The following is a 71779-nucleotide window of genomic DNA, read 5'->3' as shown; positions in this document are numbered from 1 at the left end:
TTCTTCAACGTGCCCAGACAGGTTGATAGACAGATTTATATTTATAGAAGAAGATTAAAATACTAAAATATTTTCACCTATATTATATTGAAAAAAGTATAATATAATGTAAGCGAGGAGATTTTAATCTTTTAACTCTTATTCTATAAGTCTGTCTGATAATTTGTCTAGTTCTCAAGAATTTTTTAAACTAAATTGAGAAATATTTATGAAAAGTTATTGAAAGTCAGCTAGGTTGACAGACAAGTTTACAAAATATGAGCTAAAAGACTAAAATATCATTATTCATATTATATTATATTTTTTTTAATATAATATAAATGAAGACATTTTAATCTTTTAATTTTTATTTTATAGGTCTATTTTCAATCTGTCCCGGCCTGTAAAACAACTCAATATTTATTGATAATAACGAAACTTTCAACGTCATAATGAAAGAGGTGGCATCGCGGGAGGACTTCAGCCGACAAACGTAACTTGAACTTGAGGTGTAGTGTAGACAGCACGTGGAATGTCCATAGTGCCCTTCTTTAATGAAATTGCACTATAACGCTAGAACTAGGATGGGCAAAGTGAAAATTCACTTATTATAATTTAACTTTTATTTAGCGAGCATTCTTAAATATTTAAGAACAATTTAATAGTTTATCTTAATATAAGATGAAATATAATGACACCTCTATTTTTATTTAGCTAGTATTAATTAATTAATTAATTAATTATCTTCATCTTTTTTATTTTAAAAGAGACAAACGTTAAAAGAACATAATAATTTATATTCATAATATTAAAGGATCAAAAAATAATTTTAAAAGTTGAACGGGAAATTACGCACCTTTAATTGTATGTAATTTTGCTCTAGATGGTGGCAATGGCGAGTAGGCTATGAAAAAGATAAAATTGTGATGATAGAAATATATTTAATGAACATAGAAAACTTAAGATTTATAGAGTGAAAGGCAAATTGCTCACCAATTCTAGTCTTTTAATTTTATTAGGTTGGATTAAATAATATTGAATTAATTATTTTCATCTATTTAAAATATCAAACGTGATAATTTTATTTGATAAAATATATTTTTTTATCTAATAGATTAAAACTGAATTAATTGAGACAATAAATTATCTCTTTTGCCCATTCTATGCATAGACAAAAGAAAGAATTTATTATAATTCTTGATAAATGCAAATGTTTATTTAATTAGGGTATTATTGTCTTCTCATAAATTTATTTAGTTAACTAATAATATGAAAATTTGTGATTCAAACTTCCAAAGGATTTCCCAAATTCGAGACTATAATATATATATAAATGCAAGTTTCTTAAAATATTGGGTGTTTTAGTATTGATAAAAGGAAAAAACTTGAAGGGTCTAACTGTAATTAATCAAAAGAGTATCAATATTATTTGCCCATTCAAAAACAACACATGCTTTAAATCACTATTTCCTTCCTACATTCACCTTAATTTAATCTTATATATCATAATAAAGGGCTTAATTACGATTTATAATACTATTGTATTATGGTGATAAAATAAATGCATTATATCTTATTTCTAGTCTCAAAATAATTTTATTAATTAATATAATAATATTACAAAACACTAAACATTTATCATCTCAGAGAAGAATTTTTGGGATGAAAACAAATTAAGTGTTATGAATGCACATTAATTAAAAGTAAAATATATTTATTGCATCTTAACTATTGTTTGAATTACCAAATAAAAACTATATATTTATTGTTAAAAATTAACGGAAAATAATGAAAGAAATTGACAAGAGTAAATTTCACACAAGTTTAACAAAATTACATTGATTGTTTCTATATTTTTAAAAATAAAACATTTTTTAACTATAACAAACTCTTAAAATTAACAGTATTTTTATATTTAAATTACCTTTTATTTTCTTTTTTTTTCCCTCGCATCTCCTTAATCTCTTTTTATCTATTGCACAATAATCGATAGTCGGTAACGACAATCACCATGAGATAGATCTCTCATTTTTTTTGTCTCCTCCTTGATTGGAAACATATCTATAATTGAAGGAATAATAAAAATGTACTAGTAAATTAATTTTATTTGTAATATTTTTGTTATTTTATAATAATAGTGGAGATAAGAATATTTTAAAAATTAATAAAAGGTGATTTAAGTAATTCACGTTTATAAGATTTAAAAGGAATTATATTATTTTTAAAAAAGTAAAAATAATAAATGCAATTTAGTTCGCAGTTATAGCGTGTGAAATTTAGCTTAGTTCATAGATAAGTTACATAAGCAAGAGTTTCGTGTGAAATTTAGCTTAGAAAGTTGGTAATTATTTCGAGATCACATTGAAATAAAGTAATAAATAAATAATCGATAAATTGAAATTCGGGCCATTAAGAACCTCTCAAACCCACTCGCGTCCAAATGCTACCGGAACACTACGCCAACGTGGCACCGAACGGGGCACGTGGCTGTCGGATGCAGCGAGTAGCTTGGGGTAAGATTGTCGACGCGTTGAGAGGTAGCCAGTGAAATGTGGGTATTTATGACATCATCGGTGGATTGAAGATTTCCGAAGGGGCAGAATCGGAATAATAATTACTGCCAACATGGTTGCCGTTTTTTCAATTATTTGGTATATTTTGCATGAAAGCTCAGAAACAGAGGAGAGAGGGATAAGACGCCTGGCCTGGTGAAGCAACCATTTCTCACCAATTGTTGCGCTCACCATCTCCCAAACGCTCTTTCCCGCTTTACTTTTCCCGATAAAAGAGAAGAGAAAGCGAATCCAAACCCACCCGCAAACCCATCAGAAGGAGCCCAATTGATTCTAGATGTATAGAGAGAGAGAGAGGGAGGAGATGGAAGAGAAAAGGTTGTGTTCATGGCGACCATCATCGTCTTCCAAGCTTTTGTGGCTGATAGTCCCACTGGTGGTGTTTTTTGGGGTTGTGGTTTTACTGGGTCCAAATACCTCGAATTGGGTTCTTGATTTGGACCGCTATCCACGGGCGTGGAGTTCTGTTATTTCTTCTTATGCTTCTTCTCCCGCTGTGTTTTCCGGCGAAAACAGTTCCGTTTCGTCGGAGGTGGCGCATTTGGGTTGGCATTCGAGGTTAGCTGATGGAGAAGAGGCTGTGTCGTACGAGTTCGGCGTTCTTAATCGGTCGTCTTCTCCACCGCTTGCCATTGAAGTTATTCAAATCTCTCCACCGATCGCAGCTGTAAGATCATTTTCTCTCTCTGCGGCTGTATCTTTGTCCGTTCTGTCTATATATGGACTTTCTTTTTTCTCTTTTCTTTTCTTTTCCTTTTTGCCGCTCTCCCCCCCCCCCCCCCCCCCCCTCTCTCTTAGTCTCTCCATCTCTTTGTGCTTGCGTGTATTTGGAAATAAAGATGCGTATCAGTTTCCTTCTGATAATCCTGCGATTATTCCGAAGGAAAGGAGCTTCAGTCAATTGCTATAAAATTATCTACCCAGAATTGAAAATATTTTCTTTTCTTTTCCTTTCCTCTCCATTTATTTCTGGGTGAATTCTCCGGAAAACGAAAATCCTGTTGGGATTTTTGAAAAAAAAAAATACCTTGAAAATGTTCTTTTTTTTTATCTGATGCAATTAGATTTATTTCCCCAGAAAATTAGAAAATATACACCATACAAGATACAACTGAAGTCAATAAGAGAGAAAATGGACATAATTTTTTCTTTTAATTTTCTCTCTGTTCTATATTGTACAATCTACTAATTGTTGATCGACAGGTTGAGGAGAATCGTGAAGAGAGCTCCAAATCCAATACTAGCATAAATGGAGCCCCTACTGTAGTTCCTTCTGTAAATGAATCTCCAGCTCCTCCCATGGCGCCGGCGAGATTAGGTCGACGAAAACAGACCAACTTAATGAAGCTTGAAGCCGGCCTCGGCCGAGCTCGGGCCGCCATTAGAGAAGCTTCAAGCAACGGGAACCAAACCCAAGATCCCGACTTTGTCCCCAGAGGCCCAATGTACTGGAATCCCGCTTCCTTCCACAGGTAATTATATATTACCCGATATTTTACATGAATTATGGCTTTTCGAATTACTTTAATTTCTTCTTCTCTCTGCAACCCCAGGAGCTACTTGGAAATGGAGAAGCAGTTGAAGGTATTCGTGTACGAAGAAGGAGAGCCGCCGCTGTTTCATAACGGGCCGTGCCGGAGCATATACGCCATGGAAGGAAACTTCATCCACAGAATAGAGGTGAGCGGGTTCCGAACCGGAGATCCCAACAAGGCCCACGTGTTCTTCCTGCCGTTCAGCGTGACGTCGCTCGTCCGTTACGTCTATGTCGGGGATTCTCACGACTGGTCGCCGATGAAACATACGGTGAGAGATTACATCAATCTCGTGGCCGAAAGATACCCGTTTTGGAACCGGAGCCTCGGCGCCGATCACTTGATGCTCGCCTGCCATGACTGGGTAAGCCATTGTTTCAACTTTGAATTATTCCCCAACTAGAGCCTAGAGGTGAACATTTCACTAATTCAGTGGATTAAAAAATTTATTTAACCACCTGATTTTAACCTTAACATAGATGGTAGATGGTAGTTTTGGGGACAACGAGGTCTCAGTTTGGTGTGATATATATTGTGTGGTATGTCTTTCTTAAAAAATTTAATAAAACAATGAATTTAAAAAGTATAGTATGAATTATACTTACAATGATTAAATTGATTTTAATCCAAAAATATAATAACTTATTTATTTATTTTTTTAAAATACTGCAGTATTAAAATACGATCCCTTATTTAACAATTTACCTTAAACCACTCTTTAAAATGAAATTGAATGGAATCCAACCAAATTAAATGAATTTGTTGGTTTGGCATTAGGCTTGAAGAAACTGGTAAAGGTGGACACTGTTTTGCAGGGGCCGGAGCTCTCCAAGGCCATCCCTCACCTCTACAAAAACTCCATCCGGGCGCTCTGCAACGCCAACACCTCCGAAGGATTCCAGCCCAAGAAAGACGTCTCCTTCCCGGAGATCCTCCTCCCGGACGGCACCACGAAGCAGCTGCTCGGAGGCCCTTCTCCCTCCCGGCGTCCCATCCTGGCCTTCTTCGCCGGCGGCGTCCACGGCCCCATCCGCCCGATCCTCCTTGAACACTGGGAGAACAAAGACGCGGACATCCAAGTCCACAAGTACCTGCCCAAGGGCGTCTCCTACCGCGGCATGATGCGCAAGAGCCGCTTCTGCATCTGCGCCAGCGGCTACGAGGTGGCCAGCCCCCGCATGGTGGAGGCACTCTACATGGGCTGCGTGCCGGTGCTCATCAAGGACCACTACGTCGCTCCCTTCAGCGACGTTCTCAACTGGAAATCGTTCTCGGTGGAGATTCCGGTGAGGGATATTCCAGCGCTGAAGAGGATTCTGGCGGGGATTTCCCAGTCGCAGTACATAAGGCTGCAGCGGCGGGGCCTGCAAGTGCGGCGTCATTTCGAGGTGAACTTGCCGCCGAAGCGATTTGATGTTTTTCACATGATTCTGCACTCCGTCTGGCTTAGAAGGCTCAACGTCCGCCTTCGAGAAGATGGTGATTCGGAATGGATTGTCAACTGAGAAATCTACTAGCTGTAATGTCCAAAGTAGACATTGTGCTTTCTCTTATTTATTTATTTTATAAAAATGTTTTCCATTAAAAATTGAATTATCTGTGGGCAAATATCTTGGAAATTTAAAAAATAGGGGAAGTGGGTCAGACCAGTTAGGCCTTGTGTCAATCTCGCTTATCATTGAAAGCAATAACAACAGCCTATTATATAGGCTTAGTAACAAACACTCTTAATTTTAAGTAAATAATTAAAGATAATGGACCACTAACTCAATGAATCTTAACAAAAAATCAATAATTAACACAAGAAACCAACTATCCTAAAAATGGAACCACGTCTGCTGATTTTGGAGCACTACTCAACACTTCCCCTTGCTTCAAAATTTATTACTCCCATTTGCAACTTGAATTAATCATGCTGGACACTTGGAGGAGACTGCGAGAACATCTGCCACTTGTTCATTTGTGCCATAATGCTTCAAGACTATTTCTTTGCTTGCAGCCAGATTATGAATGTAATGATATCAGATGTCAACGTGTTTTGGCTTGTTATGAAATGTTGGGTTCTTTGTCATTGCAATAGTTGCTCTATTGTCACAAAAAATTTCTGTTGCAGCTACTTGCTCTTGAAAAAGATCAGTCAATAATCTCCTTAGCCAAATTGCTTGACAAGCTGATGCCGTTGCAGCAACATATTCAGCTTCTGAAGATGATAGGGCTATAATTTCTTACTTCTTTAAACTCCATGAAATAGCACCTAAACCAAGGGAGAAAACATAACCGAAAGTGTTCTTTCTATCATCCAAACAACCTGCCCAATCATTGTCAGTAAAACCAAATATTATGAAATATGATACTTTTGTGCACCAAATTCCAAAATCAACAATTCCGACAACATATCGCACAGAAACTGCTATGTCAGGTATTGTAGGAGAAATAATTCAACCCACCAACCATGCTTCTATAACATTCTGCATTTGCCATACCCGTACCATCATCAACAACAACAAGCTTCTCATTCACATTCATTGGAGTTAAGGCTAGTTTACAATTCAGCATGTTAAACCTTTTAAGCAAATCAGTTGCATATTTTTTTTGTGAAATGAAAATTCCATCTGCACTTTGGTTCACCTCAAGTCCGAGAAAATAATGTATAGCAGACCTAAGTCTGACATCACAAACTTGTCCGTAATAGAAGACTTAAATTCAGCAATAAGAGATTCACAAGACCACATATAAATCATATCATCAACATAAAGACATACCACCAAAATATTAGAGGTACCTTACTTCTTCATATAAAAGGTTGGCTCACGAGGACTCCTTTCAAATCCATTTTGTTGGAAATATGAGTTGATTTTACTGTACCAGGCTCGCGGGGCTTGCTTTAGGCCATATAAAGCATTCTTTAGCCTGTAAACCTTGCTTTAGGTGTATGAGCTACATATATCTCTTCTTTTAACTCACCATTCAAAAAGACAGATTTAACATCAAATTGATACACAAGTCAATTTAATTGTGCAGCCAAGGCAAAAAAAGTCCTTACTGTTTCAAAGCATGCCACAGGAGAAAAAGTTTCTTTAAAATTGATGCCTTGCTATTGCGAGTACCCTTTGGCCACCAACCGAGCTTTGTGTTTTTGTATAGTACCATCAGCATGGTACTTTGTTCTATATACCCACTTGAGCCCAATAACATTCTTATCTTCGGTAAATCAACCAACTCCCAAGTCTCATTTTTCTGTATGGTTGAAATTTTCTCATGCATTGCATCTTGCCACACTTGACTTTTTGCTACTTCATCATAACAAGTGGGGTCAGAAACATACAAAGCAAAACTACAAGAAGCATATGCCTCCCTTAAAGAGTGAGTTTTCTTTGGATGAGTTACTGAAGAAGGGCTTGAGGGTGAGTGAGGACTTGCTGGAGTGGATGGGCTACTAAACAGAGTAGAGTTATTAGATGTTGAGCTGTTATCACCTTGTACATTAAGAGGTTCTGCTGTAGGAATTTCAGGATCTTTAGGAATTAAAACTACTAATGTTGCGTTATTATCGCTCCATGTCCACTTTTCTTCCTCATTGAACTTCACATCCCTGCTAATAATCACTTTACCACTTATGGGGTTGTACAACCTATATGCTTTGGATTGAGGGCTATAGCCAACAAAAACACATTTTTTCAATTTTTTATCAAGTTTATGACATGATGAAGATGATATATATTTTACTCTTGTATTTGATTTTGATGATGAAAAACAAAATCAATTCATTTTCCTAAGTCATTTGTCAAGAATATGATGTGTTGGAGATTATGATTTGTTAAGAATATGAAAATCAAAATGGTCTATGATTTTTTATATTAGTTAGAAATTAGCAAAAATAAATTTTAAGATTTAACAGAATTTCCTCAATGATTTTTACAAATTTGTTTTGAATCATTGGATAAATGAAGAAAAATATTTCAAAGTCAAAAGACCATATTGTTGATCCAAATTGCTCCAACCATCATATTATGTATTTTGATGTTTAATTTCTAAATCTGAAAGATTAGAACATTATAAGGAGACATAAAAGAAAATATTTTCATTTTGAAAAACTATCTCTCAGTATTTTGATCACTAGTATTCATTATTGTTAAAACGATTTTTAATGAATTTTTCAATAAATCGAAGGTATGTATTTTGAGAGTGGTAAATTTGTTAAATCCCGAATTTGTACTAAAACCAAAATTTTATTTTCTTATGATTATGGATTTTGATTTTTTTAGATATTTTTATTGAATCCAATGGTGTACTTTCTTATTTACATTTATGTATTAAAATAAATAGAAAGTAAAATATAAATTAAAAAAAAATAAGAGCATTTACTTACATTAAATAAATGTAAATATGTTATAATAAGTACATTTATATATCAAATACATCTATGGACTAAATGCTCTGATAGGCCTGGAGGTGCTATGGCACACACCAAGAGGGGGGTGAATTGATTATTTTAAAAATTTGATAGAACTTTAAAAACTTTTTGACTCAATTGAGGTTTTAGTGATTTAAAACATAGAACATATGAAATGATAAATATAAAATAAGAAGAATAAATGACAAATGATTTATAGTGGTTCGGCTTAAACCAAACCTAATCCACTACCTTAGCTCCCATTAAGGACTTTGAACCAATTTACTAAAACCTCCTACTTACACAAGTAGGCTTTCTAGTTACACAAGCTAGGAAATACAACCTCCTACTTAAACCAAGTAGCCCCTCTAGCTACACAAGCTAGGAAATACAAGAAGTGTACAATTGGAGAGAATCTAATAAATAAATCTCTTAGTTACAATGTCTCTAAAAAATGATACAAGGCTTGAAGTAAATAATTACAAGTGAAAATCAAAGCCTTGAAGAGAGAAAATTAAAGCACAGTCAATATAAATACAAATGTGTATACGATGTAAACTCAAATCATTTCCTTTCCATCCATTTGCCTTCCCTTGATCATGTTTGAATTGTATTTATAGGCTTCCCAAAATCTTTGCCCGAAACTAGCCTTTTTTGTGACCGTTAGAGATTAAAAAACTAGTCGTTTGAAACTTTCTGCAAAAGATATAGTCGACAGAAAAAAATGCATAGTTGACTATATTTTCAAGTAAAACAAGACATAGTCGACAGACAAGAAAGCATAGTCGACTATCTTCTAACACAAGTTACCCATAGTCGACAGACACATACATATAGTCGACAGATACAAAAATATGAAGAAGATTTTGAAAATCATGTACAAATATAGTCGACAGAAGAAAATCCATAGTCGACTATCTTTACATGATAGTTGACAGAGTGAAAAATAATCAACAGAAGCCTTAAATAGTCGACAGAACAAACCAGCATAGTCAACATCATTAAACCACATAGTCGACTATTCATTTGAAAATATTGAAAACTTAATAAATCCTCATTTTGATGCTTTTGAAAGTAAGTTGAGATTATCAAAAATATATTTTGAAACAAACCACACTCAACCAAACTTCAACATTTCTCCTATATAAATTTTTATAACTTTTTTTAAAGGAGATTTAAAGATTGTTTTTCACAAACTTATCCATAAATATTTACTCATAAAGATTGAGAGATTGATTTTCATATAGTCATTATCAAAACTATTTTATTACCAAGAGTAAACTATCAATCTCCCTTTTTTGATGATGACAAAAACAAATATGAAAATCAATTCATTCATTTTATCTCCCCCTTTTTGTCAAAATCAAAAAGATTAATACTTCCCATTTTTGAAACTAACATGATTGAAATTTTGGATATAAATTCTTAAGTAAAATCATAAAGGTAATGTACGAATCAAAAACATCATAATCATGAAGAGTTTAGAGATAGAAAATATGCTACTAAGATTGAGTTTAACAATCTCTCTTGCTCTTGGTTGGCAAAAAAATGAGCATCATTAAGGGTTAATTTTCTCCTTCAACCCCCTTTCCTTCATGCTTGATTCATCCATAAACATTTCACTTTGAGCTTCATTTAGATGTCAAGCAAGCCTACAAAAAATAACTCATCCACAAGATTTTGGTGCCCAACTCTCTTTGGGGTCACCATAGTTAGCATTGAAAATTCTTTTTGGAACCCATATTTGTTTATATCTTGTAGGATGGTTTCTTATAAAGCATTTGTTTACAGAATGCCCACATTAACCACAATAATAACAAGTGATTTTAGAATGTGAGGCAAAATTTTATTTTCTTTTCACAAAGCCACCTTGCCTTTTTCTTCTTTTATGAAAATCTTTTCTTTGAATCTCAAGAGCATTTTTCAATTCTTCTTTCTCTTTGTTAGTTTTTTCAAGAGATCATTTTAAACATTTATTTTTCTCTTGAAGTTCATCATTTTGAGCTTTCAACATTTTCTTCTCATTATTCCTAGAATCTTTTTCTTCTTTCAATAAACTCACTTCTTTATCTAAAGATTTTAATTTTTTCTTTAAGACATTATTTTTCATACTAATATTTTTAAATTCATTCATCAAATCATTGAATGCATCATGCAATTCATCAAGAGTAAAATTTAAAATTAAATCATTAGAATGGAAATGATTCTCTTCTATGTTGGTTATAAGACATAGGTTGACCACTTTCTCCACTTAAGATTTGTCACTAGAGGATGAATCATACGTTTTCTTCTTGAACTTCTTTCCATACCTCTTAAATGATGGACATTCAGATATGATATGCCCATACTTTTGACATCCATAACATTTAACTGCATTTCTATATTTCTCCCCCTCAAACTTATCTTTCTTCTTCCTTAGGTTTCTTCCTTCCAATTCTTTCAACATTTTTCTACTAAGAAACTTTTTGAATTTTCTAGTAATTATCATCAAATTATCATCATCATCGTCTTCATCTTCATCATCATCATCACTAGATGAGTGTGAAACTTTGAACAGAAGATCCTTATCTCTATTTATTTCATCATCATCTCTCTTCATCATGATCTCGTGAGTCATGAGAGATCCAACCAAATCATCAAAAGATAAGTTATCTAAGTCTTTAGCCTCTTGAATGGCTGTCACTTTGGAGTCCCATTTCTTGGGTAGACTTCTAAGGATTTTTCTAACTTTCTCTCCATTCGAAAAAGTTTTTCCTAAGGCCTCTAAATTTGTGACAATATTATTAAACCTAGTAAACATCTCATTAATAGGTTCCCAAGATTTCATAGAAAAAAGTTCATACTCATGAATTAGTAAATTTACCTTTGATTCCTTCAGTTGACTGGTGCCTTCATAAGTGACCTCTAATTTGTCCCAAATCTCCTTAGCCGTTTTGCATGTTGAGACTCGGTTGAACTTTTCGACGCAAAGAGCACAAAACAAAGTGTTCATGACTCTTGCATTTATCTCCATATCTCTTCTTTCCTTTACTGTCCAAATCTACATATTTTCCATATCGGCCAATGTAACCCCTTTCTTAATCACTTGCATAAGGCTTGTATCCTGCATAAGATAAATGAGCATTTTTGTTTTCCAAAAATTAAAGTTTGTACCATTAAAGAAAGGTGGACGAGTGGTGCTTTGACCCTCAACTTTTGATGAGCCAAAAATATTTGCCATTTGTGGATCTTTATCCCTTGGTTGTTAAACCAATGAAAAACAATGGGAACGAGGCTCTGATACCAATTGATAGACCTGGAGGTGCTATGGCACACACCAAGAGGGGGGTGAATTGGTTATTTTAAAAACTTGATAGAACTTTGAAAACTTTTTAACTCAGTTGAGGTTTTAGTGATTTAAAACATATAACATATGAAATGATAAATGTAAAGCAAGAAGAATAAATGACACAAATGATTTATAGTGGTTCGGCTTAAATCAAGCCCAATCCACTACCTTAGCTCCCACTAAGGATTTTGAACCAATTCACTCAAACCTCCTACTTACAGAAGTAGACCCTCTAGCTACACAAGCTAGGAAATACAAGAAGTGTACAATTGGAGAGAATCTAAGAGATGAATCTCTCAGTTGCAACGTCTCTCAAAAATAATACAAGGCTTGAAGTAAATAATTACAAGTGAAGATCAAAGCCTTAAAGAGAGAAAATTAAAGCACAGTCAATATAAATACAAATGTGTATACGATGTAAACTCAAATCATTTCACTTCATATGTCGACTAACAAAAGTCTTGCATTGCATCTGTCGACTAAATTCCTGCATTTGTCGACTAAGTCTTCCCATCTGTTGACTAAGTGTTTCATCTGCCAACTATATATGTGCTATACATCTGTCGACTATTTTCATGGTTTTGTCAACAAAATAATTTGATCTATCGACTATTAGTGTGTATTTTAATAGAAGTTTTCTTCATATTTTTGATCTATTGATTATGGGTTTGGTTCTGTCAATTATGTCTAATTTTTGTTCATATAATTAGTCGACTAACCTCTTTAGTCTGTCGATAGTTTGTGTCTCTGACAGTTTTCAACAGTTAGTTTCTCAGTCTCCAATAGATCAAAAACGACTAGTTTTGGGCAAAGCTTTTGGGAAGCCTATAAATACAAATCAATGAGATCAAGAAGAGACTAATGGACATGAATGAATTGATTTGAACTTACATTTATGCTCGTTTGTATTTATAGTGACTGTGCTTCATTTTTCTCTCTTCAATGCTTTGATTTTAATTTGTTTTAATTCATACAAGTCTTGTTTTGTATTTTGAGAGATCTTGTAACTAAGAGATTCATCTCTTAGATTCTCTCTTATTGTTGAAATCTTGTATTTCCTAGCTTGTTGTGCTAGAGGACTTGTTATTTGAAGCAAGGGGTTATAATTACCTAGCTAAGTGCTAGAGTGCTTGATTGTATAAGTAAAAGGTTTGTAATTTCCTAGTTTTGGACTAGAGGGCCTACTTGGTTAAGTAGGAGGTTTTGGTGAATTGTTTGCAAAATTCTTAGTGAGGAGCTAAGGTAGTGGATTAGGTTTTGATTAAGCCAAACCACTATAAATCCATGTGTTCTCTTGTGCTTATGTTCTTTGATCTATTTATCTTTCCAAGCATTTCATTATTCCCCACTTGGTTCACATATTTATCTTTGTAAATTTACATTTGTCATTTTATATACTTTACATTTTAAATCACTAAAACCTCAATTTGTATCAAAAAGTTTTTCAAGTTCTATCAAGTTTTCAAATTACTCAATTCACTCCCCTCTTGGGTGTGTGCCATAGGATTTCAATCCTATCAGGAAAAGTATCCAACGCATAGGCTATACAACCAAAAATTTTTAAGTGACTTACTCGTGGCTTCCTACCTTTCCAAGCTTTAAATGGGGTTCAGTTCATGACTGCCTTTGTAGGTGAGATGTTGAGAAAATACATTGTTGTTGCTACTTCTTTTGCCCAGAACTCTGTAAGAACACCATTTGTTGTCATCATGCTTTTAGCCATTTTGACCACAGTTCTATTTTTCTGCTCAATCACTCCGTTTTGCTCTGGTGTGCACGGTGCTGACAATTTCCTATGAATACCATTTTCCTCACATAAAACATTGAATTCATCAGAGGTAAATTCACCACCCTTATTTGAACGTAGAGCCTTTATGTTGCTCCTACTCTGCTTCTCTACTAATGCCTTGAATTTCTCAAAAGTTTATAACTTGTTTTTCAATAAGTAAACCCAACTCATGCGATTGTAATAATCAATAAATAGCAAAAAATATCTATTCCCACCAAAGGATTCAACAGATATTAGACCACAAACATCAGCATTAATTAATTCAAGACAAGTAGAAGCCCTCCAAGACTTATTTACAGGAAATGTGTTTCTACTTTATTTTCCATATACACACCATTCACAAAAGTCAAGTGCATCAATTTTTGGTAACCCAACAACCATATTTTTTCGACTCAACAATTTCAGCCCATTCACATTCTGTTATGAGTATTTTCTAAACCGCTTTCTATTGGTTGAAAACAGCCCAATGAATCGACTCAATATTTCAAAAGCCCAGTAAGTCACGGGTTTAGGACATCTGGATGAACTCGCATGTCACTTCGTCTGGTTCAGTTCGCGGAATGGTCTAAGCTGTGAGATATACCAATCAAGCTACTCAGCTCACGCCACGGAGAGATGGCGAGTTTATCGATAATGGTTAGAGAAAATGTCAACTTTCTTGATTTATGGCAAACCAGAGCCCTACTAATGTGAAACCTACTCCCGATTTTATGGAGCTTATAAGGATATTTTGTCTCTATAATGTTATGCTCTCATTTTGGATTTTATTGAAATTGTAAACACCACACACTATAAATAGGGGTTAAAAACCATTATAAATGGGAGGATAAAAAGAAATAAGATACTGTTACTCTGCTGGAATAACCAGAGAACAGCCGTGGACTAGGCATCATTTTGGCCGAATCACGTAAAATCTTCCTGAGTACAACTTTTTATTTGTTCTATTTGTTTCTTTCTTTTGCACTTGTATTTATTCTCTCAGTGCGAGCCAACAAATCACAGTCGACCAATTCTGGATGTCAACACATTCAAATGCCTATAATGCAAATGCCATATTTTTGCATTACTAGCTCTAGTAATCAAGGCACATTTTTTCACATCAGAAACTTCTAAAGAAAACATTCTATTTTGTGCCTTAGGAATACTAACAATTATTTGACCTGATTTCTTATCTTTGACGAAACAAGAATTATTATCAAACAGAATAGAGTATCCACCATCCATCAATCACCCAACACTCAACAAATTATGAGCTAGATTAAGGGCATATTGCATATCATGGAGAAGTTTTACATCACCCGGTGAGGTTTTGATGGCAATAGTACCTTTCCCTTTAACTTGCATCTGGTTGTCATCACCAAGTCGAACTTCACTTCTATGTGACTCGTCAAGTTCTTTGAACAACGACTTTGTGTCAAACATATGATTAGAGCACCCACTGTCCAAAAACCACACACTATTGATAGTATCAACAATAGGAGAATTTGCCATAAAAAGCTTACTTTCTTCTTCAACCTTATTTGTAAAATTCGCTTACTTATGTTCTTCCCTCTGTTTGGTCCAACAGTCTGCTTCTTTGTGCCCTATTTTGGTGAAATATCTAAATTGGATTAAGCTCTTGTATTGACATGATTCACCAGATTGACCTCTACCTCTATTGCCACAACTTCATCCACGAAATCCACCTCTGCCTCTGCCTACCTCTTGAATTTTTTGACTTTGCTTTGAAAGAAGACTCCTCTTTCACTTGAAAAGCCTTCTCCTCAACCTTTTCAGATGATTTGTTAAGACTATCTTCATGAGCTAGTAGATAGCTCATCAATTCATCAAAGGAATAAGTGGACAGATCCTTTGACTCTTCAATTGCAGCAACAACATGATTAAATTTTGAGGTTAAACTCCTCAAAACCTTGCACACAACTATGTCATTATTGATTTTTTCACCATAGCTCTTCATATGATTAACAATACGTACCAGACACCCTAGACAAAAAATCTTGCACGGATTCTTTTTCTTGTATAGCTAATGTTTCAAAATTGCGACGAAGAGTTTGTAGCTTCACCGTAATCACCTTTTTGTCTCCCATATACTCTTGGTTTAGAGTCTCTCATGCCTCATGAGAAGTAGTTGTTGCAGCAATTCTGTGAAATATTTCATCATCAAGAGCTTGATGGATCATGAAAAGAGCCTTGGAGTCCTTCTTGCGATTCTCCCGCAGCTGTTGATCGGGCTCGATTGGTTGCCTGCGATTCTTCTGTAGCTGTTGAGCAGGCTCAACTGGTTACCTATCTTCAAACCTATTTTCTACCAAATCCCATATCTCTCGAGACTTGAAGAACGTTTTCATCTTGAGACTCCAAAAATAATAATTTACCCCTTTGAAAATTGGAATAAGGGGTTGAGATGAAACATTTGTGCCATTTGCTGCCATTGGTCTACAAATTAAAATCACGACCAAAACTTAGTTTGTGGCTTTGATACCAAGATTTTGTTGGAAATTAAAAAAATAGAGAAAGTGGGTCACAACAGGTAGGCCTTGAAAGTGGATTTTGTGGATGAGGTCATGGCAGTAGAGGTAGAGGTCAATTTGGTGAATCACGTCAATACAAAAGTTTAATCTAATGCAGATATTGCAACAAAATGAGGCACAAAGAAGCAGATTGTTGGACCAAACAGAGGGAATAATATCAGCAAGCAAATTTTACATAGAAGGTTGAAGAAAAAAGTAAGCTTTTATGGCAAATTCTCCTACTGTTGATACTATCAGTAGTGTGATGTTTTTGGACAATGGGTGCTCTAATCATATGTCCGGCACAAAGTCGCTATTCAAAGAACTTGATGAGTCTTTTCTAAATTAAGTCAATCCTAGATTTAAATACTTCAAATCAATCGATATTAATTCGAGTTGGAATGGAGGTTTAAGCCCAACGCAAGCCTTTTACGGGCTTTGAATTCATGGGCTTGGCCCCAATGGCTAGTAGTAGTGAGAATTTTACTTAAAAAAAAAAGAGGAGGCCCATCAAGGCCTTGATGTATCCGCAAAACAATATGGATCCAGTCGAAATCATGAATCCAGCATTCACCACAAAACCGTTTTGTAACGCCCCATAGCATTGGTTATTGGTCATTTAATCTATATTTAATAAGGGCTTGTTACATATAACACTCTCTTCTGCCTCCACTCGGTTTCTGCATCCAAGATTTTCCGTCACTTTCCCGAGAAAGAAATCATGGGGCAATGCAAGGAAAGGGTGTGCTCATGGTGGCCGTCGTCTTCTTCGAGGATTATTGTGTTGGTGATCATACCGTTGTTTGTGGCCTTAGTGTCGGTGGCGGCTGTAATGGGTGGCATCGATTGGATCTTCGCGTCTTACTATTCATGGCAATGGAGATCTTGCACTTGCCTGCCGCCTCCTCCACCTCCTGCTTCTTCCAGTCAATCCATCGATATTGAAGAACCAGTAAGACCCTCCTTTTCATGATTCACATTTCACATATACAGCACACTTGCATGAATTGTTGGCGTGTGTGTGTGTGTGTGTGTGTGTACATAAAACACTGAAAACAATATTCTAAGAGAAATCTTGTACAAATTTCCCTATAATTATTTTGTCAGCTATTGTGCATATCCAATATGCATACCCTTCATTGATAAAAAGAAAAAAAAGCATGCTCTGACTGACTCTGAATCTCCATATTCCTTCCAAAGTTTGATTAAAGATTGGAATAAACTCAGAAATACAATAACATAGAAGAAGATTTAGAATCAGCTCGAGCTGCAATAAGAGAAGCCAGAAATGACGAAGAAGACGACGATAAGATCCATGACCCTGACTACATCCCCAGAGGTCCAATTTACTTGAATGCCACTGCTTTTCACAGGTACATTACATTATACACAGACCCATCTCAACCCCAAGGACCCAACCCATCATCTAGTCCCCATTCTGAATTATATATAAATCAACCTCTCAGTGTTGTGCGATTAAATACTGATTGGTTGCAGGAGCTACTTGGAAATGGAGAAGAAATTCAAGGTATTCGTGTACGAACAAGGCGACCCGCCAGTCTTCCATTTTGGGCCTCGCAAGGGCTTGTATTCAGTGGAGGGGCTGTTCATCCAGAACATGGAGACGAGCCGGTTCCGAACCGGCGATCCAGAGCAAGCCCATGCCTATTTCCTTCCCTTCAGCGTCACCATGATGACTCAAGTTGTTTACATGGACGACGACTGGATTCCCATGATCGACATTGCCAAACACTATGTCAATGCCGTTTCAAGAAAATACCGTTTCTGGAATCGCAGCCTCGGAGCTGATCACTTCATGCTAGCTTGCCATGACTGGGTAAGCACCCCCCACCCCAACATTCTCCTTTACTTCTAATTTGCAGCTGCCATATAACTACATCCTGCTCTATACAATCAAAAGAAAACTTCCTGACTTCTTGTGTAAGATTTGGTTTCTAATCCAGCATGAACAGTTCCCTTCGTCTTAGCATGTTGAGAGTCTTTACGGCTCTCGACTTGACCCACAGCTCAACGTGACGGACACTCATAAATTGGTAAAATGAATATCTCTGCACAGAAATATATAAAAACAATTGGTAAAATGAATACCTAAAGCCATAAAAGTGTTTTAATTGGATCATGAAAAAGAAAACCAAAGGAAAATAGAGTTTAGTCTAATTGTTTTTGAATAAATGGCAGCCATATTACAAAGAAAATATCATTTCAAACATTTATCAATGTTTTAGTACCATTCAATAAATAAAACACGTAATTTATATAAAAATGTATAACTATATAATAATTAAAAATTAACATTTGGGCCATAAATGGCCCGGTGGGCCTTGTTGGGCCACCAATCCTCAGATAGGAAACAGGCCGACTCATTTTTCAAATCTATGTTATGCCAAGTGGTAAATATTTTAGTTTTTCAATTTTAGAATCGCAGCAATTATTTTATGGGTGATTTTTCTAATTTATTGATGTAAAATTAGACATGAACAAAAATTTAATTCTTTTTTTTTTTTTTTTGAGGAAATGAATATAGACTTTATACTTAAACCAGCATAAATTTTCAGTGCCTTTTTTTTTTTCTTCTTAATTTCTATGTAATTAGAAAGTGCTGATTTCGTTCTTGATAGTATGGTTGTTATAAAAAAAAATAAAAATAAAACACTAAACTTAAACATTGAACATGAATATGGTGGTGATGTTTCAGGGACCTAACGTCTCCATGGCCGTCCCAAACCTCCATAACAATTCCATCAGAGCTCTCTGCAATGCCAACACCTCCGAGTTTTTCAACCCTGTAAGAGACGTTTCCATCCCCGAAATCTACCTTCCTGCCGGAACAACCGAGGGAATGCTCGGCGGCCCGCCGCCATCTCACCGCTCAATACTAGTATTCTTCTCCGGAGGGGTCTACGGCCCCGTCCGGCCGGCCCTCATACAACACTGGGGAGGAAACCAAGACCCAGACGTCCGAATCAACAGCTATCTCCCGGAAGGCGAATCCTACTACGAGTTGATGAGAAAATCCAAGTACTGCATCTGCCCGAGCGGCTACGAGATCGCCAGCCCGAGAATGGTGGAGGCTCTGTACATGGGATGCGTTCCGGTGCTGATCAAGAAGAGCTACGTGCCGCCGTTCAGCGACGTTTTGAACTGGAAGGCGTTCTCGGTGGTGGTTTCGCCAGAGGATATTCCGGAGCTGAAGAAGATCCTGGCGGGGATTCCGGAGAGGGAGTATATGGAGATGCACAGGAGAGGGCAGCAGGTGAGGAGGCATTTCGAGATCGGTTCACCGGCGAAGAGGTACGATGCTTTCCACATGATTCTTCATTCTGTCTGGATGAGGAGGCTCAACATTCGAGTTCGTGAGAACTGAGAAGAAGGAAGATGAATGATGCTCAGTGCAGATTGTTTCTAATGCCGGAATTGCATTTCACTGCCCATTTTTAACGTTTTTATCTATCAACGCATATTGCATCTCCAATCATAGAAATTGTGTTGACACGTACGGTAGCTATGCTTGCCAACTTGACACGTCATCAGGCACGATTGACCAAGCTGTGCTACATAGACCATTAATTTCCGGTTCGCATGCATGCTAGCTAGGTGGTTTGGTTTGGGCAAGCCGTAATGGTTTGTCGCGATGAACCACCATTTTGACGTCAAAGCCACCCGAACATGCACATCATTTTGGGAACAAAAAGGAGTTTTAATAGAGACAGGCATAACCACGAAGATAAAAGGAAACCCTAAGTATGCATAGATTGCGAATATGAACGACCAAACTTTAGTCGGAGATCGGGTTATCCTCCCCATTGTAATTAATTAGTGGAAAATAATCCTCTTCCCTGGTCATATGGAGCCAAAACCGTGCACCCAATGGTGAAATACATCATTTTTGGCCCCCAATTTCCAAAACTATATTAATTTTATTCTATAACATTTCTTTTGGCACACTCCTTCACTCACTAAGTCTTTTGGTTCCTATTTTCAAGTTAATGACAACTCAATAGTTCTGTTTTAGTTTAAACAAGTGATTATTCATGATTATGTACGATTTGAAATAGTATGTTAATCAATCTATATAAGAAAAGACAGTCTCTCCACTTAGGTAGTGTTTATTAAAATGAATAAAACAAAGTTGTATCAAGATAAAATTGAAATATTTTTCAAACTAAAATATGAAATGATCAAAATAAAATTAAAAAATATTCTAAAATTTTTTATCAAGTTATTTGTTAATTTTTTTAGAATATGTACTAGAGGATGATTGTGTTATTTTTTTAAGGTCTTAAATAAATTTATCTAGATGGATATGTAATGAGAGATAAATTTATCTGAAAAATCTTAAATATAAAATTATAAAATTTCTTTTTTAAGAGTCGTCAAATAAATTTAACAAATACAATATAAAATATTTTTATCTTGAATACTTTCCATATCCTATGCTTTATGCTCTATATAGTAATTAACAAACACTACTTAAATAGCTAAGATTTAACTAGGTTTTTGATTTAATTAACTTTCTAATGAAAATAAAAATTAGCTAAATCTAAAACCTTTAGGTGACATAATCAAATTTTAGATATTATATATACTAGAGATATACCCAATAATTTTCCCTACAAGAGTCTACCATTATGCCAAACCATTAACTAATTATGCAGTCTTCCTAAAGGTACCCTCATTTCATTACTAAATTCATAACAAGAACATCTTTTTCATTAATTTTAAGTGGGAAAAAATCTTTTGATTAATCGAAATTGTTTTGCCGATACTGTATTAGAAAAAACCTGATCCCCATCCGTAAGCAGGTTCTCGGGCATTGTAGAATTACAACAGTTTCTGCACACATTTTCCGCGAAAAAACTTAGCCACCTTTTCTGGGCTCTAAACAGACAAAGATGGAAAGATCAGATCTCGTATCCAGCTGGTTCCAAGCCACGAAGCTCGCATGCCCTAATACAAGCTTTGCATGCACAACAACGTGTCAGCCCTAATCTAACTCTACCCCTCCACGTGTCCCAGAACCACCACGTGTCAACCAGTCATCAACCCAACCTTTCACGCGTCAGTATCACAAAACCCCATTAACACCCACCTCCATCTCTCCCCTGTATATAATACTCTCGTTAGGACCATCCAGAAACATAAAAGCGTAATATTATTATTTCTCGGTTTATTTCTCATATAATTGATCGGTTTTTTTCTGGGGTGGACATTGCTAGCTAGCGATGGCGTCGATCCAGGAGAAGGAGGAGAGAGCAGAAGCTGCCGCGAGGGTGGCTGCCGATGAGCTCAGTGAAGTGATGAACCGGGAGAGAAGAAGAGGGTACGAAGAAGGCGCGTTGGCGGGGGAGACTAACGTCTCTCAGACGCGTTACGATTATGAACAGCGGCAAGAGGAGAGGCCCGGTGTTATCGGCACCATATTGAAGTCAGTCGCCGGGACTCTTGAGCACGCCAAGGAGGTCGTCACCGGAAAGACGCAAGGAACTTCCGAGCAGACCCGTGAGGGTGCCCAGGCTGCGGCGGAGAAGGCCCGGGAGGCCAAGGACAGGGCAGCCGAGAAGGCGGCGGAGACCAAGGAGTCTGCGAAGGAGAAAACTAGAAGCGCCAGTGAGACTGCCGCCCAAAAGGCGGCTGAGGAGAAAGAGTCGGCGAAGGAGAAGACTAGAAGCGCTGCTGATACTGCAGCTCAGAAGGCGGTGGAGACGAAAGAGTCAGCCAAGGAGAAGACTCGAAGCGCTGCTGATATCGCCTCCGAGAAAGCGAGGCAGGGGCAGGAGAAGGCCGGGGAGTATACGGGGTTGACGGCGGAGAAGGCCAGGGAGGCAAAGGACACAACGAAGGGGAAAGCGGGAGAGAAGGGGAACCAGGCGAAGGAGACGGTGAAGGGGAAAGCGGAGGAGTACAAGGATTACGCGGCGGAGAAGGCGGAGCAGGCAAAGCAGAAGGCGGCGGAGACGAAGGATTACGCGGCGGAGAAGGCGATGCAGAAAGCGAGAGAATACAAGGATTACACTGCAGAGAAGGCGAAGGAAACCAAGGACACTGCGGCGGAGACAGCGAACCAGGCGAAGGAGCAGACGGTGCAGAAAGCGGGAGAATGCAAGGATTACACTGCGGAGAAGGCGAAGGAGACGAAGGATGCAACAATGGAAAAAGCTGGTGAATACAAAGATTACACTGCAGAGAAAGCGGAGGAGGGGAAGGACACAGCTGTGGGGAAGATCACGGAGTTGAAGGACTCGGCTGTGGATACTGCGAAGAGGGCCGCGGGTTTCTTGACAGGAAAGAAGGAAGAAACCAAGGAGAAGACCTCCGAGACGGCCGAGAAGGACAAGGTGAGTCGGCTTTGAATTCTGCTAGCTTTTGAGACGTTACATTAATAACTTTGATCCTGATCATCTGTGTGTTTATAGGAAAAGCTGGGGGAGACGGGGGAAGCGGTGAGGAGGAGGAGGAGTGGGGAGGGGTTGGGTTCGAAGGATGACGTGGAAGGGACAGAAGTGGTGGACACTCCGGTGGGGGCCGCGGCGGATACGCTGAAAGCCGCCGATCAGATTTCCGGCCAGGCATTCAACGACGTGGGGCGGCTGGACGAGGAGGGCAGGGGTGAGGTGATAGTGGAACCCCGGGAATAGAAGGGGATCTTACTGTTGGGATCATACTATGATCATAAATAATACGATGCTATATATATATATATATAATTGGAAGCTTTATCTGCATACATGCTGGAATAATGCTGTATGTGTTGGTTGGTTTGATATATTATTATCACATAATATAAGCTTTTTCTTCTTTTTTTTCCTTTCTGTATTTGTTATTATAATTAACGTCAATGAAGAAGATTTCTACAATCTTTAAATGTTATCACATTTAAATTATAACACTACGTACATACAATGAAGATGATGTTCAACAATTAATTAAAAAATAAATTACTAATGAACGTTAAAAAATAAATTATAAATAAACGAAACGTGAATAATAATATAATTAATGTTTGTTTGACGCAAGTAAAATTAAATAAAGAATTTATTTGAGACAAATAAAATTATAGAAAGGGTGTGAACTCCAGTACTCCCTGCCGTACTTGACGTGAATATATATATATGAGAATATTTTTGTAGAATTGAAAATATTTAAAAATTAAATTAATATTGCTTACTATTAGCCATTAAAAAATTATAATTACCGGCCCCCCAAATCTTGTAATAGAAAGGCCACCCATCGTTAAAACTAACTCTTCTAGATCTATTTTATGAATAATATTGGAACATGGATTGAGCCAATGCATGAATATATAGCAAATATATAATGTTTATCAGCAAGTGAAAAATGCTGTAAGCATGCATGTATATATATTTATCAGAATGATATGATTGTACGTACCTGCATCAGTTATGGTCTTTATATAATTAACTTCAATGTTCACAGGAGTACTCGGTATGCATGGATGGTGGTATAAATAATAATTTACGAAACAACAAGGAAATTAATCAGATAATTTATACTGTCAAAAAAGATTCTAATGGAAACCTTTTAATAGGGGTAGATGATAATTCTAAACAAATTGGTGTCCTAATTAACTTTTAACCTATTATAATATTTTCATATTTTTGTGGAAAACAATGCTCATTTAAAAGAAGAAGATGTTATTGGGTCATCTTCTTCTTCCAAGTCCAAACTAAAAACCCAAGATTCCCCCAGCCCAAGAGTACCAAATTCACCCCAATTGTACAAGAAATCAAATATTAATTTTTACTCCTTTGTTAACCTGCATTGGATCACCATTGAACCATGAAAATTCCAAAAAAATCCATTAGCACAAGGAGAATATGTTTGCAATGCTAAAACCTTTTGCCTAGCTAGAAGTACGTACAGTCAAAACTCCCAACAATTTTATGAATTTATCTTGGTTAGCAAAGGATTAATCCGTTTTAAACCTGTTATAGATTTGAGTGATCTTTCCAAAGATCGATGCTTTAATCAGAACCAGAAACTTTAATGTTAAATCCATCGAAATCCAAGATTAGGGTCTTCACCCCAACGTCCAAAAACAATTCTCTTGTCCTTTTCACCCCTCAGGCTATACATTCTGGGACTATAAAGATGTTTGGTATAAATTTCTTTTCCGTCAAAACCAATCCAATTTAATGTCTTGTTCTTTTTCTTTTATAATCAATTGAAAAAGATTACATTACCTGGGTGCATAACCGAAAGAATGACCCAATACAATATTTTGATAATTATATTATATAAAAATACCCCTCACTCCTTCCCTGCCACTTCCTTTCTCTCTCTCTTCTCCTTTTTTTTATGACTATTGCTCGTCATTTTTCTTGTCGCTGCCTCACTTAATGTTATCTCGTTTTACGCTAATCATCATTATTCTCTCTTTTTGTCTCAGATAAGGAGGATGCAGTGGCGATCGAGTATAAGAAGACAACAACTATAAGAAGGGAAAAAGAGAAAATAAAGAGTAGAGAAAAAAAAAATGATATTTTTATCGTTACACATTTATGTGAAGCAGCTGAATGTAGAATTCTAGTATAATGTAGTAAAGTCCTAATCAATTTAGATTAAAATTTCCTGTTTGGTTGTCATCGATGGGACATTGTTTGGATTAACTCCTAGCATAACCCTCTTCGTCTAACACATCTCTGACAGTATGAATGTTTTCTTGACCAATTTGTTCACCAACTCTTCACCTTTTGTCCGGCAGTCAAATTTAATTTTCCTTGGATCATGATATATGAGTATGGCCAATCATGAGTATTCTGACTCTTTGTGGTGAGAAAAGGTTTATTTAAAAACCATCTTACAAAAGGCAGTTCAAAATTGGTTTAAACAAAACATTGAGAATTGGAAAGAATCATCCTTAGCTCACCATGGAGCCAATCTAGCTTCGAGAAAACATAAATTAAAATTACAATTTCTCAAATTATAGAAGAAACAGCTAAAGATGATGAAGAAATTGAAACAATTAGTTAAAAAATAAATTATGAATTACAAAACGAGAATGATTGTTAAAGAGTTCCCTTTAGAAGATTATGAATCTATCTGTAGTTGAAACAATATTTCATAAAAACTGGATATTCTTCTCTGTCAGAAATAGAGACCCATATATATACAGATGTCTAGAATTATTGTTCTAACAGAACCCAGTGAAAATGTCCAGAATTATTGTTCTAACGAGACCTATGTGAAGATGTCCAGAATTATTGTTCTGCTGACCCCAACGTCCAATCTATTTTTAAGGAAATAATAAAAGTTGAAAAGAGTGAAGCTGCCGACACATTGCGGCACAAATGAACCCTAGATTTCTCCCAATTTAATTATGGAATTTAGTTTTGAATTTTAAAATGTCAAAGAATATATATAGTTCACTTCTTTGTTAGTTTATAAAAGACCCCATGCACCTTCATTTGAAAGACACACCAAACTAGATGAAATATTTCTTTATATATATCAATGCCTCTCATAGCCTCCATAATTAACCATCTCCTTTGTTAATAAAAAAAATTCTCTTGTGAGCTTCTAGTTATTATTTTGAGTTCTTTCCTTACAATTTAGTTTTTACAATGAGTACGTTGTTGTTTAGTACCTGGGTTTATTATTGACAATAAAGAGCATACTTAACCTGCACTAAATTAAAATATTATTAAACGTTATTTTATAATTAAAAATATATAATCTTATCTCTTGACCTGTAAATAATAACTAGTTTTTATCACCAAAAGCTATTAAAATGTCCCCAATTTCTTTTACTATAACATAATTCATCTTTTAATATTTTATCTGATTTTATTAATAAAAATTAACTTAATATAAATCAAATAAAATTTAATAAAAAAATTAAAAAGAGTGATTAAATTGTAACAAAAATTAATGTTCAGTATTCATAGAGCAAAAAATTTACTACCTAAGAGGTTCCTTCCTACTGGGGCGAGGACTGGGTTGTGTTTTAATAAAGATATTTTAAATTTTATCATTTAAAATTGTTATCGTACGTGTAGTATCATTTTATATTCTTTAATTGTTTTTAAAAAGGGAAATATTTAGATCCAGATTTAAATGCTGCTGACAAGAGTACTGTATTTAAATAATAACTTTTGAATTTTAAATTAGACAATCTTAAATACAATATACCTAACGACAATGGCTGACGCGGGAATGAGAAGGCTGGAGGATGTGGGGATGGGGGCAGGCAGACGCATCCCCATTTCTTGTAAAAGCTAACAGGGCCGTGGTGTTGCCAGGGGCATAGCTGGGTGGCGGGGGGTTTGTAAAATCATGGTGAAGACTGTTAGTTAATGCGGGATTGGTTTTCGGGAGAAGCAAAAAAAAAATTATTTTTTTAGGAGTGAGCCTTAATAAGCGTCAATAAATATAGTTTCAAAAAATAAAAAACAATCATGATCACTCAAATACATTCTTAATTTACCGCTCTCGTAATGACCTCAGAGTGGATTCGATGGGAGACAAATAATAGCGCATAATCTAAAAAAAAAAAAAAAATGATCATGGTAGCTTCTATTGTGCAAAAAGGGTCGTGATAGCTTCCACGGCATGCCTAACAATAAAGCACGTGAAGTTTTATAAAAAGTGTTAAAAGAATTAAATTTTTATGGTGATATTTATTTTATATGAAGATGTAAATTAAATGTCTTATTTTGTATGTGTATAAATTATAATTACATTTAAAATTATTTAATGGACAAATCGAGAGGAAGACAGTTGGTTCCTAAGATTAATCAAGTCAAATTTAGATTATAAAAAAAAGGGAAAAAACAAAAAAAAAAGAACGTGGTAATAGTTATATTTCATCGGATTAATTATATCAATAATCACTCAATTTTGTATTTTATTATTATTTAGTCACTAAATTTTGAAATATTACTTATTAGTCACTAATATTTCGAAATTATTACTGTTTAGTCACTGAACTTCCAAATGTTATCTGCTAATCATTAATATTTTAAAATCGTTTGTTATCCATCACTCGTTAGTCACTGAAATTTAAGTACACGAGTGATAGATGATAAATAGTTTTGAAATATTAGTGACTAATAGGTACAATTTTAAAGTTTAGTGACTAATCAGTAATAATTTTAAAATATTAATAATTTAGAGGTAATATTTTAAAATTTAATGATTAAATAATAACAAAATACGAAACGGAGTAATTATTGGTAAAATTAATCCTATTTGACCAATTCCTTTGGTTTCTCCCGAGGAAGCATGTTCGTCTTTTGCAGCTTTTACAAGTCTCTTGTATTAATATGGACAGTGATAGCAGAGTTTAGTGAATTTTTAAATTTACTTGAGGGCGGTTACATTTTAATTAATTGATTTATTGAATATTAAAAACTATTTTCTTCAATACAACACTCTAAAAGATATTTTTTATTTAAATTATCAAAAAGTGTTTTCAAAAATCCTCCCAAGCAGCACATCTGATCTAATCACGACTGTTTGCAAGAAAAATGAAATATAATTATAATTATATTATATTTTTCCTTTTAAAATCTAAAATGAATAAATGCTTCGTGAAAGGGAACGGTTTCCAGCAGGAAGAAACCGCTCTCCGATCCCCAAAAATTCACCGTCTCCTGTCGTACGTCTTCTCCGCTCTGCGTGCAGAAGCTTCATAGCTAGAAGGAACAGACGAGAGAGTTCGATCGCATTCTCCCAAACTAGCCTGATCATCAATGCGAAACGGTGCGACTCTTCTTCTTCTTCTTCTTCTTCTCTTTTACGTTTAAGTTCGTTTCTTTTCCCCTTCCTGATTGTTATTATTTTTCCACGGTACTGTTCCTGTTGTCTCTTTCAACAGCTTGAAATTTCTTGATTTTGGCGCAAAGCACTACGAAACGAATTTCAGACGTCTGTTAGGTGCGCACATGTAATGGCCTGTGGTTGTTTGATGAAATGTCTTGGTTGAGTTTGGTAAGACTAGAATAATTGAGAACGCTCTCCGCGTGGTAAGGTTAGTGTTGACGCCGGGAGAAGAGGAACTCTAATTTTGCTAAAAATTCGAAACGATGCTGACCTACGTTAGTGGTTCGTAATGACTTTAAACAAGCTAATTAAGTTCATTTGCATCTGGATGCAAATATACCATCTGGTCAGTTTCCCTTCTACTTGTGAAATATAAGGATTTTTACCATTTACTCGGTGTTTGTTAGTTTACACTAAAGTAATATAAATGCTCACCTGGAATGGTTTTGGTTTTTGTTTATGGAATGCAAATAAAAAACTAGTGAAACCTTGATGATCACGGTACAAGCATTTTGAATATTGTTTCAAAATCTCACAGTTAAATATCTAGGGTGGTTTATTTAGCATTTTGATGGTTGTTGCTTATCCAGAATATCAAAAATTATGATTATAATGGCTAAATATTGGGATTTAGACTCCTGTTTTATTTTAACCTTGATGCCCAAGATTTAGTTGTGACCCTATTTTTGGAGATGAAGTTGGTTATGTTAATTGGAGTTGACAATCTCTTCCTTGAGGTGACGCTGATGAGTCCCTCACGATCTAACAACAAAAAATGAACAAGTTTTTTTTAATGAGAAAAAAAAAAACCAGAGGTGAGACAATTAGTATAGCAACTATCTCTAAGCATGATTATAAAGGCCATTTGTTACTAGAGAATGTCTCTTTTGAATCATAGGTACTGTCAAGAAGGCAAATCAATCACCCTAACCCCACCAACATGTATAGTGGTAGCCTCACAACCCGCACTGTGATCACGATTTACTTTCCATAAGTAAGTTTTGTGTTTAAGATTCGATTCCCTTACCACCTTGGCTATGAATTTGGTGGTAAATAATCGCATTTGTTAGTTGTACGATTGTACTTGTAAAGATTTCTTTTTTAGAGAACTTCTGTAGTTTTTTTTTACTTGTTTTTAGGTTCTGCCTTTTTTATTTAACAAAAGAACTATTTTAGTTGCCTTAAATAAAAAAATGTCAATATATAAATCCCAAATATAAATAATATATATATGGCGACCTAATTTGATGAAAAACCTCTTTTTTTTGTTGGATTGAGTTGGTAGGGTTTATTTTTGGGAGCATTTTAACAACGTAATTTGTGGGAAAAAAAATTTAAGGATCCGAGGCTATGATAAAAAATAATATATATATATATATATATTTTTATATATTTGTATAGCCAAAATATACCAGGATCTTATTAATTTATAGTATTTTATGAAAGGAATATTGCTTTGAAGTTGACAGATATGGCTACAGTCTACCTACCTGCAAAAGATTATTTGCAAGGAGTTGTGCAAGTAGATCCGGCAGCCAATACAGTAATGGAAAGAATAATCGATCTAATTATGTGCTAGCTGTCACAATATTCCCAGTCCATTAAGAACCCCGAATCTTCATTTAAAGGCTGGAAAACAAAGAGTTAGTGTTGGTGGTCACTGAAGAGCGAAGACTACATCTGTTGAATAGGTTAAGGTACCTTTGAGCTCGACCAGCTATACCTTCTTGACCACGTGATGGTCGCATCATGGATGACGTCCAATCTGCCTCACAGAAAGAAGCTGTGTTTATTACTTAGAACGAAGTTGTTTACTGAAACATCACACACTTTGCAATCTCTTTCTAAACACAAATTCAAATATTTTATGTTATTTTATTTTATTTATGGGTGTGTAGTTTAGATGGATATTAAAAGAATAGATAGAAGAAATTGAAAACCGGTTTGGGAAGAGTATTTGGTTTCAGGTTCTGGAAGCTGCAGAACTGCCTGGAACATTTTCCTTCATGATCAAAATGATTAGACGATGAAAAGAGTACTTGGTATACTCAAATCAGACTTAAGTATGATTAAGTATGATTGACACTTTTATTTTTCAAAAACCCATTATTGAAAACTTGGCATTGGAAGCTGAACCTCTATTTCTTGATTTCATGATGACTTCCTTTGATGAAGTGTAGCTTGTCAAATCTCCAACTTCCATGGACGGATTAGTCTTAGCTTTTTAACTTAGATTTTCTGTAGGGAAACCAGTATTTGTTTCCAGTGGCTTTGTACTGCAGTTGTACTACAATAAAAGACTTTATGTGAAAAAAAAAAAAGTTGGGTTCCATTATTTTTAAATTTTTATTTTTGAGGAGTTAATTAGCTTTGAAGAAAACAAAAAATCAGCATAACTGCCTCTCTTAATACTTCTGAAGTCGTCCTAGACATGGCCTCTTTCCTCTTAAGCAGCAGTATGCAATGATATATGTGCGCCACCGCCAGATAAAGTTGCTGGTTAATATGTAGGGGATTTTTTTTTCCTGATTAATATGTAGGGGATTTAGATATACAAGGATTATTAGTGCATCATTTTAAAGTGATTGTTTATAGTGTACCCCAAACAAATCAGGATCATCCTTGTTTATCCATTCCCTGACTTGCTAACCATATTCATGCATGTCTCTCAATAAGCAAAGAAAATGTGACCATGGCTATAAAATAAAAAACCTTCTTTTGGGGTTGTATTTTTATGTACACATATAAATATACCCTCGAAAATGTTGAACTAAGTCAATTTTAACTTATTCGGCAGGAGAAAATATTAGCCTGTACCAAAATGCAGCTTGGTTTCTCGAGCAGAAAAACTTGAATAAAATTAATTACATCACTTGCAATGAATAATTGTATATATATAGCATCGAGTCCCATTCAAATCAAATTTCCATACGTCTCTTTTCGGATCCACCCAAAATTGTACAAATGAATTTTCATGAATGGGCAATAATTAATTTATAAAAATATTATTTAGATATTTTAATATTATATTATATTAATATTAATATATAAAATATTAACGAAAGTATTAACTTTAAGCTTTCAAATATTGTTTCTGATTAATTTATTACGGAGCTGTCGCGATCTGGCATAGGTCATATCAGACAAAACCAATGGGTCCCACTCCATCAGGCGGCGTTTTACCTTGCCAGACTTTTTGTGGATCAGGATCTACAGTCTACCACCCATTCTTGGGATGTTTGGGGACTTAGGTCCACCAATTATGTGGAAGTCCGTCCAGATGGCCAACTTGGATTCCGTCATTAACACAGGAAAACCACTGTGATTTCATTCCATATAAGCCTGAGATTCCGTCTCTATGAAGCTTTCCCCCTTTTTTTATATATGTGCATAAAATTTGCTTTTAGTGTTTGCTTGATTTTGATTGCGCGGTCGCTCTTGAAAGAGAAGGTAACCCCGGGGAAGAGCTGTTAAGGATTAATAGAAAACGTGGTGGGTGGTGCTTGGACTCTCGGTTACAGCCATGGCTACCAAAGGGTTGGTGGTGTATCTCTTATGTGGGTTTTCCATTGCTGTTCTATCAGTTCTTTACTTGAGTCACCGCCCAAGTGTGGATATCGCATACTCGCAGCCTCTTTTGTATGGAAGAAACAATACCTTGCATGCCCCATATGGATCTAAAAAAGTTTGGCCTGTGAGTTCTCTCTCTCTCTCTGACGAAATATGCATTTGATGTGTCAAGATATGTCTACTGCCTATTCTTATTGGTTTAGGTGAAAACACTCATTTTTTTCTGTTTTCTTTTATTATTTTGTGGGAGGTGGTTCTTTACTAGACGGATTTTGTTTCTGTGGCAGGAGTTAAAGTTTAGTTGGAAAATCGTGGTGGCAACGTTGATAGGGTTCTTCGGATCAGCCTTTGGAACGGTGGGTGGTGTAGGTGGGGGAGGCATTTTTGTTCCAATGCTTACTCTAATTGTTGGATTTGATACCAAGTCTGCTGCTGCTCTCTCCAAATGTACCTCTCTCTCTCTCCCTCTCTCTCTCTCTCTCAAACTAATATGGTACCCGGAGAACTGAAAATATATGATATCGACATAGCTAAGAGGGAAAGAATGTTCTTTTCTTACCATCAAATTTGATGGTAAAGCATATAAGACCAAAAAGTGAAAGGAATTTATGTCCTTAACACTAAATTGTTTTCCCTTTTTTTATTTGGTTAAAATTTCAGTTGTTGGGAGCTTGTGATTGAAGATTGGTTGTAATGGTATGGCTTGCAGGTATGATTATGGGTGCTTCCGCATCATCAGTTTGGTACAATTTAAGGGTGCCTCATCCATGCAGAGAAGTACCCATCATAGATTATGATCTGGCACTGCTATTCCAGCCTATGCTTATGGTTGGCATCACAACTGGTGTGGCTCTTAGTGTTGTCTTCCCCTATTGGCTCATCACTGTGCTGATCATCGTCCTGTTCTTGGGTAATGCAACTGGTTTGGAATGATTGATACCTTTTATGATTTTTTCCCCCTTCTCTTTCAAGTTGCAACCTCCTTTCACGAAACCCAGGGTCATTCGTCCTCAGCATAAGATATTTGTTGAAGATCTGGCTTCGATATATTATTTTTCTCTTTGCTTTTTTTTTTTTTAACTTCAAATGACTTCAATTACTGATTCTTAACAATTTAAATATGTCACTGTGACACTGCACTAGTTTTATGTTAAAATGTCTTTCAATCTTTGATTAAATATATTGTTAATAGGGACATCATTAAGGTCTTTTTTTAAGGGCATCGAGATGTGGAAGGAAGAGACTATTTTGAAGGTTAGCTGTTGGACCGAATTTAATATGTTTACCTGAAATGATTTTGTACATTTACTTTTTAGTTAATCCAACTTGTAAAAGAAGATTCCAAATTATTAGTCGGAAAATGACTGGTGAAAAAGAAAGTTTTTCTCTTGTACAAATAAGAGAAAGTAAAGCATTTGATTTAGTAGCATTGATATATACAGTAATACTAAACAATTCCTAATTTTTTTGTTTTCTTTTCATGACAAAAAAATGCAGAAAGAAATGACACGGCAGCAAGCAACTTTTGTTAATTCTCGCGGAGAGTGTAAGATATTATCTGTGAAGTATGAATTTCGTAAATGAAATTAGTGAACTTTTAAGCTATCTGTGCTTATTTCAAAAGAGTTCATGCTGTATGTTTTTTTCCCTGTTCTAGTGCTAATCGATACAGAGTATGAGCCATTGGTTCCCAAAGAAGAGAAAACACCTATGGTGAGCAAAGCCTATTTTAGCTTTTCTATAATTGTGGTCGTATTAGTTAGCGATGCTAATCACTCTTTTCTTCAGCAAGTTTTACGATTTAACGTCAGATGGAAAAGGCTTCTGGTGCTTTTACTTGTATGGGTTTCCTTTATACTTCTTCAGGTCATCAAGGTAAGTGCATTCAATATGTTTTTCTAGGTGTACATCTTTACACAAGTAACATGTGTGCATCAAAATATTTGTGTCTGTTTATATTTTAATTGCACTTTTTTGTATTGTTGCTGTGCAGAATGACATTGCGGTTTGCAGTACATGGTACTGGTTAATTTTCAGCTTACAGGTATTTCAACTCTAGCTATTGAATTTCCCTTTTTCTTGTTTCCTTGTCTTCTGTATTTCCTTTTTCTTAATTTGGAATTGAATCTCGTAGCCTCTGGTTCTTAATTCAGTTCCCCGTCGCACTTGGAGTGTTTGGATATGAATGTGTCAAATTGTACAAAGAAAGCATGAAGAGGAGGATCACTGGGAATACAGAATCAGTATGCGAGGCTAAACTTGAATGGACACGTATAAATCTTGCTTTCTGTGCACTATGTGGCATCTTAGGAGGTACCGTTGGGGGCCTCCTTGGCTCTGGTGGTGGATTCATTCTTGGTCCGCTTCTGCTCGAGATTGGTGTCATCCCCCAGGTATGGTCATCATTTCTCACTTCTCTTTCATGCCACTTCCCAAGTGTCCCGTGGGCATATTTCAGTAGAACTGTCGGGATTTAGTGGAACATCAGATATTAAATAACGTAATATGCATATGTTAACCATCAATACTGATTACTGACTGATTAACTTGCATGAAAATGATAATCTATTTGCCCATCATGAATTCTCTGAGATGTGACTTAAGACTTGCGATTGTTGCCAAGACATACAAGGGAATTCCGAGTGTTATGCTCTCTTTGGCTACTTGTGTTGCATCCTGCAGTTGTTTGAGTAGGATGGAAGTTGCATCTTCCCTCAATAGAATAGTATTCAAATTCTTCTTGTTGCATCTACTCCATTAATTCCTAAGTAAATGAATTCCATGGAAAGGAAAGGACCACTAGAAATTTGCAGCGTCCATGGACCACGGATTTAATTGCTTGTCATTACTCTCCATAATGCTGTGATGGAGATATGCATATACCTATATATTGTGGTTTGAAAATTTTCAAGTTTCTTTCTAGTCACCTGTTCCTTTGCATCCAAAATGATAATTGAAGGGGAATGGGTATGAAGACAATTCTTCGTAATTAAGAACAATCATAGAATTTTCTGTCATATATGTCTAGATTATTTAATTTGAATTGTTCTTTCAAAGAATTAAGGGGCCGATCCAGAGACGGATCTGGAGGAGGGCTGACCTCAGGTTATTTCAGCCCATCTCGTCCCCAAATGGTCCAGATCCACATGGCAGATCTGGGGGAGGGTTGAGCCCTCCCCCCGGCGCGGGGATCCACCCCCTTAAATTAAATATTTCTTTACTTCTTTCGGAAAGATCAAGAACTCAATAAATTTGTTTGCTTCGTTCACAGGTTGCTAGTGCGACAGCAACATTTGTGATGATGTTTTCAGCATCCTTATCTGTGGTTGAGTTCTACCTCCTTAAAAGGTTCCCCATTCCATATGGTATGCTCTTTTTCACGCATTTGCTTTAATTTCAAATGTGAAGAGTAATTCTAAACATCTCACGTACTCTTCTGGCATGAGTCCTTGTTTGATTTTGTTCTAATTTTCAGTTTTCTATCTTCGTTTTCGTGAAAACAAAAACATAAAATACCGTTTGATTTTATGCTTTATTTTCAAAACTTAAAAATTTTAAGTTTTGAATTCATTTTCAATTTTGTATTTTAAGTATCTATTTTGAGATTTTTAAAAATACATTCTTTTTATTATTCTAAAAAATTGTTTATTAAACAAAAAACTAAATAACTTATTTACTTTAGAATTTAAAAAATATATATTTTATGATATTTTATTCAATAAATTTGATTATTAAATAATAAAATTAACTATTTTTAATATAATATTTTATATTAAATATTATTATACATAATATATATATAATACACTTAATAATATACTACATATTTTTCTATATTTTTAATTATAATATATTTTTTGCGTATTGGTATTTTCAGCTTATTTTGATTGAAAACATTCAAAATAACTGAATTTTTATTATAATTTTTTTTATTTTTAAAAATACATTTTTGAAAATAATAAAATAAACACGTTTTTAGTGATTTGAAAAATTAAAAACTCAAAACATACTGAAAATACCAAAGAAAATGCAGTCTAAAAAACTGGTAAAACACGAAAACGCCACAAAAAAAAAAAAAAAAAGAAAGTGTTTTCATGTGGATTCCATTTCAAGTTGGTGACCCTGTGTTCTCTTTTCACGTGAGAAGAAGTCACTGACCACCAAAAAAAAAAAAAATGAAAACTGAATAAAAAATCAAACAGGGACTTTATAACTACCGAACTATCGTTCACCAATCATTTTACAGTAAACAATCCATTGAAATCTGAATCTGATATTAGACTTCATAAAAAAACAATTATGCAGCACTATACCTCACAGCAGTATCAATTCTGGCCGGCTTCTGGGGGCAATTCTTCATAAGAAAACTCATCACTTTTCTAAAGAGAGCTTCACTCATTGTGTTCATCCTCTCAGCTGTCATCTTTGCCAGTGCCGTGACAATGGGTAAGTACAAACTGAAATCTTCAATACATTGTCACTCAACACTGAAAGGCAGCCGAACGGTTTGCTTAAAAGAATAACATATCAAGTCGTTATCTCATTCCATGTTGTTGGTTCCGTGAAATCTAGCCCCCCCTTCATTTACTTCCATATGCGGCCTTATATTATTCTTTAAATTCCTTACCCTTATAAACTGGATGCCTGCCTAATAATGGGTTGCTTGCTTCTTGTTTGAAAATCTGTAACAGGGGTGATCGGCATCGAGACAAGTGTCCGAATGATTCAGAACCACGAGTTCATGGGATTTTTAGGATTTTGTAGCAGTCAATGATCTCAGGTAGTGAAGAACATACGTTGTGATGTAGAAATTAAAGAGAAGCAAAGTAGGAGTGAGCAAAAACAATTGGCGTGATGAGCGTACAAAATAAGTGGTGTTGGCCAATGCCTAATTGTCCAACCCCTGGGAAAGTTTCCATCATTACAAGGGAGTGGCCGTGGTGAATGTTAACTTATCGTTAAAATCACCGCCTACGACTCATTTGTGTTCTTTTCATTGCAGCAGTTGATTCTGCCAATGTATTGGGTGTGTGTGTGTGTAATCAAAGATCTGTCGTTTAAGAAAACACTTCAGGTATTCTCTGTTCAATGATGTTGCCTCCTAAGGTTTGTTCTAAACCTTTCTGGGTTCTCCTTGGGCTATTATTTCACCATCTATAAGTGATTATCTTCATTTCCTTGTCATCCCCAAACTCAATTTTGCGTAGCGTAATCCCAAATATTCTCTTTTACCATAATCGATTTAAACCTGGATAAAGAACGAAAATTGGATGATACAACTCAGCCCCTAGTCTGATGGAGTCGGACAACTCCATTGAATTGCCTATCATTGTCTATGAAAATTATATTAGGTAATGTGATCTTTTCATATATAATGAAAAAAAAAAAAAAGTAATCTTCTAATAAAAAATTTAGATAGATATTGAAAACACTAAAACTAGTGTTATGGAACCCACCTAGAAAGATTGAAGGTGTATGTTTCAAATATACATTTTTATTATTTCCTATTCTTATTTTAAGAAATGAAAACTCAATATATTCATTGGCAGCTTTGATTTGTTGAAGGGCGGATTCAAAACGTTGTCAAAAATTTCCATTCCATTCCATTATATCATATCCCTTCCATCCAGTCCATTAATTTTCATTTATGTTAAAGAAAATAAAAATTAAAAATATTATTTGATCTTGCTGTGAGCTATGAAGAAAATGAAAATGAAAACTGAACGCTTCCATCCATATTCAATATTAAATTTATGTTGTGGGTGAAAAAATTATTTGTCGTTAGAATATCTAAAAAATTTAGCAGCTATTTTGTTCGTATTTCAATTTTTAGTTTTAATTTTTAATTTTATATTTTAAGTGTTTGTGTTTGAGATTGTTGAAAAAACATTTTTTTTAGCCTTTTTTTGTATTTTAAAAATATATAAAATAATTTTTTATTATTTTGAGTTTTTCTTATAAATTTTTTTTAAAAATTTTTAAAATATATTTTTAAAAATAAAAAAGTAAATACGTTTTAAAAAATTAAAAAAAATCTGAAAACAACAAAAATAACACGATTATTAGTCGTTGAACCGGGCGGAGTTGGTTGCCTACAACTCGCTGGAGTTGGTGTCAAGATGATGAAACTTGCTAGTAGACTTGGTGTGTGGGTGGGTTGCCCTGAAAACGGTCGAAAAACACTTGAATCTAGTTGTAGGAGTTAGCTCATTCATTGCCGAAAAACTCGTGGGCTAGCTGCAGTTGTTGTTAAGCATGACTCTAGCTAGCTAGTGCCACCATATCTGGCTCTAGAGAGCATAGAATTGTCGGATCTATTCGATTTCATCACGAGAACAATCGGATTTGGCAAACTAGCTAGTCATTCAAAAATATCAATAATTTTGGATGCGGTCGTCCACTGGATTTGCGAGGTTGGTGTGAAAAGAATGAAATCATATATGTTCTGAGTTCGCTATACTTGAAAACGTCGTCCAAAAATAGAAATCTCAAGTCATTGTGTGGCTCTCTCTTATATATGCAAGGTCGCTGGTGTCAGCTTCAGGTCGCTATCATAGGGAAGAAAGAAAGAAGAAGACCTTTTTGTCTGGGAAAGGTGAAGTCCCTCACCTTAAGGTCCCACACATTGTTCCGTGCATGTGGGAGGGACTAATCACGATACACGACGACGTATCAGGTAGGAGACACAGTGCATAGTGCCCACAAGGAGTCACTCTCACAGGAGAATGAAACTCCCACACTGCAACTGCCATGACTCGAACCTGCATCCTTGTCTGCAATCTGCTACCTGACTGCCATCCGTGCTACGCCCGTGGGGGCAGAAGACATTTTTGATTGGGTGGAGAGGAAGATAAAATGGTGGTAATTTTTGGGTGGGATTTTAACCCTATTCCTTTTCAAAAGTTAAAATATCTTTTCTTTCTTTTGATAAATAAAATGATACTACTCATAAGATTTAAATTTAAAATTTTAAGCTTATCAACGTTATTATTTACTACTCTAATAGTAGTATTATAAATAAAAAATATAAAGTATCACAAGATATTGTATGTGTCGACGTTCGAAATTAGTCGACGGTGATTTGTTGGCCCGCACTGGTGTGGTGGATCTGAGAGGGAGAAAAATGGGATATCTAGTATGATTTATTGACCCGCCAGCCCTCCTTTGCAAGATACTTCGATGCCCAAGTCAATGAGCGAATAAGTAAGTGTGCAAGGTATTAGTAAGTGGATAGAAAAAAAAACATATCCTAACTCTAAAAAGAGTTGGCTGATATATAAGAGAAGATGTCTCTCTGCATGTGTAGTACATCTGCACGAGATGGACAAAATACCTAGCGTCGGCGAGAACGTCAATGCCACAGCAAGGTGCCGACAGAACCTCCATTAATGAGGATGGGATTTGTCATTAATGAGGATGTGATCTAAGATGAACGCGCAGAAACCCAAACGCAGTTGTAATGATGTTGTTACAAAGGGTCAGGATGAGACTAACATGGGCCAATCAGATGGACCGAGAGACGGGCCAGGTTGGGCCTGCCCCTAGCCTATTATTATTCTCTAGCGCATAACTTTCTCGTTATACAAATTGATTGGCCAGGCCGATAAGCTATAAAAGTCCTTGGGAGCTCGCTCGAAGCGTGGTTGTGAGCTCGCACTGATAGGTTAACGAATTTAGAGAAATTTTCGAGAACTTGCTTGGCCCCGTGATCCGAACTCGGGCTTCAACGATGTGTGAGCTTGCTTCAACGAGTTCAGCTCAAGATCTACTGGACCTTATGCGATTAGGCCGGCCCGCTGAATTAAGTTCAGCCTATAAAGAGTAGAGCGAGAAATACTCATAACAGCATGCAACATAATTATAAGAATTAGGAACAGTATCTCTAAATTGAAAGTATAAATTCTATTTTTTACAATCATGATATTATTTTAATTGTGTGACTTCAACCGTTATTTAATCATGTAGTATTATAGTATTATTATTATTAGTTATTAAATAATATAGAATAATTATATTATCTGTCACGAGTAACATAAGTTTTGTCTGGGGAGATAAAATAAGAGAAATGGCATGGATGGATCCCATTCATTCCCACCCGTCCCCCCTGGGCAAACCCGTAATTAATAATCTCATTCAATCATGCAAACTTTACACGTAATATGGTCAAATTTGTGGGAAATTTGGACTAGTTTAAATTGTGTATAAATTATGGCTGACATGACAGACAACAGCGTTGGCAAGATTCTTCACGGCAAATCCATCCTCTCAGTCACATGGATGGAGATTTGGCCTGCTTTTTGTGAAGATCGCACATGTACATGCACATCAGAGTTTGTCTTTTATCTTTCTACTTTTATATTTTTTATTAAATTATTTATTATTTTAATTATATTTTTTATTTTAAAATTTTAAGATTAACTCTTATATTCAATCTTTTTTTTTTTTCATTTACAAAAAGATCGTACTTGTAACCTTTTTCTTTTGTTATTTTTTAATAAAAAAATATTTAACCTACCAGTTTGATCTCAAGTTATTGAATTAATTTATAAGATACGCAACTTATTTTTTCAAGCGTTTGACAACATTTAAAAATTTAAATGCTCTATAACTAATAAGTTCCAAAAAATTTTTTGTGTTAACTAAGAAAATATCTAATTTATCCTAAAAAAAATAGATATTTCTAATCTTTATTATTCTTCATCCCTCTACTCTCTTTATTGTCTGTCGTTCGTTGCTGGACCCATCTCTAACCATTGTCTCCAACCAAACCCATCTCCATCACCATCGCCATCATTGTCGTTCGTTGTTCACTGTCCTTTATTTGCCTATATTACGGTTATTCTCTATTGTAGTAATCCGTTACCCAATCCATCGCCGTCAGCCTGTCGCCTTCTCTATTATATATATATTTAACAATTAGTGAACTTTAATCCAGAAGAATGGGCTCAAGTCTAATCCGAAAGGAATGGGCTCGAATCGAAGCCCGTGTTAATATTATACTAATAATTGGTGAAATTTAATTAAATAATTAAAAGTTGACCATTGACGTGATATAATTTTGGTCTTTTATTGGCCCCGTAAGAGCTGAGTATTTCATTAGTTATCCAATAATTGCATCATTAGTGATTGATTTGAGCACTGGAGAATTCATCAAATGATGGAGCCTTGTCGTCCTTTTGCAAGTAGAACAAGTATCAGACAAGCTTGAGCCTTCAGCTTTAGACGTTCGGCCCACTTGTAGTGTTACCATCCTTGGGCGTTCCCTAATTCTCGGGCCACCTATAATTGGGTTTCGTCAAAAAGTCGCGTTACTATCAATGGGCCCGACCAAGTGGTTGCAGTACATCACTACAAATTCAATTACTCATCATGGGCTTCAGCCCAATGTGAGTCATACCCTTCACTGGGTTTCTACTCTTGCACCAAGCTTTATGGGCCTTACCTACTAATTTGTGGGCTAAGGACCTTAGCTTTATGGGCTTTGCCGACCAATTCGAACGAGCTTATTCAAATGTAGACAAAAGTTAAATATATATCTTTCTTTAACGAACAATAAATGAGGGTATATATATACAATAAATAGACAACGAAGCTTTGAGAGGGAGAGGAAGAAGCAGAAAGAAGAGATCGAGGGTACGAAGCTTTGAGTTTTATTTCCAATATAATTATTCACTACACTTTCGCCTACATTTATAGCCTTACAGTCTAAAGAAAAGATAACGACCAAACTGAAAAATAAGGAAACAACAACCACCCACCATGAAAATCAACTCATGTGGGTTTATTCAATTAACAAATTAATTAAATAGACAAATTAATTAAACAAACTTAACTAAGTCTCTGCTGGACTCAATCTCCCCACTTACTCCATACTCAATACGTGTGAGTTGTATGGATTGCATGTATCGTACGTATAATACGTGAAATTAAATATTAGAATTAAAAATAGGGGACTTGAAATTTTATTTTTTATAAGGAGATCTACATAGTGGTTAGGAGAATGCCTTAACATTTATATATACAATGGAGCTAGTTTAATACCGAATCTAATTAGTTTGGTTCATGTGGGTTTGGATTTGGGTAAATGAATTATATTTGAGAGCCTTATTACTCATGCTGATATGTTAGAGATCAAATCTATTGAAGATAAAGCCTAATCTCAAAAAGAGAAAAAAGTATACACCTTAAAACTCAAGAGACTATCAACAATTCTAGTAGATTAGGGTCTCTCTATAGTGATTGACGATAGTCTTGGGAGAAAGACTTGCAAGAAATGTTCTGGGAGATTGGAAGGTCTCCTGGTGACCTCCCTCTTTTGTAGGGGAAGTCTTGAACGTGAAACATGATGTTGAAAATCCTTTAGGAATCTTGTAACGAATAAGCCTTTTTGGAGTGTTCATGTAGAGATTGTTCTGCACCCTTTGATTGTGTTATCTCTTGCATGATTCAAAACAACCTGATTATAGATTTCGCAACTACAAATTCTATTGTTGTGTCATCACAACAACAACAATTAGAGTCATTTGTGGGAATCATATCAAAAGGCCTAAGAAAAAATGCTTTGCATGACATCTCAGGTCGTAGGTAACAAATACAGAAAAGAGGATCCTGATGTTGACAACCCTCCTAATCCAAGACTCCGAGAGAATGTTCCATATGAGGTTCTTGGGCTTCAGGGATAACAATTCAAATTGTCCCTTTCAACAAAAATGAAGCCCTAAAACAACACCATGAAGAGAGCACCAGAGCTCTCTGAGAGATAACCACTTTCCTTCAGAATGCTCTCCTACAAACTCCCTTCCTTTTATTTTACAAGATTATTTATTGCCACCACTCAAGAATGCACCACACAAGCAAACACTTCTCTAAGAGACTAAAAAAGGTCTTTGAGAAATTGAAAGGAGTTTGGGAGATATGGTCAATTGGAAAGCTGCAGGATGATAACTAGGAGCTTCTCCCGGAGGTCTATCCTACAGAACTCCTTAGGAGATTGAGTCACTTTCCAAGAGACATCACATCAAGGAGGCTTGTGGGAGATTGCTCTATGGGACCACCCAAATCAACCTCAAGCGACTCTAATTTAGAAAGGAGTCACTCCACCCCCTAACGAAAAATATCATAGTTGTGGAATCTATCACATTCAATCAAAATCACACTTGGGCCTCGGCCAAATTAGTTTAATCTTATTGCTCAAGATGACAAAGATATGAGAAGAATAGTTAAACAAGTTTTAGAACAAAGGAAATTGGTAATTGTGGAGGAAGACCTACACAAAAGAAAATTTTCCTTCCTTACAAGAATTATGGAGAAACCTCTTCTCCCTAAAATCAAAGTTCTCAGATCAACTCTTACTCAGGAAAGAGAGACCCTCATGACCACATACAAAACTATGAATTTGTATTTATGTTGCATGACTAGGAAGACGTTATTATGTGTCGAGAGTACAACCCATGTGCAAGAAGAAAACCTTGACACCCAAGGTCTAGGGAGCACAAGTCACCCCTCAAATATCTAAGCCCCCTAGAATTAGCCAAGTCGTCTTGGGTGGAGGCCTATGAGGAACTTGTGGGAAACACTTATATATTGCAAATGTTTCAATGAAGCATTATAAGCATATTCATCTAAATAAAATATTTCATCTCTTGTTGCAATTTCTTTTTCATGTTTTTTGTTTTTAGGATAATGAATGTATTAAAAATACTAAAATCATGGTGAACGGGCAAACTTAGAATCAAAGCAACAAATGCATGAGAATGATCTAGGATTCACCAAAAAGGAAAAGGGATGGATGTGAAAAAATGGAAATCAAAAACATAAAAAGTGTGAGAATAATTTGAAATTAGAAATGTAGAAAACGTGAGAGTAGTCCAAAATCAAAAATGTAGAATGCATTAGAATGATCTAGAATTAAAAATGCAAAAAATATGAGAATGATGCAGCACAACATTGAGATCAAAAGCATAAAAAAAATGTGAGAATGATTTGGAATCAAAAACACAAAAAGTGTATGAGAATAATCTAGAATAAAAAACACAAAAAGTATGAGAATGATCTAAGACAAAACTAGTAACATAAGCACAAGAAAATTTCAATAATGATAAAGGGACAAACTAACATTAGAAGCACAAAACCATGAGATCGAATTAAAATCAAAACACAAAAATGTGAAAATGAAAAATGATCTATGATAACCTCGAATCAAAAGCAAAAAAAGTGTGAGAATAATCTATGATAACAAAGACCAACTAAGATGCCTACGAGTCACTTGCGAACCAAAGACTCACCTTGGGCACGTGCAAATGAAAACTCGCTAAGATGTTCGAGGATCATTTGTGACTCACCCAAACACACACGAATGGTCCATCACAACTCACTAAAAAGAATAAAATACAAAAATCCTTCGACAAGGTGAAGTCCTCCCAAAAAATTGGGAAGCAAAGCCTAACTCAAGAAATGAGGGACACAGCTTACCCGACCAAGCTAGAAGAATTTCCACGCTAAAGATTTGCATGAGCTCCAAAACGAAACTAACATATTCTCATTATAGCCTTGAATGGGAAAGTTCTTAGCAACTAATCAAGGCACTCCTTTCCATAGAGGAAACTCAAAAGGTAAAGTGACGATGGAATCAACAATTTAGACAATCAAACAAAAAAATCACAACCATCAGATGAACGAATGAAAATCTAGTGTGGAAAAATCTACTAGATAGAAAATATTGACAAAGAGGTAAAAGCCCCCGAGGAGAGCCTCTCGGAAAAGATGGGCCATAACATAGTCTATTATTTCCTTCGAGAATCTCGAATGAAAGAGTGGAGAGAAATTTATGTGTTAGAGATCAAGTGCATTAAAGACAAAGTCAAGGCCCAAGAAGAAGAAAAGGTACACCCTTCAAAACTCGAGAGATTGTTCAATTTCTTGGAGACTAACACATCTAGCAAACTATAGTCTCCCAGTAAAGATCGATGGTAGTCTTGGGAAAAAGACTAAAAATAATGGTTACGGGATACTGGAAGGTCTCTCGAAGACCTCTCCCTCTCATAGGGAAGTCCTAAGCAAAACATGAACATGATATTGAAAATCCATCTAGGAATCTCGTAACAGATTATCCTTTAGGAGTCTTAATTAATCCTACTAAAACTTAGAATACTAGGGATACCTATCACGAATTCTCAAGCATTTCTATAAATAGGTGAGCCTTCACCTCATAAATGGTACGTCTTTGATACTTATTTCAATACTGCTTATAGATCTAGACCTTCTGCAAATTCAAATATCGAATTTAAGTATTAGAGTATTCCTACAAAGATTGACCTACGCCCTTTAATTGTGTTCTCTTATGTAAGATTCTAAATGGCCTGATTATAAATTCTCCAACTAATATTCTATTGTTGTGATATAGCTACAACATATGCTATATGTAGAACGTGAACTTTGAGTTTCAATTTGAAGTTTGAAATCCAAAAGTTCCATCACTTGACTTGAAATCTTCTCTTTAGGTTTGTGCAGTCTCACTATTGCTATTCCCAATCAATCTTGCCACCACCAATCTCTGATTGATCTTGTTACCTATGAGTTATCGATTGATTTTTAGGCAACAAGGTTGGCCTTTGGTCTTCTATGTTTGCTTTTCCCCTTCTCTATAATTATTATTATTATTTTTTTCCATAAATCTACCTTCGTTTCATTTTTCCAACAAGCCACAAATGCTTGCTTCTTGAACCCTCCTGACCCCACAATTTCTTTCTCTTCCTTTCATTGTTTTTGTCCTTGCCTTTCAAATCCTTATGACCTAACTTCATTTCAACAAGCCCTAAACCCTGTTTCTTATTTTTCGCCATTGTTTCTAACCCCTCGTGTTGTGGTTGTGTGATTCCTTATGGGTCTATCCTTTATTCTAGGAGAGTAGGGTGAGATATGGTGGTGACTATTAAGAGTAAAGAATTAATATAAAAGATAAATTTAACTTTTCATCTAACAACTTAAGTTAATAGAAAATTATTGGGGGGGGGGGGGGGGGGGGTGTGAAATGGCAACAATAAGAAACAATGTTTAGGGCTTATCGAAACAAGTTGAATGCAATATTGATTTTTGCCAACGGTTGAGATTCAAATCCAATGGGAAAGAAAAGTCTTGGTGATGGTGATTCATTCTATCCTATCAAATCTTGAGAGAAAGAATTAATTGAAGCCTCTAGAGAAGGCTTAGTATATTATCATTTTTGTTTAGGGTTTTGTGCTATTTGTTTTGGAGGCCTTTGTTGGGTCTTCGGGTTTCAGCACAGTTTATGTTTGTGTTTGTTGCTTATATATGCTTGTAAGTGTTTGGTGCACGCTCTTCGTAAACTTTTCCTTTGTATGATCATCCCTTTAATCAATTATTGTCTATTCCCAAAAAAAAACACATTTTTTTAAATATCATGCAAATATAAAGATTATATTTATCAAAATCTTTTTTCTTTCTAAATTTTCCTATATATATGGCACATTTGAAAACTCCAATAATCATTAACTTCCCAATAACCAAGGCTATTGAGAGCGATCTGATCTTCTTCAACCACAAGTGATAGTTCCTAACCTAATTGATCATTGCAAAAGGGTTAATGTTTTACGATCAAAATTCTGGTGGCAAAATCTTTTGCCAATAATAATATATATGCACGATCGATGACCGGTTCTTACAAACAATCAAATATATATCGTTATGAATCGTAATGAGTTAGCAGTTAACAAAAGAATGATTTAGTCAAAATTAATAAACCAACAACAAACAACATTAAAAACAAAGTATCAGTTTTAGGGTTAACATTAATTAATCCATAAAGATTAATTAACTGTAAGATCTAGATGCCAACTACAAGGCAAACCCTAATAATAATCAACCCAGTTCTTACTTCTTAAGCTGGCTACCTAGTAGCTAGGTCTAATATAGAACAAGTAGTATTGAGAAAAAGCAGCCCGGCCTGTTTCAAGGATAAGAAGGCAGGAAGCTACCCCAGTAAGGCGGCATCGCCGGATTGTATTCGTCGACGGAGAAGACATAGTTTCCCTGATCGCCAATATTCTGCTGGTGGCTGGTTTCCCCTAGCTTGCCGGAGCCCTGGTTCTCAACAGACGTGCTCTCCACCGTCTCTTCGCCGGAGATTTCCGTCTGACCTCTCGAGACTTGCTTCTTCATTGCTTGGTCGTTGAGCAAAGTTTTCAATGCCGAGACCTTTCAGGATCATGAACACAATATTCAAATCAGAAAAATATCACAAAAATGCATGGCTTCATGGAGAGAGAGATTTGTAAAGAGAAGGTGACAATTAGAATCCGATTGTGTGCAATTATACTAAGAAGTGATGAGTAGAACAAAACACAAATTATATACTTACGGCCACGATCACACTTAGTTTTGTTCTATTTATTATTTCTTTTAATGAGAGAACTCATTTGTGTGCTTTAAATAAACTCATGAGTAGGCATACTTAATAAAATTTATAGAAGTTTGTGTATGGGACTGTGCCCAGAGTTTGATATCACAAAAATGAGATGATTATAATTTTTTATCACTAAACTAACCTTGGAGTCCACGAACTGTAATTTTTCATAAAGAAATCCACATACCCTCAATGGCTTTGCAAGAAGACAATTACAAATCCTTAAAATTTATTTTTTTTCATATAAGTTAAACTATTCCAATCAACAATTTATTAGAAGAACAATTAGATTTGAATTTGAGACCTTAAACTCACTGAGTGTTACCTTATACCAATGGGCTGCAACTTAGGTGGTCCTTAAATTATTAAACTATTCCATAGTTGTAGGATTATATATGAACGTGCATAGAACTTAAAGCAATTCAAATCTAAGACGTGTTGCCAATGAGAGCGCTTCTAATGCTTACCTCTTCTTGGAGCTTCTGCTTCTCTTTAGAAACAGTGTCAAATTCCTGTTTGAGAACGTCGTAGAGGCGCTCGACCTGCTTGGCTTTCCACCTCGCACGGCGGTTCTGGAACCAAACAGCGATCTGGCGGGGCTGCAGCCCGAGCTCCCGGGCCAGCTTCATCTTCCTTTCAGGGTCCAGCTTTATCTCCTCCTGGAAGCTACTCTCCAATGAGTCTAACTGCTCGTTCGTCAGCCGCTTCTTCTTCTCCAGCTGATTCCCGTAATAACTACCACTCTTGTCCATTCCGCCGACCACCGCGTGCGACGGCTGCGCCACCACCGGATACTTCATCTCAGCGCCTGCAAATTATGAAGCAATTAAGAATTATAGTAATTATTTTATATATGACAAACAAATCTACGTATGTTAATGTAGCTGAAGTATGACTAAGAATATTCTAACTTTGACATGAAATTCAACAAACAAATAGTGCAGAGAGAGAGAGAGAGAGAGAGAGAAATGTGGGAGACCTGGGTAGTGATCATAGTTGAAGAGGAAGTTGAAGGAATTTTCAGGGCGAAAGACAAAAGGGGGTCTGAGGTTAGCATTCCAATCCATGTTTTAGGGCTATGGAAGCTGATAGTGATCTTGAGTTTGATCAATTTAACCCAAATCAGTACTCTCTATTTACTGCTCTCCACCGTCACTAGTCGGAGCTCCAGTCCAATGGGTACGTTGCACCTCAGAGAGAAAGCAGCTGTCTCTGTAGAGAGAGAGAGAGAGAGAGAGAGAGAGATGGCTAGACTTTGTGGGTATGGTTCCCCTTTCGGAATGGAGGAAGTAGATATATATATATAGGTTGAAACTGATATTAAATACCAGGACAGAAAAGGGAAAATGATTCACTGTTTTTTTTTAATTTAAATTCGATTTTAATTTTTTTTTATATGAACGTCCAACTTTCTACTTCATTTTAATTTTACAATCCCCTCTAGTTGAGTTAAATTCCGTTATTAATTTAAATTATGAGTTATCACTTGCGCTCTTGTCAAACTCGTTCTACGGTTATTACGAGAGAGGTAAATCAGGGATGTGCCTGAATGATCAGAATTTTTTTTTTTTTTTAAACTATGTTCACTGACACTTACCAATGACCACTCTCAAAAAAATATAAATTTTTACTTTTTTTCAAAAATCGATCCCACACTAAAAACCTCTAACCTCTAGCATTACTTTACGAATTTCGTTATTAATTGATCATATGACAAGTTGTCATTACAATTGCCAAATTGGAACATGAGCTAAAGGGAAGACTCATCAGATAGTCAATTAATTAATTAATTATATGTAGAGAAAAGTTTATATTCTGTTATCATTAAGTCCAACGGTCGAGAATTATATAAGAAACTATATTATAAGTTTTTAAGTGTAAACGACATGAGAATGAGAATGAGAATGAGAAAGAGGTAGATGTAGATATAGAGAGAGAGTGAGATTTGGGGTTGTTCTTTGCTAGGTAAATGGGGTTTTCTCTTTAGTCTTTGCTTTAAATTTAATATGTGTAATATTGTTATATCCATATAAATAAATATACATAGTAAGAGCAGAAGTATGTATATTATATAATCAATAAAACTATACAGAAATCATAAGAACATAGCAAAATTAAATAAATATATATATATATATATCCCCACATTAATAAGAGTAAATTTTCACTACAACAAAATTGTAGAATAAGCAACCATTCATAATATCTTTAATTCTATTTATTTGCTTCTTCATTTGGGAAGGGTTAGGGGTTGAATGGTTGCTTCAAATAAACTATAAATAATAAAATAAATAAATATTTAATAAATTTATTCTAAGCAAATAAAACCATATAATATAAATGAGTTTTTAGTTAAGCATGTGTCGATCTTACTGTCTTTTTTGCTTAAAAAGTAAAAAAAAAAACAATATTGGGAGAGACAGCATGAGCTTACACAATGTAGGTTCATCCATTCTCCAATTTGAGCAATTATTTCTTGTCACAGCTTGCCTACAAGAATAGGTGTATATAATAATTGAACTCTTCCTTATGCAAATTAGCAATGACAAAGACATGTCACAGTAAATTGGAGTTGCCCATCTTGAGAGTCCCCTTCTCGGTTGCCATAGCTGTGGCCTGTGACATTGTCATAGTCTTTGGGGTGTGGCATCGTGTTGATATATATGTTGATACCAGAAGATTTGGCTTTGACCAGTGTGTGGGGGACTGGGGAGCATGGCCAATGTTAGAACCACGTATTGTACGCCACTTCCCATTTTTGCAAAAATTAAAATAAATAAATTTTAGAACCAAATACCAAACAAAATAATATTATTTAAGGTAATTCTACTTAGATCTGTTGCGATTTAAAGCATTTTTATAAGCACTAGATGTCGTTTACTTTTAATGTTTTAGACTCTAATGGCTTAATTTTTTTAACACATTATAGATATTACGGCTGTTTCAATAAAAAAATAAAAAAATAAAAGCTAAAATTAAACCATTAGATAGTTGTAAAAATAACTTAAAAAGCCCAAAATTTATATAAAAGTTCCTTAGAAATATATATAAAATGAGATTGAATAAATTGCCCAGTATTTGATTTGTACATCATTAATAATTTGTTCAAAGTCATTTAATTCGTACTGAGAGGAGGACTCGTCTTTAATTACCCTAAGATCAAGCTTTGTACATAGTACATCGAAAAATAATATTACATACAAATAAGAAAATTATAATATTTTGTAAATTTATATTTTTGTTAAAATAAATTAAATTTTGAAAAAGTAGGATTTCTGATTAGATTTTTGCCACGTATAACTAACCAGGCTAGGGCTAGGGCAGGCTCTATGCATTCTGGGACTTTCCACAGGCAATGGACCTGCCCAAAACTTCCCCATTAAAACCAACCAATTAATTGCAACCTTTACAGGCCATGCCCCTATTTTTGTCAAATTATTTTAAGAGGAATAATATTTAAAAATAATTCCCAGATCACGTAAATTAAAATAAAATAAAATAAAATAAGAAAGCATAATGAACATGTGAATCACATCTGTATTATAAGGTTGGATTCCATTCATTCATTCATTCATTTGGATCTAAAACTTGGAAGTATTTAAAGTTAGGTTTTTTGAATTACTAAACTAGTGTTTCAAGATGGCCAAATTGAGCTAGCCCTAAGGGCTAAGGCCCCAAAACAACCATCTCAAGCTAGGAGGTAGACCACTCAATGATTCCATGATGGTTTTTAGCTGTTTTAATCAATCAATTTAGTTCAGTGTTTGTCACAGTGTTCTAACATAGATGATAGATCAGCCAGGAGACGGGAGGTTTCTCTGTAACCATATGATTTGATGGTGTTGGAATCTCATCAGTGATCACATCACGCTGGTTACACTGAAAACAAAAATGATCGATACAGAACCAACACACACTTCTACAATAATAAAAAGTGAGAGAATTGAGCTTTGAGATTTCAAGTTAGGTTTCATGTGATATATACTTATTTATTAAACTAAAATAATAAAATGACGTATTATTTGAAGAGAAAAACTAAGTATTTTAACAAACAAAATTAAAAAAACTGTCAGATCCTCGCACTTGCAGACAGTTAACTAATCACTCTCTCGTTCAAGGGAAAACTACCCTTTTGAGTTTTTCTATTTTTATCTTAAATTAGTTCCATTTACTCCTGAAATTTGATTTTTCATATTGTTGTCTGAATTTGGTTTTCCTAAAAACAATTTCCATCTCATTTGAAATTTGAGGAGTTACTTGGCAGACTGAACATTGATAACTAGAAAGAGCTGCTCCTAGGCATAATTGCATAACCTTTTTGAATCTGCAAAAGACAACAACATTTACATAAAGTAGAAGCAGTGTTAAATGGAAGAACCCAAAATCAAATAGCTCTCTCCCCCCCCCCCCCCCCCCCCCCCCCACCACCTTAAAATTGCAGAATAAATAGGGACAGGTGAAAAAGGATTGACAGAACCAAAGGACATGTACATAATTGCCTTGCAGGCGGCGCCGGACTATGGCTGGGCAATGACCGCTGCTTAGTCCTTGCAGATTCATCAAAACCCTAATTAATGGAAAGCCATCTAAAAGAACAGAACTTCCAGCGCAGATCTGTTTCTGCTCTAAATGATGAGTAGACCCACATTGACCATCCAGGAGTTGCCCGCTCAAAGCAAAGCAGACACTGGTAGGATGCCTTGATGGGTTACCAGTTTGTCCGCTTTACTGAAGGTAACCTAGCAAACCAACTCAGGGCAGGGGGCCTGACAATACCTGTGGGAAATAAAGATGTTATGCGTATGAGACTTCTCATTTTATAAGAGTATATTTATACGTAATCTTTGCATTGTAACCTTTTGCAACCATTGCTCCCGAGACTAGCCCTCAACTTTAACATTGAACTAATAGCATTTTTTTGAATAAATAACGAGATCGCAAGGGTCATCATACGTTCAGAAAATTGTCTGCTTCTGCATTTCATCTACACAGTTCTCTGTTCACGATTCCTTAAATTCCGGGGGAAACTGCAAAAAGATACTGCCATTACACTGGGAGATACGAAAAGCAGTGAAATTCAAGCAAAAAGGAAAGTGAAGACAGAATGCAGGCTGAAAAAGGGGCGAAGAACATAAATGAAATAATGAATATGGCACTGGTCTTGACAAGTAGGAAGGAACCGTCCCTCATTCACATCTCAATTATAATACACAAATGGTGATGACCTGAAATTGACTGGCAAAAGGTAACTGATAACAGAAACAAAGTCACTAGCATCTGCTTCAAATGGTATACTAACATAAAGCAAAACTGGGTCGAAATTGTGTAGATTACAGAGAGGACACAAACATGAAATTCTCCACAACATCATGAGCTTTCAAATGTATGATAAAATCCCAACTAAAACTTTCAGGGACTACCAACAATTCTAGACATGTCCCAATGATTATTTCAAAACCCCTCTTCTTCGCTGTTTCAGATTACTTGGGACAATGGATACAGAATCTACACAAAGACCACCTTTGGAATGGGTGCAGTCGATCTGTTTCATTGAGAATCTCACTTCAGTAGCAGGATCCGACTCTGTGACAACAAACTCGCCTACCTTGTACTCTATCCAGCACCCACGCTTGTGGTTGCCATTTGCTTCATCTTGTTCAGTCTCATCTAAACATGACTCAATTGATGCTTGCTGTCCATCTGAAGTTGAAAATTCAAACCGTACAGGCCTTATATCCCAACCATGGGTGTGCTCAAAGTTGCCAACTCGCCTCCCAAGCCTCTTTGAAAATTTTCCAAGATGAATCCTAAATGACAGGGTATATATATCAGCAGGAAAAGGAAACTTTACCACCCCATCTACTTCAAACCACCATATTTGCAGTAGATAGGCCACTGAATGGAACCTGCACAAAGAAAACACACGATACTGATGCATCTCAGAAGATTATTATTATTATTTAAAACAAAGCAAAAAGAAAATGTATCTTCTCTTATGCCGGGAACCTCTACATAAACATCATCAAGAAGCAGAACTAGCCTCCACTCCTTGAGAATATTATAAAGGGTCCCATTCAGTAGCATACCAATCAACTAGGAACAACCATTTCGCATAGCAGATGAAATAAACAGGGTTATTTTATACAAAAGGAAGCGAAAAAAGGTTCAATATATTGAAACCCATGCTCCAGTCACAACCAAGTAGAGAGAAGGCTTAGGTAAAGTTTTTATGGATCCTAATGAAAGACGATAAAGCATAAAAAAGAGTGCAAATTGATGGTCTCAATACAATCCAAAACTAGTAAAAGATGAAGCAAGAGCTATATCACAAATCTTAATTTGTTATAGAAGTTACAAGGTCTTTCATATTAAAAAAATAGTAATTTAATCCAATGACAGTCCAAAAGAAAGAGGATATTTGGTAAAGTTAAGGACTAACAATCACAACTACTCACAAATGGGTAAAATTGAACCATTCAAAATAAAAACTCACAAGAGAAATATAAATGGAATCAGGAAAACAAGCAAGATTATCAACAGTCCAGACTGCCATTGTAACAAAGGTAATAGGGGATAAGACTTGAATTCACCATTTAATAACTATCAAAGTAATACACATCAACGTATAAGAGTCTCAGTTAATCAACCATCTACAAGGTATCTGATATTTTTTCTATAACTGAAAATATATAAAACAGAAAAAGAAAGACTGTACAAGGTATCTAATTTACTCCACAACTTTTCACTTCACTATTACAAGCTAAAAAAAAGGATAACTGTTCAAGTTTTAATGATCAACGGGGACAATTAGGTGTATTAAATTGAGTTTATTGTACAGGTGCCACCCCAAAAAATAATAATAAGGGTTGTCCCTAGTGCATGAGACTCCCGCCTTCACAAGTAACATGTTACTTCCTATTATTTCCAATGGAGAACGTGTTGTTATTAAACTGAGGTGCAATGGTTTAGGTAAGTTCACTGTCCAACCAGTGCATGCTACACTATCCAATTCAATGAAGGATTGGAACATTAGTTACTAGCTACATCAAGCAAAAAGCTGAAAACAATAAAGAAAACAGCACTCAAAATCACTGCACTTATTTCATTCAAATGAAAAGACAATTCTGGCACTTTCAAATTCAACATCCACCAAAAAAGCCAATCACTTCACATCAGTTACATATGTTTGTTTTTCTTTTTCTTAATGACTTCATATCATGATTTTTTAAACCTATTGCAATCATGAATGGGACAGCCAAGGCAAAAGACTCACATAACCTTTTACTTCATTATCCCTTCTGACTTGCTGGAAAAATCATAATACATTAAAAGATTATTCCCTTCAAGAATAGTAAACTTACCATCAACCTCAGTTTAGTATCATCTAACTGAATTTTTTTTTTTTTTTTGGCTTGGCAAAATATCTAACTGAATTTTTTTAATGCCATGCAGTGTCAAGCTCTAGCCAAATCCTAATCCAACACAGTTGGTGTGGGATAGAAAAGTACATTTTAGGAATTAATATTTGCTTATTTGATTCCCAATCAAATAAGAAAATATTAATTCCTAAAATGTACTTTTCTATCTTACATCAATTGTCACTACTTCAGAAACTACTGCGTAACAACGAAGCTTGATAAGAAGACTAATAAACTGCTTCAACAAAGCTACGGGAGAAAACTTTTACTAGTCAGATATTGACATTTCACAATTGAAAAACTATGCAATTCATCCAAATGACACATTAAGAACTTGATCACCTTTTTACTAAGTTTTTGCAGCTACCCAGGACTAAAGCAAAGTCTAAATTATATGCACCTGAGTTGGTTTTTGGGTAAGGGCATCTATGCAAGTGTTAGATTTATCTAATTATCATGTCATGTCAGGGGAATGTCATGAAATATCTAAATTCCATGTATTATGTTCTTTCACTTGTCCACAAGAAATGGCATTTGCAAGTCATTACCCATAGGCCCGGCGGTCTAGCATGGTTTTCATTTGTTCAAATCTCCAAATGCATATACATAAGATCATCCATGCAGACTTTTAACATGAGACTCATGCCAAGAGAGCTAGTGGATTAAAAATGCAGATCATATGCTACAGCATTGGTACAAGAGCATGACCAAAAAACATGTCAAACCTAAAAGAAGTACAATTGTGGAAAATAAATTTACGTTGCCAACCCTAAATACTAAAATAATACATTTTCATTTAGCTGAAATCTTTCTCTCTCTATGTGTGTATCACCAAAAAAAGATACTAAAGTAGTACCATTGTTCAGTTAAACTGAAAACACCTCCCCCCCCCCCCCCCCCCCCCAAAAAAAAAAAAAAAAAAAAACAAAAGAGAAAAAAAAAAAAAGACTAAAAACTAGGTCATTACTGTTTATATAGATATAAACAGTTGACTCTGTATTGTCACAAGAAAAAAAAACACTGAATTTCTTTTCCCCCTAAGCAAAAGAGGGGGGGGGGGGAAAAAAGTGTATTGAGAAGGTAAGCCATCACTCTACGTAAAGAAGCATCCTAGAAAAAGACAACATAACAATGACCAAATCCATCAACATGGGAGAAGAGCCCTACCCCAACAACAAAGTTCATTAATTAAGAGACACCATGGAATAACAAATAACAGAAAAAATAAATGGAAAGGTCAAAACAAAATGACAAACATAAAAGAAAGAATTGTCTTAAGAGAAGGATAAGTCTGACAATGTGATGACAAGATATCCTCCTATATAATCACACTAAATCATACAAAAGTGTATTTAAGTGAACATTCTCTCTCAATAAACTTGCACACAAAGGAGATGAGTAAAATCATCCATATTCTGGAGATAAAAAAATAGCTGTTGTTAACTTAAAGAAAACAATAGACAAATAAGCACAAACTTGATATGGCAGAATTTGAGAGGATAACAGAAAACCAGCATATAAAAACAAAATAAGATAAACATTCCAGCCTATCTAGACATGAACCAATTAAGGGAACTAGGGCAATGGTACCTAGGATGCAATTTGTTATGGTATGTGATATGTACATGCATGTCTTTCCTAGCACCTAGAAAAGGATAAGTTGAACCATTATATAGTGTCACAGTTCGCTTACAGACAGGTCACTCTCAAGTTTGCAGTTGCAGTTGTCTCAAAATTTGGCTTTGATTTCTCTGAAATTGGAAGTGGCACCCTTTACAATTTGGCATATGCACTGCCATTGGGGTAGCATGATCCAGGTCAGAATTTCCTGACAGGGCCCCAACTCTAAATACACTAGAAGGGGTAACCCTTTATTAAGGCACATTGAAGGTAAACCGATACCCAAAATACAATTTTTCTTTTCCAACAGCATACCAAGCCTTTATTCCATTATGTTTGGTTAACTACATGAGTTCTAACTTTTCATTCATTTCTATCCATTGTTTTTCTTCTATGAGGCCCATAAAAATAAAATAAAAAATAAGTCTCCCATCAAGTTTTTTTTTTTTTGGGGGGGGGGGGGGGGGGGGGGGGGGGGGGGGGGGGGGGGGGGGGGGGGGGAACTGCTTCTACCTCTTTCCTAACTATCTATTCCATTCCATCAACTCTCCTCACAGGGACCTCTATTGAGTATTGGTTTTCTTCTCACATGATCAAACCATCTGAATCGTGTCTCAAACATCTCACATTCAATAGGAGTCATTCCAACCTTATTACAAATAACCTCATTTCTAATTTCTCTCTCATAAGGCCACATATCCATCTTCACATCATCATCACAATTCCACTCTTATTTTGCACATGTTGGTCCTTTATTGCCCAACATTTTGTGTCATATGCCAAAGGTGGTGTTATAACAATTTTATAAAATGTTCCTTTTCTAGTTTTAATGAGCAAGAAATAAAAACTAAAGTTTCCTTTTATGGAACTTACTATTACATAAAACACCAAATACACTTTTCCATTTTAACCATCATGCCTTAATTTTATTGGTAGCATCCTCATTAATCTCCTCATCTTTTATATAAGAGTAATGCTATTTATCTAGACTAGAGATCCATCTCCAGTCTAGATAAATAGCATTATTCTTTATATAATTGATCCAAGATATCTAATTAGTCCTTTTCAGCATGATTTGATCTTCCATTTTACCATAACATCATCCACACTCATATTTTTACTAAACTTACATTCCACATATTCAATTTTCACTCTACTTAATTCAAAATGGAAATTCGAAGTTGCACCATCATTATGAACTATCAATTTTAACGTACCTGGATCCATTGAAGAAGCCACACGTACACACATAACTCAACTGCACTTGGTATCACCCAAGTATTTTTGCTTAATAAACTTCTTATCAAGGGGCCCATTTTCAAAAATGAAATTCTAATTCACCATCTGGATATCTATTTAGTCAGCAGCGAGTACGCAGAGCAGTAGTCTCACACATGTAAAAATAAAAGGGAAAAGAGACCACAATTTACCATAGAAAGTATCATTTAAGGTCACTAATCATAAGTTGTCTAGTAAATGGAAGGAATAAACCACATACCGTAGAAGCCTTAATCCCAACAAGTGGGGAAACCTCATATCTATATCATCATCATCAACTACACCTTATCCTAACCAAGTTACAGTTAGTGGCACATCATTCATAATGTTAGTTGACTTCTAAAAGTCACATTGACAATACAAATCCATGCAAAAGAACAATGTAGCAAAAGTTTATGTTAAAAGTCCTTTTAGACACAACTCTCTAGGAGGAAATAATGAGACAAAGTTCCAACACTGTCTTTCATATGGAAAAGTTTCATGAGATGGCAATGGTAATGAATGAAAACCGAATAGCTGTGCCCTCCATGCCCAGGAAAAAAAAATCCCAGTGACGCCTATTTAACCAGCAACAAAGAGATACCTTTTTTTATAACAAAATTCTTAAGATGGTTCAGGGCCCACTAAAAAGAAGATGAGCAAGACACAATTAAAATAGTCTTAGATGTGTAAAACAAAGATCAATAGAAGCACATTGAACTAAGCGGATGGAATGAAATAAATTAGTAGCAAAGGAGATGAAGGAAGACCAAAGAAAACTTCATGAAAAACCTTTAGACATATGAAATATAATGGCTTTACAAAAGATAGGATTTAAGCTTGTGACATCGTCACTGTTATTGTTTTCAACCCCCCCCCCCCCCCCCCCCCCAAAAAAAAAAAAAAATCATGAAAATACAGAGAACACCTTAACAAGTGAATCTGTTTGCCACCATCTCACATAACCTGATATTATAATCATATCCAATGACAAAATTAATTTCTCACTTCTAACTCTTCAACCATACTTCCAAAAAACTATTTTTCACTTCATTAACATTGATCAATCACCTAATATCCAACAAAGACAGCAGCCAAGTTTACTGTCCTAATCCTAATAGACAACAGCATGAACTAAAGTTGCTCAACACAAGATTACACTACGCATTGCCAGGCACACTACATTTATTGCTTTAACAAGGACAGCTTTCACCTAAAATAGAACATCGATGGTACTGAAACTATCGAACACAATAAACACATTACTACACCATAGCAATCCAAGTTCCACAGTAGAAGCAGAAAATGCAGAGATAGCCATTTGAAACAATTACAAAGGACACATGCTAGATTAGCAATAAACAATGTATAGGTAAACAAGAAAATATACATAACCTTATAAATATTTGAAAAAGGAATAAATAAATTTCTACATGCATGACTTAAGAAGTTGATGAGAGGTAGAGAATTGCAGACAATTATTATTCACAGGCTACACCACATTCAACAATAACAACAAATTGAGCCTTAATCCCACCAAGTGGGGATTTTATCTAGAATCCATGTTAAGAAAACCGAGGATTTTTACATTGGTTATTGATTACTTGTGATAGGGATAAAGATAGAAATACTTTGATATTGTTTCCTATTTTGATTTTAAAGATTAGATTTAAATTAGGATTTATCTTGTTATTTTGATTTGTTTCCAGTTTTGTTAGGTATTATAGGATAAGGACTGGAGTCAAATTAGGATTTAGATTCCTCAGCATACTACAGTCAGGTTTACTTTTGGCCTATAGATAAGGCTCATGATGTAACTTTTTATTCAGTTCTTGATTATTGACTACATTAGCATCAATTAGCTCTCTTGGCCATTCTTTCTCTTCCCTCCTCTCTTGGCTTTACTTCTCTAATCTCTTCTCCTCTTTTATTTGAACTTGGGACCAACTATAATAAGGAATAATACCTTTAATGATAGAATTTAAGGAGATTACACAACATAAAGCATTGTTATATTGTTTAGGTTAAATTTGGTTGTCACAGGGATGCCCTTTATTGTATATCCTTACTTTTGACTTCATTTCTATATTACAAAATGACCATTTAAGTCTTCAATTATGGATGGCCAGTGTATAAGCCAAAGAATGCCAACTGTGCAGTGCCACATTCTGTTCCAGTCTTTTTTTCTTTTTCATTTTCTCCGCTCCACTGATCTTGTCACCTATCTGTGTTAATTATTATAAAGCATCTGACAATTGCCCATGAAATGTTGCCCATAGTTGAAATGCATGCATCTATTTTGATGTCATGACTCATGAGCAAAGCAAATCAAATGTCTCAAAGTGTTTATTTATAGTGTACCTATCCAGAATCTGTCTCAAACACGGAATAGTGCACTATATCAGCACTAGTGCCAATACCAGTCACAAAAGGACCTTTTCTACTTAGCCCAAAAAAAAAAAAGGACCTCACCCAATACAAGTGTCCAAATTATTATTGCAAGTGATGATGGACCAAATCTTACCCACAAGTGCAACAATAATTTTACTGAAGCATATCAGGAACATCTTGAAGTATCTTACTTCTAATATGAAACTTATAAGCCTCTTGATCAACCAGATTCCTAAAAGTCATGAAAGAGGTGGTCCAAACATTTCCCCCTAATAGGATGTGGACAGGCATCATCAGTGTCCAATACACACACAAAGTATTTTAGTTCTTATATGAAAGAGGTGGTCTCCAATTAAATTCCTAAAAGCATCATAAAAGTGGTGGTCTCCAATTGAAACAAGGACAGCCACTCAGTACTGAAACGAGGACGGCAACCATCAGTGTTCCATATTGAACATAAACACGCATGCGGGCACATGCACAGAAATATAAGTGGTAAAAGATAATAAAATCATATTCTATTCATCTAGAAGAAAATTATCTCCATCTATCAGAAATAACTACTGTACTTTGGAATGCATAAAAGGCAGAACATAAACCAATAATACCAAATGATGATGACTCCAGCAAAAATAAGACAAAGTCATAACTGGCTTAAGCCAAAGATTTTAGCGTTTATCCATTTGAATTTCTGCCTTGATCCCAGAAAAATATATTAACATCAGTAACAGAATCTTGAATAGAATCTATATCTTATCAATCAACATTAACTGAAATAGTACCCATCCCGTTAGATTAGTTTGTTCAGTGTCTAACCTAGATTCTTCAGTCGGAATCCAATTCCAGTATCTTCTATCTTCAATGCCAGTAATCGCCATTCCCCTTGCAGAAATTGACATGCAAACCCTTCCTGTAACCCTATCCAACCATACTTCCTGTAACATCACCATAAAAAGAGAACACATAAATACGCAGAAATAACCCCAAATCCAAGTTAAATTTTTTCCAAAACTCAGTCTTCAACCCAAACATTAAACTTTTTTTATTGGCTTTACACATCATAAAACACAAGATAAGAGCTTCCACGACCCCTAATTCCCAAATTCCGAAAAGACTACAAACGGAATCAACAGGGAAAAAACGAATAGAAAATAACCTAGGCGAAACCATCACGCAGCTTGAAATTGACCCAACAACCTAATTTCCTCATATCCGAGTACCATGCAGAAACATACCCCATTCTTAAAAACCCAAACCTAAAGAGGAAAAAAAGCGCCCCCCGCCCCCCGCCCCCCCTTCCCCCCAAAACCCTAATTTACGTAAACCCCAATTCCCAAATTCGAATCCGGAAAGGGAAAGAGAAGAAGACATGCCTTGTTGCCATCGTCGAAAGGGACGGGTCGAGAGAGGAGGGCAAAGATGTCCTTCTTGGAGAGATTCTGGTGCCTCTCGGGAGGCAACAAGTCGAGCAGATCCCTGTAGTTAGGGGGCAGCTTGCCTTCCCAGACGGAGTCGGCCGAAGCGGCCCCGCGGAACGCACGATTGAGGCGGGCGAGGTTGCAGATCTCCGGCGGCGTCAGGTAGAGGAAAACGCACGCCACGCAGCTCTCCGGTATGTCGCCTAGGCCCGGCCCGCCGGCGGAACCGTTCGATTCGGTCAAGTTCGAGAGCGTCGCCCCCATCTCCCCAACCAGTCTTCTCCCTCACCTTCAAATCATGTCGCCAGCGGTGGTGTCGCCGCCGTCAACGGTGGTGGTCGTAGTGATCGAGTGACTGGTAGATAGAAAAAGTGTGCGCCAAAATCCAGAGAACATATAGCGGAGAAAGTCTGTATCGTGTCCCAAATGAATTGAATTGAAGAAATAGGCGAAAGCCAAGAACTGAGACCCAATGGCCAACGGGTCACCCTTTTATTCCATTTCGTTCTTCCCTTTTATTTTTCACTAAATTACAATCAACCCCCCCCCCCCCCCCCCCCCCCCACATCACCTTCCCTATATTCTAGCATATCCCTATTGACTTATATATATATATAAAATTAAAATGTATTCTTTCAAATTATTTTTAAAATTCACAAATACTCTATTATTTAAGTCATAATAATAATAATATATTTAATCTTCACACTGCATCAACTCTTTCGCCTACACCTTTAATATAAAATGATATCATAATCATATTTTAAATATATGATTATTAAAAAATTATGTCAAGGTTAATAAATGTTAATCCTTTACACGATTCAATTAAAATTTTTATTTATATAAATTGATGGGGAGACATGATGGGGACATGGCAAAATAAATAAATGAAAAGCAACTGTTCGTTTTTGAAAGGCCTTGAGTGGTTCCCTTCCCACCCACCCCTTCTCCGTGTTGATATCATCCTCGTGAATAAAATGATTTAAGAATAAGGGTATGGTTATCTTATGAATTTACAAATTAAATATGTCATCTCTGTAATACAATTATGGTTTCACCACATACGTTAAAGTGAAGATAAATTAAATTTAATAAAACATGTCAATCTAAGATATAAAAAAGTGAGAATTAACATGATAAGAACGTGACAACAAGATCATTATGCCTTAAGAGTAAAAAAAAATATCATATTTCATATCTTTGAATACATCACAATCAAAATAAACTTTAAATATCCAAAAGAAAGAGAATTAGTGTGATACAAACGTTATGTGATTAAGTAAAGAAATGTCACAATTTATTTAAATTAAAAATATTAAAAGCATATGTGAGATCTCGGGTGAGTTACGTACACCATGGCACGAACAGTGTAATCAAACTAAATTATGATTATTTGTTTATATTTTTATTTTTGCTAAATTCACTCTTTTATAATTTGATAAATTAACTTTTTTTTTTTTTGTGGGCATCATTAATTATAGCAGATGCTATAAAAACTCTTTTTTGGGTAAGTTTAAGCGTAGAAACTCGACCTAATCTAGTATATTATTTTGCTTGAATGTATGATATTTGTTTTTTATTGTACTAACTTGCATTTTATAGAAATATACTTAATTTGACTCTGTATTCTTTTGAAAGAAAATTTTGTCAAAATTGTCAATCCAACTTTCAAATGTAGAGAAAATGTTAAGAACATTATAAATTCATAGAGCTTTTTGAATGCCATAAAGATGATTTTATAAAGAAGAGAAAGATGAAAGAGACTGAACATGAAATAGATGGCTTAACAAATCATGGAGATGGAGTCCTAACTGCATGAGATTTGTAAAAAGTAGGAATTATGCTTTCGCCATCACAATTCAAATTGCAGAGAATTATAAAACAATTAAATGGCCAATGCTAGCTATTGCATGTAATGTTCTTAGAATTGGCCAAATTGGAATCTTAAAAAGAGGGAGTTTGTTAGATGGTGTTGGATGTTTTCCTCCAAATGGAGAAGGAATCATTTGTGGGGCAATGAATACTAATATACTATTTTCGAGTTAAAATATTTTATTTTTTTTTAATAAAGTTAAACTAAAATTTAATTTAATGTATCTAAACATGTTATTTGAAATTAACACGAGTAAGTAACCTTCTTATTTATATTCGAATGAATCAGTTTCAATCGAATATAAGAATTTCATATTACATTTTAACTTTCGTTACTTGAAAATTTTTATATATACTCAAATAAATTAAAATATATGCCACCCAACAACACTGGTAAAATTTGGGGGTTTTATGAAATTATTATTGATTATAAAAACCCTTTATTTCAATTAAAACCTTGTAATTGGTTTGGTTATTATTGCAATTAAGTTCAATAAAAATAGTTAAATCAAATTTCATTTAAATTTAATTTAATTCAATTCAATCCTATTATAGATTAAAAAATGGAGGTGGTTTCATCATGATGCCGTTAACATGAATAGGGCGATGTCTGGGACATTTCAATTGGATTGTCAATTCAAGTGCAGTAAGCTCTGCGCTTCAATTCATCTCATTATGTCTCGTCTAATCTTTATTAGTTGCCTTTTATAGTCAACTAATAAAGATTAGAGTCTGCTTGAACTTAATCTTTAATTATTATGTCTCTGATTCGTTCAAAAAGCAAGATTCCGTAACGGCGACAAACTCATTCTTTTCTAATTAAAATGTTAAAAAATTGTGTTTTGATTTTTTGATTTGACTCAATTATCGGGATTTAACAATTTAAAAGAAAAGGTAACATGGTGCGTTAGGATCTCTAATTTTAAAATATGATTAATTGTATTATTTTAATATTTTCATAATCAATTTATTTATCTTTTTTCGTAATCAAAAGGTAACATGTTTGTTAATTATTTTCTTGCACTATTTTCAAGTAAAGCATTTATGATTTAAATGTTTGGGCATTATCGTGGGGGGCAAAAGTGGGGTTGAATATTAATGAATTTTGTCTTCTTTACATTGATTCTTTTAATTGTTTTTGGAAGTTATTGTAACTTTGGAGGGTACATGGCACATGCTACCGGTTAGGCGGGCAAACCCGATAATACGAGAAGTCGTGGGCATGTTTTCGTCGTGATTTTGAAATGCTTTCCCAATTTGTATTTAGATGATGCATTTAAAGGGATTTACTATGTGAACTCAGTGTCTCATCAATACGGGTTGTGCCAGCTTAGTTGCTTAATCCCAAATGGTTTATGAGTTGGCCTCCACTTAGTCCTTTTTTTTTTTTTGTATTTTTATTAAAAATTGTAAAATAATATAATCAAATAATTAATATATTTAGTATATGTGCGTATGGAATAACTTTTTCAACACTAGTTGTGCCAAATGTATGCCAATTGGCATGTTGTTTACCACCTTTAGTGTAATTATAACTTATTTGAGTCACTCTTAAATCATCTAAAATAAAATTATAATTAGTGCGGTATTAAATTTGTGTTTGACTCTAAATTATGTTTAACTTATCTCCAATTATATTCTTTATTCTACTTTATATTATATTATTAAAATCGTATTCACTCCAACTAGATTCCTTATATAATTTCTTTATTAATATACTTTAATTCTATTTTTTTATCTTATCTATAAATTTCATTATTATAAAATTTTAATATTTATTTTTTAATTTATTAATAAACTTTAATTCTCCACGCCATGATCGATCGTCTCTGTCATGTCTGTTCGTCTCCTCATTCGCCACAACTCTTTGTCACCTCTAACTGTGGGCCTCTCTTGTTTCATTGTGTCCAACCGCATTCAATAGTCATCTTTGAAGTCGACGACAAATCGGCTATAACGTGCTTCGTCCTCTTCACTTCTCTAACGAAGCTTCATGCTTTGACAGTGCATGTTACAACTATGGTGACAACGATAATGGCTATACTGGCGACGATAACCGTTGTGCAAAGAGATAGGTATGGTTACGATAAACAATGGGATAGCCAAAAAGGCGAGGAATTTGGCCTTCGCTATTTCAATGGCGAGTGAAATTAAAGATGGCGAGATGTGTTGGAGCAACTTCTTCCATTCCTTTTGCTAAAATTTTAACTTAGCAAGGAGAAATTGACTACGTTGGAAACACCCTTAATAAAGTTATTTGTGTACAATAAGTTATTTGCATGCTAAAATTTATATATTATTTAATGAAGAGTTACATCTTAGTTTTTCTTATGCATGATCTTACTCTATTTGCCACACTTGTTAACTATTTTTCTAATTTGTTATACATCTAAGATTAAAGATTCCTTGAAATTTTAAATGTTTAGCAAGTTTCACTTTCAAATAACACTAAATAACAAGTTTAATATTATTAAAATAAATAACACTTAGTCTTGACAAGTCACGTCAAACACACCAATGAGTTATATGCCAACATTCAAGCCAATGAGGTATATGCTAACATTCAATGAGTTATATGCCAACATTCAAGCCAATGAGTTATATGCTAACATTCGAGCCAAGCTAGGCACAAATCTAGTTGCATAGTTTAATACCATTCCTCGACAAGTTTTCCAAAACATGTTATAATTGTGACTTAAAATTTAAATTTATTTGTAATTAAAATTTATAATTTAATCGTAATTAGGACTTTGAATTTGATTGTGATAAAAATGTTGTCAAATTTAATTTTGAGTGGGTTTTATCTTATTTGAAGAAATATCATTTTGACTCATCTTCTGATCAAAAAATAATTTTATGTATATATTTACAGATGATTTTAGGTTTATAAAAAAAATATCCAATACCCTGAAATTAGTTATAGTTATATCACTATTGTAAAAATAATATCATCTTAATGATATTTTGGTAACAACTATATCATTATTATTATACCAATATATCATAGTAATTTTTTGTTCTTTCTGGTTTTTCTCCATTTGAGTTTTTCATATTAAAAACTCGTGTGATTAATTGTAATATCCTAGTATTTTGAGAATAATAATAATTAATTTTGTATTTAAAATATTTTTTGACATCAATTAAAAATTATAATTGAGAAAACTAATGGGTTTAGAGTTAGTGGGCTAACTTGAAAAATGAAATGTTAAGTAAATAGGTTTAGAGTCAGTAGGTTAAGTTAAAAAAAAAAAAAAATGTTAGGTAAATGAGCTTAGAATTGGTGGGTTAAATTGAAAAAAAAAATGCTAAGTAAATGGACTTATAGTTAGTGGACTAAGTTGAGAAATGAAAGGCTAAGTAAATTGGTTAGAGTTAGTAGGCTAAAAAAGTGGACTTAAATTTATGGACTAAATGAAAGAATAGTCCATTCAAAATAAGATTTAGTTGAAAAATAATTAAAAATAGTGGATGAAATAATGGAGAAATGTGGAGACAAAATAGAGCGTGGACAAATAATAAAAGATAATGGATGAATTAATGGAGAAATGTGTGAGACAAAATATGGTGTGAACAAATAATTAAAAATAATGGGTAAATTAATGGAAAAATGTGGAAGACAAAATATGGTGTGGACAAATAATCAAAGATAAATGATGAATTAATGGAAAAATGTGGGAGACAAAGTAAAATGTGGTCAAATAATCAAAAATAATGGGTGAATTAATGGAGAAATGTGGAAGATAAAGTAGTGTATGGACAAATAATTAAAGATTGTGAGTGAGATTTAGTTGAAAATAATTTTAAAAAAATGATAAAATAATAAAGGATAGTGGATCACTACAATTATACTAAACTTAATTAAACCTCTATAAATAGAGGAAACTTGAAAGGTTGGAGGACTTGAATTAGAAAGATAAAGGTTGTAAGAAAGAAGGATTTAAGAGTAAGAGAGAGATTTGAGAAAGAGAAATAAATAATATAAAGAAAAATACCAAAAATTTCTAAAAAAATCCTATAGATTGGGTTTAGTAGTTCGTGTGAAAATTTGTGACAAAAGGCGTTGTTGAATATGCAAACCGAGACTTCATCGCAGCATAGAAGAATACCGAATCACTCCATGGGAAGGTAAGTTATCTTCAAAAATTTATTTAAAAATTTCATAAATATTAGAATGATATTCTAGAATTTTTGATAGTGAAATTTGAAGAGAAATGCATGATTAGTATTTATTATGGATTTTTGAGGCAATAGATGCTTGAAAATCAAAGGAAAAATGAGAAATAAATAGAATGTGGATTTTAAAATTATGAGAAAATTTCTGGGGCTTAGAAATATTGTTTTAGGAATTATTGTGAAGAGAAATTGAGAAAATTTTACGAGAAAGTATTTATTTCATAATTTTGAGGAAATAATAGGAAGAAATTAGAAAAATTAGAAATCTAATTTTCTTAAGTAATTATGGTGCCATGGTACGTCAAGGTTTATAATTGAATACAATTGGAAGTCCGACGCAAATTTTGAGGCAAACTTACGTTATGGGCAAAATTATCTTTTTACAAGGTAAGTGATAATTCTTAATTAGATCAAGTTTTATGATCTTATCATGTTGTCATGCCTTGTTATGAGTATGTCATGTAAATTGCATTTTACATGTTTTGATTTATGAATTATACATATGAGCATGATAAGATTCACAGTTATACGTTACATGGGTTTGGGATTAGGTATTGGCGTCGCTACTTTGCCAAGAGTGCACCCATACACCCCAGTCTGATAGGGAGGCTGGAAAAATGGTCAGTAATCTTAAGGTGCAGTCAACCCAAACATAAGAGTGATGATGTTAAGTGCATCACATACATACATGAGCATTAAATGTTTTGTTTCCCTTACTTAGATGATTCATCATCTAACTTGGGCTTTGCCCCTAGAATATTCAAACGTTCAAAATGAAGATTGTAGCAGAAATGAGGATGAATGAGGCATGAAATGTCACTTAGCAAAGTGCATGATGAGTTGTATGATCAGTTGAATATATGTTATGTAGGTCATGTATTTAAATTCTGCTACTTCGAATTCTGAACGTTTTGAGGAATGATGATGTAGAACCCTATTTAAGGTTAATGTTAGTTGAGAACTTATGTTATGTATTAAGACATGTTGAGAAATTTAGGTTGTGTTCTCTTTGTTATTTTTAAGTCATTTTTAATTTTCAATTTTATAAAATAATGAAAACGTGTTCTCTTTATTGTTTTAAAAATATATTTTTAAAAACAAACAAAAAAATTGTAAAGAAAACTCAAAACAACAAAAAGTTGTTTTGAGTGTTTTCATCCAAAACAAATTCAAAACTCAAAATATATTTATTTATTTATTTATATTTTATTATTATAATAGAAAAAAATTACAAAATTCATTAACTTTAAAATGTAAATATTTTTTTAATAATTTATAAACATTAAATATTTTTAATTTACTGAATAATCAAATTTATTGAATAAAATATCATTAAAAATTATTTTCAAAATTTCAAAGAGAACGCGTTTTCTAATTTTTTGTTTTGAGAAATAGTTTTTCAAAATGACAAAGAGAACGCGTTTTTAATTTTCTAAAAACAAACTATCAAAACAGAAAATTGAAAATGAATTCAAAATTCAAAACTAAAAATTGAAAAGTAAAGAGAACGCAATCTTATGTTCCCGAGATGTAAGCACTGAATTATGATTAATGTTATGATGTTAGGTTCGATTCTAACTTCCGCATTTGATATTTATGATGATTTTCCTTTGAGATAGTTGAATTGAGCTTTTGAGATTTATTTAAAAAGTAATATGATTTAGCAATAGTTTTTTAAAAAAAAATTATTTCAGAATTGTCCTGAGTTATAACGTGCTCGAAAATCGAAGCATTACATTAATGATTTGATTATGATTATGTGCGTATGGAATAACTTTTTCAACACTAGTTGTGCCAAATGCGTGCCAATTGGCATGTTGTTCGACACCTTTAGTATAATTATAACTTACTCGAGTCACTCTTAAATCATCCAAAATAAAATTATAATCAGTGCAGTATTATATTTGTGTTTTACTCTAAATTATGTTTAACTCATCTCCAACTATATTCTCTATTTTATTTTATATTATATTATTAAAACCGTACTCACTCAAACTAGACTCCTTATTCTATTTCTTATTTAATTTATTTATTAATATACTTTAATTCTAATTTTTTTTATCTTATCTATAATTTTCACTACTAAAAAAAATTAATATTTATTTCTTAATTTATTAATAAACTTTAATCCTCCTCGCCATGATCGAACGTCTCTATCGTGTTTGTTTGTCTCCTCCTTCGCCGCAACTCTTCATCGTCTCCGACTATGGGCCTCTCTTGTTTCGTCGTCTCCGGCGATGGGTCTCTCTTGTTTTGTCGTGTCTGACCGCATTCAATAGTCGTCTTCGAAGTCGACGGCAAATCAGCTCCAACGTGCTTCGTCCTCTTCACTTCTCCGACGGAGTTTCATACTTCGACAATGCCTGTTGCAATTGTGATAACGACGATAATGGTGATGCTTCCGACGATGACTGTTGTGGAAAAAGATATAGCCATGGTTGCGATGGACAATGGGATAGCCAAAAATGCGAGGGATTTGACCTTCGTTATTTCGATGGCGAGCGAAATTAAAGATGGCGAGATATGTTGGAGTAGCTTCTTCCATCCCCTTTTCTAAAATTTTAACTTAGTAAGGAGAAATTGACTTCATTGGAAACAACCTTAATAAAGTTATTTGTGTACGATAAGTTATTTGCATGCTAAAATTTATATATTATTTAATGGCAAGCGAAATTAATGAAATATATTTGTTATATTTCACTTTCAAATAACACTAAATAACAAGTTTAATATTATTAAAATAAATAATAATTAGTCAGGACAAGTCACGTCGAACACGCCAATGAGTTATATGCCAACATTCAAGCCAAGCTAGGCACAAATCTAGTTGCATAGTCTAATACCATTCATTGACAAGTTTTTCGAAGCATGTTATAATTGTGACTTAGTAATAATATCATCTTAGTAATATTTTGACAGTAATTATATCACTATTATAGTAGTAATATTATCTTAATGATATTTTGGTAACAACAATATCATTATTATTATACTAATATATTATAGTGATATTTTTTTCTTTCTAATAATTATTTTTCTCCATTTAAGTTTTTCACATTAAATTCTATGTTTGTTCGTGTGATTGATAGTTTAGTTATGATTTGTTTTTTATTCAAATTTGTAATAGAGCACGTGAGTTTCTCAACTTATTTTACATATTTAATATATAATTTTATGATTTGTGTCAAATATATCAACAAGTTCTAACAACATATGGGCCATGCTAGAACCATTTATTGGATAAATGGGTATTTCATCATTTTTCATCTAATGCTTAATCAACGACTTATGTATTATACTATGTACAAAGTATATATAAGAATTGTTTGGATTTAAATAAAAAAATAAATAATTTTATTAGGATTACATTTTTTTTTTTTGATCAGAAGAGTCGTCTGAATATTTTAAGTGGCACGGCCTGATGCCATGCATCTACAAGTTAGGTGGCATCGGGGAAGGTACATGCAAGTAAATAAATAAATTATATATTAAAATATTGAGTGAGTCTTGTGCTCCTAACATATTTTAGTGTCTATCCTGTTTGAAACTTTTTATAATTTATTAATGTAAAGTTATGTTTTAGTGAGAATTTATTTATGCTATTCATCAAATTCCAATTAATAGCTAAAAGAAAACAAGTTGAGGTTAACTTGAATATTGTAAATAATAATGACAATCAGTGGCGGAGTCACAGTATGCCAGCTAGAGCTTTGGCCCCAGCTGATTTTTCTTTTTTTTTATTTTATTTTTTATATATATTATTATAGATAATTACAATTTGACATCAATTAGATAGATATAATTGTCAAATTTAATAAATTTAATAATTTAAATTATGTATTTTAAAAATTAAATAAAAATAAAATTATAAAATAATAAAATTCAATTTATAAATATAATTTGACCCAGTTAAAAATATTTCTTGACTCCGTCAATGATAATTATAATAATAAAATTCTTTAATATTAATATGATCCTTTATATCACAAATATTTATTTTCTTAGATAAAATTAATTACATTGTACTCTCCAAGACATTAGAGACAAAATAAACTCAGCCAAAGAAATGCCATTTTACCTTTTTTTAAGTAAGAAACTAACTTGATAAGAGTTTCATATGATTGAGTGAATGTCTAGAATTAATAGAAATTTGAGTGGAGAAAATAGCATGTCTTTATATGAGATATTAGGTGAGCAACCCTAACAGTAGCTCATTGTAAGATGTGATAGATGTTATAATTTTAACTTTACACATATGATTTTATACTCTTTTATAAAGTTTAAGTTAACACGATAAGAACATCACATGATTAAGGAGAAAAAACCGCCACATCTCATATTAGTTGGAGCTTGAGTGAAGAAAACATCAAGTCTCCCAAAAGTAGTTAATTTTAGATAGAAGTCTATAATTTTAAGATTTTCTTTAATAGGTAAAATTATACTACTCAAATTTAATGGGAGAGTAATTGAGATTCACGAAACTGGAACTAGAAATCTCAAACTCAATATGATCAAAATATATGACTATCTTATAAAATACTAAGGGTATTTATGGATCGAGTTAATCTAGATTTAACATTAATCTAGAATTGAACTAATGCCACTATAACAAAAATGATTTGTTGAGGCATCTTTTTTAGGGTATTTTTTAAAAAGTGTCCTCTAAAATACCATTTTAAGGCATAATCTAAAAAAGTGTCCCAATACAATAACTTTAATGAGGCACA

The 71779-nt window shown here is 34.5% G+C and overlaps 7 protein-coding genes across 7 annotated transcripts; 5 read left to right on the top strand and 2 right to left on the bottom strand.

Moving 5' to 3' along the window:
• Positions 1-2656: 2656 nt before the first annotated feature.
• On the top strand, positions 2657-5680 carry LOC127787988 (probable glycosyltransferase At5g03795). The gene is made up of 4 exons (XM_052316105.1): positions 2657-3219; positions 3756-4024; positions 4106-4451; positions 4903-5680. The coding sequence occupies exons 1-4, from the start codon at positions 2830-2832 to the stop codon at positions 5590-5592; spliced, it is 1695 nt and encodes a 564-aa protein (XP_052172065.1). The 5' UTR covers positions 2657-2829; the 3' UTR covers positions 5593-5680.
• An 11141-nt stretch (positions 5681-16821) lies between these two features.
• Positions 16822-18095, top strand: LOC127788775 (probable glycosyltransferase At5g03795). Its single transcript, XM_052317384.1, has 4 exons — positions 16822-17059; positions 17335-17480; positions 17605-17944; positions 18072-18095. Exons 1-4 carry the CDS (start codon positions 16829-16831, stop codon positions 18093-18095), a joined length of 741 nt encoding a protein of 246 aa, XP_052173344.1. The 5' UTR covers positions 16822-16828.
• A 704-nt stretch (positions 18096-18799) lies between these two features.
• LOC127788774 (probable glycosyltransferase At5g03795) lies at positions 18800-19567 on the top strand. Its single transcript, XM_052317383.1, has one exon. The coding sequence runs from the start codon at positions 18800-18802 to the stop codon at positions 19490-19492; it is 693 nt and encodes a 230-aa protein (XP_052173343.1). The 3' UTR covers positions 19493-19567.
• A 1689-nt stretch (positions 19568-21256) lies between these two features.
• On the top strand, positions 21257-22954 carry LOC127788860 (embryonic protein DC-8-like). Its single transcript, XM_052317512.1, has 2 exons — positions 21257-22463; positions 22542-22954. The coding sequence occupies exons 1-2, from the start codon at positions 21351-21353 to the stop codon at positions 22761-22763; spliced, it is 1335 nt and encodes a 444-aa protein (XP_052173472.1). The 5' UTR covers positions 21257-21350; the 3' UTR covers positions 22764-22954.
• Positions 22955-31178: 8224 nt separating this feature from the next.
• LOC127789189 (sulfite exporter TauE/SafE family protein 4) lies at positions 31179-36597 on the top strand. The gene is made up of 12 exons (XM_052318003.1): positions 31179-31603; positions 31767-31926; positions 32189-32389; positions 32672-32733; positions 32977-33025; positions 33137-33192; positions 33268-33354; positions 33473-33523; positions 33633-33872; positions 34751-34844; positions 35785-35925; positions 36171-36597. Exons 1-12 carry the CDS (start codon positions 31433-31435, stop codon positions 36251-36253), a joined length of 1395 nt encoding a protein of 464 aa, XP_052173963.1. The 5' UTR covers positions 31179-31432; the 3' UTR covers positions 36254-36597.
• Positions 36598-46228: 9631 nt separating this feature from the next.
• LOC127788983 (putative homeobox-leucine zipper protein ATHB-51) lies at positions 46229-48154 on the bottom strand. Its single transcript, XM_052317705.1, has 3 exons — positions 47880-48154; positions 47368-47708; positions 46229-46692 (listed from the first exon to the last, which is right to left on the bottom strand). Exons 1-3 carry the CDS (start codon positions 47965-47967, stop codon positions 46447-46449), a joined length of 675 nt encoding a protein of 224 aa, XP_052173665.1. The 5' UTR covers positions 47968-48154; the 3' UTR covers positions 46229-46446.
• A 3851-nt stretch (positions 48155-52005) lies between these two features.
• Positions 52006-61475, bottom strand: LOC127788987 (F-box protein PP2-A15). Its single transcript, XM_052317708.1, has 3 exons — positions 60956-61475; positions 60403-60517; positions 52006-52806 (listed from the first exon to the last, which is right to left on the bottom strand). The coding sequence occupies exons 1-3, from the start codon at positions 61266-61268 to the stop codon at positions 52347-52349; spliced, it is 888 nt and encodes a 295-aa protein (XP_052173668.1). The 5' UTR covers positions 61269-61475; the 3' UTR covers positions 52006-52346.
• Positions 61476-71779: the final 10304 nt, after the last annotated feature.

Source organism: Diospyros lotus, chromosome 13 (genome assembly GCF_014633365.1).
Source record: "Diospyros lotus cultivar Yz01 chromosome 13, ASM1463336v1, whole genome shotgun sequence".
Lineage (NCBI taxonomy): Eukaryota > Viridiplantae > Streptophyta > Magnoliopsida > Ericales > Ebenaceae > Diospyros > Diospyros lotus.
Note: the sequence above shows the minus strand (reverse complement) of the source record. Positions and strands in the feature narration are given on the sequence as shown.

Excerpts from the sequence above, each read along its gene's own strand:
- LOC127787988 (XM_052316105.1), top strand. The coding sequence starts at position 2,830 with ATGTATAGAGAGAGAGAGAGGGAGGAGATGGAAGAGAAAAGGTTGTGT. Across the intron at positions 3,220-3,755 it reads TCTCTCCACCGATCGCAGCT|GTTGAGGAGAATCGTGAAGA; the intron begins GTAAGATCATTT and ends GTTGATCGACAG. Across the intron at positions 4,025-4,105 it reads AATCCCGCTTCCTTCCACAG|GAGCTACTTGGAAATGGAGA; the intron begins GTAATTATATAT and ends CTGCAACCCCAG.
- LOC127788775 (XM_052317384.1), top strand. The coding sequence starts at position 16,829 with ATGGGGCAATGCAAGGAAAGGGTGTGCTCATGGTGGCCGTCGTCTTCT. Across the intron at positions 17,060-17,334 it reads CCATCGATATTGAAGAACCA|AAATACAATAACATAGAAGA; the intron begins GTAAGACCCTCC and ends GAATAAACTCAG. Across the intron at positions 17,481-17,604 it reads AATGCCACTGCTTTTCACAG|GAGCTACTTGGAAATGGAGA; the intron begins GTACATTACATT and ends GATTGGTTGCAG.
- LOC127788774 (XM_052317383.1), top strand. The coding sequence starts at position 18,800 with ATGAATATGGTGGTGATGTTTCAGGGACCTAACGTCTCCATGGCCGTC.
- LOC127788860 (XM_052317512.1), top strand. The coding sequence starts at position 21,351 with ATGGCGTCGATCCAGGAGAAGGAGGAGAGAGCAGAAGCTGCCGCGAGG. Across the intron at positions 22,464-22,541 it reads AGACGGCCGAGAAGGACAAG|GAAAAGCTGGGGGAGACGGG; the intron begins GTGAGTCGGCTT and ends GTGTGTTTATAG.
- LOC127789189 (XM_052318003.1), top strand. The coding sequence starts at position 31,433 with ATGGCTACCAAAGGGTTGGTGGTGTATCTCTTATGTGGGTTTTCCATT. Across the intron at positions 32,734-32,976 it reads AGGAAGAGACTATTTTGAAG|AAAGAAATGACACGGCAGCA; the intron begins GTTAGCTGTTGG and ends AAAAAAATGCAG. Across the intron at positions 35,926-36,170 it reads TGCCAGTGCCGTGACAATGG|GGGTGATCGGCATCGAGACA; the intron begins GTAAGTACAAAC and ends AATCTGTAACAG.
- LOC127788983 (XM_052317705.1), bottom strand. The coding sequence starts at position 47,967 with ATGGATTGGAATGCTAACCTCAGACCCCCTTTTGTCTTTCGCCCTGAA. Across the intron at positions 47,709-47,879 it reads CAACTATGATCACTACCCAG|GCGCTGAGATGAAGTATCCG; the intron begins GTCTCCCACATT and ends CATAATTTGCAG. Across the intron at positions 46,693-47,367 it reads AGCAGAAGCTCCAAGAAGAG|GTCTCGGCATTGAAAACTTT; the intron begins GTAAGCATTAGA and ends TGATCCTGAAAG.
- LOC127788987 (XM_052317708.1), bottom strand. The coding sequence starts at position 61,268 with ATGGGGGCGACGCTCTCGAACTTGACCGAATCGAACGGTTCCGCCGGC. Across the intron at positions 60,518-60,955 it reads CGACGATGGCAACAAGGCAT|TATGGTTGGATAGGGTTACA; the intron begins GTCTTCTTCTCT and ends TGTTACAGGAAG. Across the intron at positions 52,807-60,402 it reads ATTCCGACTGAAGAATCTAG|GTTCCATTCAGTGGCCTATC; the intron begins GTTAGACACTGA and ends TTCTTTGTGCAG.